This window comes from Daucus carota, chromosome 7 (genome assembly GCF_001625215.2).
Source record: "Daucus carota subsp. sativus chromosome 7, DH1 v3.0, whole genome shotgun sequence".
Taxonomy (NCBI): Eukaryota; Viridiplantae; Streptophyta; class Magnoliopsida; order Apiales; family Apiaceae; genus Daucus; species Daucus carota.
Window position 1 is genome coordinate 7417422 of NC_030387.2, and position 71641 is coordinate 7489062.

The 71641-nt window shown below is 33.3% G+C and overlaps 7 protein-coding genes, 1 long non-coding RNA gene and 1 pseudogene across 10 annotated transcripts in view; 5 read left to right on the forward strand and 4 right to left on the reverse strand.

Annotated features, from left to right (window-relative positions):
* The first annotated feature begins 6867 nt into the window (after positions 1 to 6867).
* On the forward strand, positions 6868 to 10877 carry LOC108195929 (uncharacterized). Of its 2 annotated transcripts, none has more exons than XM_017362946.2 (4): positions 6868 to 7120; positions 7386 to 7756; positions 8708 to 8945; positions 10189 to 10877. In XM_017362946.2, the coding sequence occupies exons 2-4, from the start codon at positions 7424 to 7426 to the stop codon at positions 10572 to 10574; spliced, it is 957 nt and encodes a 318-aa protein (XP_017218435.1). In that variant the 5' UTR covers positions 6868 to 7120; positions 7386 to 7423; the 3' UTR covers positions 10575 to 10877. The 2 variants fall into 2 exon arrangements, with proteins under 2 accessions (XP_017218435.1, XP_063937318.1); XM_064081248.1 differs by having other exon boundaries at positions 6875 to 7120; positions 7393 to 7756.
* A 148-nt stretch (positions 10878 to 11025) lies between these two features.
* LOC108195927 (alcohol acyl transferase 1 allele RGa) lies at positions 11026 to 13179 on the forward strand. The gene has a single exon (XM_017362945.2). The coding sequence runs from the start codon at positions 11649 to 11651 to the stop codon at positions 13092 to 13094; it is 1446 nt and encodes a 481-aa protein (XP_017218434.1). The 5' UTR covers positions 11026 to 11648; the 3' UTR covers positions 13095 to 13179.
* A 4441-nt stretch (positions 13180 to 17620) lies between these two features.
* On the forward strand, positions 17621 to 21349 carry LOC108195926 (serine/threonine-protein kinase PCRK1). The gene is made up of 5 exons (XM_017362944.2): positions 17621 to 17757; positions 18953 to 19660; positions 19927 to 20184; positions 20320 to 20439; positions 20564 to 21349. The coding sequence occupies exons 2-5, from the start codon at positions 18989 to 18991 to the stop codon at positions 21119 to 21121; spliced, it is 1608 nt and encodes a 535-aa protein (XP_017218433.1). The 5' UTR covers positions 17621 to 17757; positions 18953 to 18988; the 3' UTR covers positions 21122 to 21349.
* Positions 21350 to 21897: 548 nt separating this feature from the next.
* Positions 21898 to 26088, reverse strand: LOC108193774 (uncharacterized). Its single transcript, XM_017360590.2, has 9 exons — positions 25823 to 26088; positions 25681 to 25743; positions 25307 to 25362; positions 24725 to 24818; positions 24465 to 24525; positions 23500 to 23581; positions 22912 to 22967; positions 22436 to 22499; positions 21898 to 22280 (listed from the first exon to the last, which is right to left on the reverse strand). The coding sequence occupies exons 1-9, from the start codon at positions 25934 to 25936 to the stop codon at positions 22217 to 22219; spliced, it is 654 nt and encodes a 217-aa protein (XP_017216079.1). The 5' UTR covers positions 25937 to 26088; the 3' UTR covers positions 21898 to 22216.
* Positions 26089 to 28612: 2524 nt separating this feature from the next.
* On the forward strand, positions 28613 to 38483 carry LOC108194568 (CBL-interacting serine/threonine-protein kinase 14-like; annotated as a pseudogene).
* A 6682-nt stretch (positions 38484 to 45165) lies between these two features.
* Positions 45166 to 47207, reverse strand: LOC108194124 (cationic peroxidase 1). Its single transcript, XM_017361024.2, has 4 exons — positions 46947 to 47207; positions 46216 to 46407; positions 45970 to 46135; positions 45166 to 45674 (listed from the first exon to the last, which is right to left on the reverse strand). The coding sequence occupies exons 1-4, from the start codon at positions 47163 to 47165 to the stop codon at positions 45289 to 45291; spliced, it is 963 nt and encodes a 320-aa protein (XP_017216513.1). The 5' UTR covers positions 47166 to 47207; the 3' UTR covers positions 45166 to 45288.
* A 4125-nt stretch (positions 47208 to 51332) lies between these two features.
* Positions 51333 to 56913, reverse strand: LOC108194133 (cationic peroxidase 1). The gene is made up of 4 exons (XM_017361038.2): positions 56602 to 56913; positions 52993 to 53184; positions 52737 to 52896; positions 51333 to 51954 (listed from the first exon to the last, which is right to left on the reverse strand). Exons 1-4 carry the CDS (start codon positions 56812 to 56814, stop codon positions 51569 to 51571), a joined length of 951 nt encoding a protein of 316 aa, XP_017216527.1. The 5' UTR covers positions 56815 to 56913; the 3' UTR covers positions 51333 to 51568.
* Positions 53977 to 56094, reverse strand: LOC135147864 (uncharacterized). Of its 2 annotated transcripts, XR_010285801.1 has the most exons (5): positions 55855 to 56088; positions 55610 to 55711; positions 55030 to 55163; positions 54819 to 54878; positions 53977 to 54314 (listed from the first exon to the last, which is right to left on the reverse strand). It is a non-coding gene; the product is annotated as an uncharacterized LOC135147864 (long non-coding RNA). The 2 variants fall into 2 exon arrangements; XR_010285800.1 differs by lacking the exon at positions 54819 to 54878 and having other exon boundaries at positions 55855 to 56094.
* Positions 56914 to 68330: 11417 nt separating the features above from the next.
* Positions 68331 to 71641, forward strand: part of LOC108196627 (alanine--glyoxylate aminotransferase 2 homolog 2, mitochondrial) — a 4484-nt gene continuing 1173 nt past the window's right edge. Inside the window, exons 1-5 of the mRNA XM_017364001.2 lie at positions 68331 to 68798; positions 69237 to 69467; positions 69591 to 69761; positions 70998 to 71141; positions 71230 to 71409. Of these exons, the coding sequence (XP_017219490.1) occupies positions 68553 to 68798; positions 69237 to 69467; positions 69591 to 69761; positions 70998 to 71141; positions 71230 to 71409 (972 nt within the window). The 5' untranslated portion in view covers positions 68331 to 68552. The remainder of the gene's footprint in view (positions 68799 to 69236; positions 69468 to 69590; positions 69762 to 70997; positions 71142 to 71229; positions 71410 to 71641) is intronic.

Sequence of the window (71641 nt, forward strand, 5' to 3'; positions counted from 1 at the left end):
TCTCATTATCATTCCAATGAACCGGTTACAATCCCACGATCGAAATAATCTTGTGTTTATATATAAACCAAGAAAATTAGGCTACTACCCTCTCTTCTCATCTAGCTAACTATTTCCATCAAACGTTTTCTATATAATATTATTTATGTAAATTATTATTATGAATTTGAAAATATTTTTAATAAATAGAAAGTAATATCAAGAATTTATTATAATGTCCGGAAAATTTGAATAGCAATAAGTATTAGTACAAAATACATATAATATTATTTATGTAAATTATTATTATGAATTTGAAAATAAATTTAATAAATAGAAAGTAATATCAAGAATTTATTATAATGTCCGGAAAATTTGAATAGCAACAAGTATTAGTACAAAATACTTATAAAAAGATAGAAGGTTAATTGTGTAACCAAAATTTTTAGTGTTGCTTATACAAAATAAATATCTTTTGAACAATTTCTCAGTTATGTCAATAATTTTTGGTGAAATAAAAACAATTTTGTCTAATAATTTAAAAAATGTAGTAACCAATCATAGAATATGATCATTTATTACAGAATCTTCATAAATTCAACAAATATAACTGTTCAATTACACATTTTATGTGCAAGGCTAACTTTTTATGAAATATGATTCATAAAAATTACAATAAAATAATTTCAGATAGGACTAACCATCGGATCATGTTTTTATCAAGTCTATTTTGTTTAATCTGATTATAGATATTAATTTTTTTTCTAAAACCCACATAAACTTATTATATTTTAATAAATTATATATTTAACTTTGTTAATTATATATTTCTCTGTGTTATGGATGGAGCATGGAAATTAAGTAAGAATAAATTATTTAGTGGAAAGATGGGTGGTTACATAAAGAATAAACAAAGAGGTCTGTTATTAATCTTCTCAGGTCCACTTAAGGTTAATGGTCCATTAGAAGCTGAGGTGGAAGGTGTGTTGTTCCTGCTCAAATGATCCTCAAATGGATCATTGAGTATAAGATTAATAAGAAAAAAGTGGTGGTTTGTACGGACTCAGTGGAGGTAATTAACAATTTCAATTCCGATTTTCAATCTAAATTCTCACTAAAATAATTGGACTTTAGCTTCCAGGAGTGCATAAACAGATCAATCTTTGTTCACTATGTGCCCAAGTATCTCAATAAGCAAGCGGATTTTTTGGCCAAAAATGGAATAAATAGGCTAAAAATGAACGTGCAGTGGTATGATGCAGATCCTATTTAGTCTAAACTTTCGGTAGTTTAGTGCCTAGTAAGATATGCGATTGATCTCTCTCCAACTATTCATCGGTCTTTGGCAGGAAGCTGATTGATCTTGAAACAGTGGTTGGGGATGGACTATTTGCAAAAGATGTTATTTTGGGTAAAGAATTATCATGTTATTTTATAATTTAATGTCAGGAAAATAATAAATATCAAATATCAAATAATTGTTTTCATAAATATAATCATCAAATTATGGATTCAGACATATTTGAGTATTCATCACAGAAAAAATTTCGTTTGATAAAATTATTTCCATCCTTGTTCAAGCCAGCAATGCAAAATATAGTGTGGGTACATCGGATGGCAATAAAAGTGCTTGCATTGGGTTGGGTTCAGTATTATATTTCCTCATGCTTATCGAGTAATAGTCATATTTGGCAACTGATTTGGAAGGTAAACCCCTCCCCCCCGGAAGATCAATGATCAATGCATTCTTGTGGAAAACAAAGTGGAAAATTCTCCCCAACAAAGGTTTTCTTGAGTCAAAGAATTGGATCCATCGCTCAACAGTGTCCATGGTGTGTGGTATCAAGGGAAACAGATGATCATATTTTTTGGGAATGTCAGTTGGCAGATTGGGGGTGGAATTTCGTTAGTAGATGGTGGAGTATTTCTAGTATGGACAAAAGAGAAGGTCGCTTTCTCATGTCCATATTCTAAATCTCAATAAATCTGCATATACGAGCAAAGTATGGCAATTGGTTGCTACAGATGTCGTGTGGTCAATCTGGTTAGCCCGAAACGATCTTGTTTTCTCATAGGTTAAAATTAATTAGAGTTGTTTCATTCAAATCATCAATGCAAGGATAAATAAATGGGGTAAGGCTGCGGATCTAATGAGCTTCGGGGAAGATCCTCTTTGGCGAGTTAATCCACATGGGACTATAGCGATTCACTATAAATTAACAAAAGACTATTGGAAGCACAGAGTAGAGAATTATGACTATATCTGTGTTGTGGATGGAGCATAGGAACTAAGTAAGAATAAATTATTTAGTGGAGAGATGGGTGGTTACATAAAGAATAAACAAAGAGGTCTGTTATTAATCTTCTCAGATCCAGTTAAGGTTAATGGCCCATTAGAAGCTGAGGTGGAAGGTGTGCTGTTCCTGCTCAAATGGATCATTGAGTATAACTGTATAAGCTTAATAAGAAAAAAGTGGTGGTTTGTACGGACTCAGTGGATGCAATTAACATTTTCAATTCTGATTTTCAATCTAAATTCCCACTAAAATTATTGGACTTTAGCTTCCGGGAGTAGGGCTGAGCATTCGGTCGGTTCGGTCCAGAACCGGACCGAACCGAAAGAACCAAAAACCCAATTTATAATTTTTTCCAGACCGAACCAGACCAAAATTAGCATATGGACCGAACCGGAACCGAACCGAACCGAACCGAAATAATACGGTTTGGTTCGGTTCTTTCCTTAAGAACCGAATTTTTAATCGAAAATATGAAAATCACAGGGTATGTTTCTTCCTGCACATCTACCCCACTATTGTAGCCTGCACCGGCTTGCACCTTCCTTCACTCTTCGATATGTCGCACCTGGCCACCAGCAAAACACAAAGTGACAAAACAATAATCAATTTACAAAGACCTGTACAAATATGAATCTCCGATTATTACTTGACTCTTTGATTCTTGAACCTTGATCGCTTGATTCTTCATTGCTTTGTTTCTGATTAGTGGTTAGGGTTTGATGGGGGCGCTGGAAAACTGTGGTCGTGGTTATGTGTCTAACGTCTTGGACTAACAGCACATCTGCACATGTGTATAATTTACAAAAGATATATTATATTTAATATATTACATCATTAATATACATAATTCGGTCTATTTAGTCCGGAACCGATTTTTTTTTCAAAGAACAGGACCGAATCGAAATTTAATTCGGTCCGGACCGAAAAACCGAAAAAACCAAAATTCTGAAAAAATTGGAACCGAATCGGACCGAATTCACACAGTTCGGTTCGGTTTTACAGTTCCGGTTCGGTTTTGCTCAGCCCTATCTAGGAGTGCATAAACAGATCAATCTTTGTTCAATACATGCCCAGGTACCTCAATGAGCAAGAGGATTCTTTGGCCAAAAATGGAATAAATAGGCCAAAAAAGAACGTGCACTGGTATGGTGCAGATCCTATTTGGTCTAAACTTTCAGTAGTTTAGTGCCTAGTAAGATATGCGATTGATCTCTCTCCAAATATTCAGCGGTCTTTGGCAAGAAGCTGATTGATCTTGAAGCAGTGGTTGGGGATGGACTATTTTCAAAAGATGTTACTTTGGGCAAAGAATTATCATGTTATTTTATAATTTAATGACAGAAAAATAATAAAATATCAGATATCAAATAATTGTTTTCATAAATATAATCATCAAATTATGGATTCAGACATATTTGAGTATTCATCCTCAATTGAATCTTGAATTTTCCTCCAACCTCATCAATCACGATCCTGACCTCGGCTCTTGATACCATTTGTTAGGGATAAAAATATGAGATTCAACTTCTAATGCAAAGAGCACACACAACAATATATGACGTGGAAAATCCACGTCCCAACTTGTATTATTAATCAGAACCGTTATCAATAATACAATCAACCAAATCTGGATACTCAAGCCTAACAACACTCAATCATCTACTCGCAAGCGATACCTAAGCCTACATGTTGAGCACACCTAACGACACAACATGATTATGTATATATACCCATCTCAAACTTAGTTAAATCAAAATCTAATTCTAAAATACCCAACTCCAATTAGAATAAAATTCTGAAATCTAACTCAAACCAGAATCTAATTCATATTATTGGGTCAATACCCAACAATCCTTCCCATAAGTATGACAAATACATAACTTTTATAATAATTGTCTAACATACAATTATTATCCATATATGTTTCGGATCACCCAAGCCCATGTTGCCATTGTAACGGGCAGATACCTAACATAAAGAGCAACCAAATTCACAACATTCAAAAGTCTTATGCAGACACTACAAAAATCCGCATAAAAGAAAATCACATAAAGTATTTAGTTGAGCTATGCAAATCCTACAAATTGGTAATCGTATATTAGTACCCAATTTATTAGTCGATGAGCAATAAAAAGAAAAAAAAATGGAAAAAGAGAAAGTAACTGAAATTTGGAATTAAACAAGACATATATTCCTAGAAAGAGTAAATGAAAAAGATTATGAACATCATGAAAATCAAATTCAAATACAAAAACTAAGGTGATATATATTTGTAAAGACAGATGATAATCAGATGCATCCTCTAATGAAAAACCCTCATAATATGCATCCTGGAATAGAGTAAACTTATATGGAGTCCACATTTATATCGAAGTCTTGGAGTCCATATTCTTCAAAATTGGATAAAATATAATCTGGTGGTTCTAATTTTAATTTTGTTATGTATTATTTTTAAACATCTGACAACCTGAAGATTATGTTCAACACCGTAATCAACATGCATAACGGTTACAGTACTTTATAAATCACAGAACGCTTTGTCCTACAATATTATTGAGCAGAAATAATTATTGTAATGATTATGAAAGTTAAAAGATACTAATGATTAATTGATAATGATGTTTAAGATTACCTATAAATGTTAAATTATAAATTTTTATAATCAAAAGTATTATTTATGATAAAATCAAAAAATTATGACTGATATTCCAAGACTTCGATTAAAATTGGACTACCTAGAACCTAAGAGCATCTCCAACCATAGAAAGTCCTTAGCTAAAATGTGGGTTGGCATACCAAAAGTAAAAAAATTTAGCCAACCCCTCGAAAAACTCACACTCTAACCATACCTAGTTGTTGTCTATAATTTTAGTCAACCTTCTATGGATGATTAAATTTGTCGAACCTCTACAGGTCTGTAAGAAATCCGCAGGATGATTGCACATCATTTATTACCATATTGAACTGATATATTATATTTTAACAATCTAAAATATTAATAACATATTATTTTTAAATTATAGCCAACCAATATAGTCAATACCATAGAAGCACAATATATTACAGGTTCAACAATTTTACATAATGTCTTGCAGGTCCAGTTTAGCCAACGCCATTGGAGATGCTCTAACTATGCTAAAATAATAAACAAATATAAAATCAAAATCAAAATTTCTAATTTAAAAAAAATCAAAGAATATGTAATAAAATAATATCAAAAATCATTTTATGACGGTAGAGCTTAAGAAGTTGGTAGGAAAATCATATGAAATGATTTTAGAATGCAAATTTCAGATACAAACCATAAGGAGGCTACAAGATCAAATGTCGACATAAATGATAAGAAAATACATAATAATGTGACATAAAATCTAAATTTATAGAACATCATGAATTGTGTATAAATATATAGAAAGACAAATTGATAATAATACCAAGTTGATGAAGATCGTGTATGATTTGATTGTTCTTTCATTTTTAAAGATTGGATTGAGAAAATCATGTTCACGGTTTTACTAATTGTGAATCTGAATTGGGAAAATTCAAAAGGATACTGATCCTCTATCTGCTTTTCGGGGAGAATTAAATTGCTTTTTTGTTGATTGTTTTTTTGACAAACAAAATTTTATTAACTTTCAGAATCAACCTTCAAAACTACATCCACACCGATCGGAACAGACCTCCTATCGAAGACTCGATATGGAAATGAATATGACACTCAAGCTAACTCATGAGTTGACATATTAGCAGATCGTTTGATAAAACGCAAAAAAACTATGAATAAGCCTTGGAGCATGTAGCTGCATTCCATGACAACACGTCCAAAGGAGACAATATAGATACCTTGCTTCGAATAACTTGGACTGAAACCAGCGAATCTGATTCCACTATAACATTCATCCAACCTGTGTCCTCAATCCAACTGAGAGCCTCTTTAATGGCCATGAATTCTGCCATCACCGGAGAGACCATACCATATAGACAGATTGTTTTTGCTTGAATCAAATCTCCTTTATCATCTCTAGCTACCATCCTAATCCCAGAAGCATTAAACTCCTTAAACGTCGCTGCGTCCATTGATACCTTGATTTGTGACTTCCGTGACTTTAAACATGAGCTCCATCCTCTTTCATTAAACAAATAAAATAAGCAGTGATTTTATTTTTTTGGGCCATACTCCATTGAACAAGGTATTGTTTGGTGTTAGCTATCATGACATAATGTGAGTATACTTTTGATTTTATTTCTATTGATTGTTAGACAGAAGTGAATTGGGGCGGAGAGTAGTAATCTATTTTATAATTCGGGTAAAATCATCAACAACTATAACTGATGTTCTTAAATAGATATAAAATTACCAAACTAATCTTTTCTATATAAAAGAGGGAATATATTCATGATTAGAAAACAACTCAATATTCATTCAAATTAAGCAAAATAAAGCTGATTGATTTTTCGAAGATAAGATAGAAAGATGAGGCCCAACAAACAAAATATATAACAAAAACCCATACTGGACATGGGCTTTTAGGATTAGCACTCCAACAGGCCTGTCTTACATGTATCTTTCAATTTCATATCTCAATATATTACTATCTCCGTATATTATATCTCTCACCCGAAAACATACCTTCATCTCATTTCTTCCCAGCTCATCCAACCCTAATAAGCACACAACCTCATCCCCCCACACATATACATACAATACATACACATATAACAGTGTTATATTCGTGTATATAGGCTTGTTTTTATTTCTCTCTTTAACCAAAATCTCACCTTAATTTATCACCCTTTTACCCTTCTTTTCGATCCATCCACCTCTTTTTACAGTTGAAAAACAGGTATGAATTTATGTTTTAGTCTTGTTTAATTCAAGATTGTGTGTGATTTTTATGTGGGCTTAGTCTAATTCACCTTGATTTTAGTTAACGATTGCTTTTTTATCATCTTTTGTTATTAGTTAGTGTTGTGTTTGAGTTAGATCTTCTTGATCTTTGTTAGAATCCTTATAATCGTGTTAATCTTGGAACCCCTTTATGTTATTTTGTGTGTTTGATTTGTGAATTTTGATGGGTGTATTTTTAATCTTGGTTTGTTTTGGTGTAGAATAAAGGTGTGATTTTAATCAAGTTGAATTGCGAAAAATGGCTGGAGGTGGGAATCGGAAGGATGATTCTGTTGTTTTGAACAGCACTAATGTGTTTGCAGCTCTTGGAACTCTAAGGAAGAAGAAGAAGTCTGATAAGGAGCAAGGATCTTCGAAGAGCGGAAAAAGTGGTTCGAAGAAGAAGCAGGATAAGAATGAGCCTGAGCCTCAAGTGTTTTGGGCTCCTGCCCCTCTAACTACTAAGTCTTGGGCTGATGTTGATGATGAAGATGACGATGATTATTATGCCACAACTGCTCCGCTGCCTGTTTGGGCTGGAATGGAAGGCGATCAGACTGAGAAGGCTAAAGAGAGCTTAACCCCTGTTGAGGTTTATTTCGCGCACTTTTTAATTGAATTTCTGTTAGGATTCATGTGGTCTTGAATGCTATTCAGTTATGCTTTTGTCGTTTTCGTGTCGGATAAATGATCTTGAATGTTTTTAGTTGCAGTTTTTGTCGTATTCGTTACGTGGATGGAATTGTTTATCTTATTTCGGATAAATATTTGTTTACTTGTTTCTTATGCAATGCTATTAATGTTCAAAAAACAAAGAAGGATCTTCTATCAACGATTTGCATAAAAGGATCTTGCTTTATGGAATACTTATGTGACACGTGCTTGATTTTTCTTCCCCTTTGGTGTCACATTGCATAAAGGCAGATGTTGCCATTTTGGCTATACGTGCAGTAACCAAAGTATGGTCAAGTAAAATTAAAACTGTAACTGGCAGTTAGTTTTAAGAACATTTATCTTATTTTTAGCGGAGTTTTCCAGTTTATCATTTACTACTCCATGGAGGCATTAGTTATTGTGATGTCCGAACTGCATCTACACCTCAAGTTCCTTTATGTTTAAAGCACAATGATCTATCACCACTAAAGAGTATGAGTATATTGCTTTCTGCCTACATCACCCAAGCTCCTCCTTAATTCCTCGATGTTGGTACAGTGCGACTTTCTAGTCATGAGTTTATGATGTGCTATTTTACCTGCATAAAATATATAATATGAATATATATATATATATATATATATATATATATGTATATATATATGTATATATATATATGTATATATATATGTATATGTATATATATATCTTGTTACAGTTATCTTTGTTTATGTCCTACACTTCCACAGTTCCACTAGGGAATTATTGCATGCTTATTAAATAATATGGTATAAATACCCCATATGTGCTTTACCGTATATTACAATTTTCTACTTGATTGTCTGAATCTTGTTTCCCAACTTGAGGCTGTGACACTTTCTGACTTCAGGAAAGTGAAAGTGAAGAAGAAGAGGTTGATGATGAAAATGAAGAGGAGCATGAACATGAGGTTGAAGTGCCAGCAGAGAAAGAGCCTGTTGTTGAGAAACCTGTGGAGGCACCTAAAGACACTGACAGGCAACTTTCTAAGAAAGAACTCAAGAAAAAAGAGCTTGCTGAACTTGAAGCTGTTCTTGCAGAATTGGGTTATCCAACATCCGAGGCCAGTGGCCAAGAAGGCTCCCGTGGTGAGCATTACAAAATTTACGTAGCTTCAACTTATGTGATTATGTGTCTTTTTTGTATAATGGTGATTGCATTTAATTCGTTCTGTAATTTTCTTTTATTATTTTTTTTCCGAGTTGAGTAATGTACGGCAAGAAAGCAGGGATTCTTTACTCACCCGCCGCACCGCACCACACCGGGCACTCAATTCTTGGGTGCTCGGGAATTCTTGTTAATGATTAATTCTGTGATTAGTTGAGTACTCTATCACTTAAATACCTTGTAATGTAATAATTGTGTTATTAAATAATTGTATTGTAAATTGTTAAGGATATTGAACTTATTTGATTATCTGGTTCAAATATGAATTTAACTCTTGAAATCTATGCAAAATATATTTTTAGTATATTAATATTTGCCGAAACCCCTGCACCTGAATTCCCATTACTTCTAAATTTGCCCAATTCCTGTTCCCGCACCATCACTCATGCTTCCTAGATGTACGGTAGTGCAATTACAAGTTTTCTGGCTGCTATTGCACGCACATAGACATAGTGTTTTATTTAATGCCACTTTCCAGCTGGTGATACGTAAAGAGCCATGCCAATGACATAGTAGTATAATGCTAATCCTTTTTAATTGGACTATTTGGATACTAATTCAATATGGCAAGATGACATTATTAATTTAAATGGCCTTTCAAAATAGATAACTAACATAAAACATCAGTGGCATATAGATTATCATCCTTTGAATTGTTGCTTGTTACTAATTTGCATAACCATTTTATCTTTCTTTTTTTTAATTTTACATCCCTTATACGCACAATTTGGATATGATGCTTAGAGTGCCCAAATTATGTCAGTTCTTATGATGTCCATTTCTTTTTGTTATGCTAATTTAGAGGTTCCTAAAGAGTAATTAGCAAAGGCACATCTCCCAGTTTAAGCCACTCATCTTTTGTGCTCCATGAGATGTGTTTTTGGTGTCTTTTAATTGCAGTGAAGTATTTGGTTTTATTGGGATAAAAGGTCATGTGTTCTGATTTTAACATTAATGAAGGTCACAGTTCGTAAAATTGACCAAATGATATGCATTGGTAAAACAGGAAGCATTCTCCAAAAATGGGTGAACACCAGGATTACATATATTGTTTGACCTTTATTGTTGCATTAACAACTATGTTTATTGTCTCTTATATGTTAGCTTATTTAAGTATTACCTTTCCACAAGATAATTATGTTGATAACGAATTCCACTTGTCAGGGACTGCACAAGAGAAGAAGGCAGAGAACCCCAATGCTGACCTTGAGAAGAAGGAAACTAATGCACCAAGTGAGAGCAAAAATGCAAAAAAGAAGAAGAAGAAAGACAAGGCTTCAAAAGAGGCTAAAGAACAAGCTGATCAAACTAATGGTGCGGAGTCTGGAAATGCTAAAGATGAAACTGCTGGAACTGAGAAAGCTGATCTTCCATCCGGTGTTGATGTGAAAGCAATTAAGAAAGTCGCTTCCATGAAGAAGAAAAAATCAAGCAAGGAGATGGATGCAGCTGCGAAAGCTGCTGCGACTGAAGCTGCTGCTAGGAGTGCAAGGTTGGCTGCGGCAAAGAAAAAGGAGAAGAACCACTACAACCAGCAGCCTGTGCGCTAAATCATTTTGTGAGTTCGATGTCAGAATGTATCCTCTTTGTTCATTTGTGGAAATGAAACAATAAACAAAAGAGTCTGGTTTTGCTGAGATGCTTTTGACATAGCAGCTTTTTATTATCTTGCAGAGGAAAAAATTATGGAACTTATAGTTAGGATTAAGTAGGTTTCTGCAATGTTTTTCATCTTTCGTTTTGCTGAACAGTCTTTCCTTTTCTTTCTTTCTTTCTTTTTTTTCTGTAGAAACTAAATGGATGTTACTCAATCATACCTTTTTTGGCTCCAGTTATTTGCTGGTTTCTTTGGACACCGAAATTAGTCTTTCCATCTGTTGCATTTGGCTCCTGTTTTTTGCTGGTTTCTTTGGACTGAAATTGGTCTTTCCATCTGTTGCATTGTGCTGGTGGGGATCTTTAAGTGATTTCCTGTCAATCTTTGATCTGTTCATCATTCGTGCTTGTTTTGCAAGTTCATTGTCTTTCTTGCATACCTTCAGGACCATGGTATGGACTGGATTAAATCGAGTCGAGTATGAGTTATATGTTGTGCTATTCGTCTAGTTGACAATTTATATCATGAGAAACCCCTGGACATGGGTAAGTGTGTAGTCACAAATGTAGCAGGGAGAAAGTGTCCTGAAAATGTGTATGTGATGACTTTTGGCTTGTATTTTGTATGTGAAGATTTGATCTGGTAGCTACCAAATTGTCTGTCCAACTGTATGCATGCCTCAACAGAGTTTCTGGTGCAGTGTTCATTCTGAAACTTGGTATCAGAAATAATTCTTAAAAAATCTGCATTCCTGTCTAAGTTTTTCTTCTACTTGTCTTGTTTTTTTTTATCTGCTATATGTCCCAATGTGAGACATGTATTTGAAATTACATCATTATATGTGTGGTTATGATACATGTTTTCTTTAGGATTTTATTTTTTTAAAGCTTGTAGTTGATCAACCCTCCTGATTTCCCTTCATGCAAATATAGCCTCAAAAGAGTAAAGATCATGCCATCCAACAACATCATCTTCTTTCCACCAAACTAGCACTTAAACCCCTATAAATGTGGCTCAACATCTTTGCATGTATTTCTTTCAGTCAAGAAGGGGCCCTCGTCTCCTACAAAATGCTGATACCTGGCATGAATGTCCTCATAACACTACAATGGCCCCATATATCCAAGAACTCAATGTCCCTCACCTCGATATTCCCCTGAGCATAGACCATATCTATCCCGTTCTCCCTGCTAGCCCAATTGTTGCTGTACCTGGTGACAGCCTCTTCCTTTCTAACCTCGACGACGTGATTGGTGCTCGAGTTTTCACCCCAACAGTTTACTTCTATCGTTCCAACAACCTGCTTTCCGAGCAAGAACCTGTCACAAAAATACTGAAGGAAGCTCTTGCCAGAGTTTTAGTTCCATATTACCCCTTTTCAGGTAGGCTCAGGGAGCGGGACGATGGTAAGCTAGAAGTATATTTTGCACAAGAGCAAGGTGCCCTTATGGTTGAAGCTCATTCTGAATTGCCCTTGTCTAGTCTCGGAGATCTTGTTGTGCCTAATCCTGCTTGGAAAACGCTGATATATAGATTCCCCTACGAAGAACCTTACAAAGTCATTGATATGCCATTGGTAATTGCACAGGTAACAAGATTCAAATGCGGAGGCTTTAGTCTCGGGCTTAGAATTTGCCATTGCATATGCGATGGCCTCGGGGCAATGCAGTTTCTTGATGCCTGGGCGGCCACAGCCAAAACAGGGAGATTGATCACAAATCCAAAGCCCTGTTGGGAGAGGGAAGTGTTCAAGCCTCGTGTCCCACCTAAAGTAACATTTCCACACACTGAATACATGAAGATTCAAGAGGGCTCTAGTCTCACAATGAGCCTCTGGCAAACCAAACCTGTCCAAAAATGTTACAGAATCAGTCGAGAGTTCCAGACTCGTCTGAAGAACAAGGTGCAGCCGGATAACAGCTCCGGCTGCACCACGTTTGATGCAATGGCAGCGCACGTATGGAGATCATGGGTCAAAGCGCTAGACGTTAAACCACGCGATTACGAGCTGAGGCTCACATTCTCAGTAAACGCCCGATCAAAACTCAAACTCAGTTCCCTGAAAACAGGGTTTTATGGTAATGCAGTATGCTTAGCATGTGTGACAAGCACAGTTACTCAGCTTGTTGATGGGCCTCTCTCGAGCACAACCCAACTAGTCCGCGAGGCCCGGTTAGATGTTTCCGAAGAGTACGTGAGATCCACAATAGATTTTGTTGAGGTGGACAGGCCCAAAAATTTAGAATTTGGTGGAAAGCTGTACATAACCCAATGGACAAGATTTTCCATTTACGAGACAGCAGATTTCGGGTGGGGTAGGCCCATCTATGCAGGCCCAATAGATATAACTCCAACGCCACAAGTTTGTGTTCTGTTGCCTGAAGGGGAGGCTGGTTCTAGTGGAGCTACTGTAGTTTGCATATGTTTGCCGGAATATGCAATTCATAAGTTTAGGGAATTTTTAGATGACTAATAGGGTTAATATCCTAGGTGACCACTTCTACAACTTATCCTAATATATGTTGCTAATCAATGTAATTTGCGGCAACCTTTTGATATATTACCCATGACCGGACCAGTGACTTGATATATTGTTTTAAGGGTTAAATAGCTAATTCACCACTAACCTGACTGGAAATTTACAACTGAGTAATGTTGTTGAAAAAACTTTCAAACGCATCACCAAGTAATTAAAAATTTTCAAAATCATCATTCTCCGTCAGTTCCGTTAAGTAGTTAACGGAAAGTTCAAAAAAGAAATTAAAAAAAACCAAAAAAATCAAAAAAAATTGCAAAAAAATCATGAAAAATTCTGAAAAAATTCAAGAAAACCTGATTTTTTTTTTTGAAAAATGTGAATAAAATAAAAAAAATAAAAAAAATAAAAAAATAAAAAACAAAAAGTTTCAAACCTTTTTTTTATTCTTTTCAATTTTCTAAAACCCGAAAAAAAAACTTGCCACCTAATTTTTTTCAAATTTTTTCAAATTCTTTTAAGATTTTTGAATTTTTTTCAGAATATTTTTGAACTTTAGAATTTTTTTCAGAATTTTTTGAATTTATTATGAATTTTTTGTTTTTGCTCCAAATTTTTCTGAATTTTTTAAGTGTTTTTCAGATTTTTTTTCATTTTTTAAAAAAAATGTTTTTGAACTTTCCGTTAATTACTTAACGGAACTGACGGAAAATGATATTTTTGAAAGTTTTTAATTACTTGGTGATGAGTTTGAAAGTTTTTTCAACAACATGACTCAGTTGTAAGTTTCGAGTCAGGTTAGTGATGAATTAGCTATTTAACCCATTGTTTTAATCATGGTAGACTGGTAGTAGTAAATATATATTATCCATAACTAGAGATTTGATATATTTTTTTCAAATATAATTTTTACTTACTCACCGATACCGCACGACATATATATCATACAAATATATTAATATACAGTTAATGGATGTTGCGCGGCCCAACAAATAGTATCAAAATCAATGATTAAGAAGGTGATCCTTTTTCCATACTCACATATGGCTCTCCAGGATATGCGTACTACACCTATGCTTGTCACGAATATATGTTAAGTTCCGGTGAGATCTTATTAATCAAGAGACCGAGAGACGACAATCTAGATCATTGATTAAATATAAATTTTAATTAATTCATTATACATGAAATAATGACATCATTGTAAATAAATTGAAAACACAGTGACATATTATGTTTTTTGATATATGAATACATTGTGTATCTTCAGATATATGGCAAAAATTTTGATTTAAGGATCTTTTTATATTCAAAAATATTTGTATTTTTGGTAATAAAATCAAGCCATCAATTATCATATAATATGTTACGCTATACACATTATTTTGACACACTGATTATGTGTGTTAAGATTTATTAAACGATCTTTTTTGATCATGATCAAGCAAGGAGTTTTTGAAGGAGTTGAGTAACAAGAAGGTGGTGTTAAGATTTATTAAACGATCTGCAAACAATGTAGCTCATCATATGGCGAGGTATAATTATGATTTTGCTGATTGTATTTTGAGGATGGACAATGCACATCCGGAGTTCAGCAATATTTTGATGAATGATTTGATTAATGAATGAAATCATTTTCTTCTTGGGAAAAAAAAAAATTTCTAGTTGTTATGTAAGTCATACTCCCTCTGTCCCAGTCAATTGTATACGTTTCTTTTTCACTGCTCGACACGCTTTTTAAGGCTCTTATAAAACATAGTTCCACAACTTATTTTTAAGATTTTCTTTTTTTGTATAAAAATATAAATGTTATACTTTTATACAAAAAAAGAAAATTTTAAAAATAATTTACAGAACTATACTATATTGAAGCATTAAAGTCCGTGCCGCGCCCCCATCCCCCAATGTATACTATTGACTGGGACGGAGGGAGTATTCTTTTATGATCAACATACATTAATTAATTAAAAAATTGATGTAAAACACTAACACAAATCTAATATGTGTTTCGAGGAGTACTATGTATACTCACTAAACCAAGACCTATAAAAAAATAAAATGAACAAATACACATTGGTTATGTTTTCAAAGAATGATGATTCTTTGCATTGAGCCCGTTTGGCTGAGTTTATAACTTATAGCTTAACGTGATTTCTTTTATAAGTTGGGAGTTTAAAATATCTGTTTGGGACTTTTTAATGACTTATAGGTTATTAAAAATATAATAATAATTAAAAATGATTTATGGATAATTTATAACTTATGATTAATTTTTATCAAAAAAAAAATTTAAAAATATTAAGCTCTTGTTTGTTTACCAGAAGCAGCTTGTGCTTCTGGCTTCTATTTTTCCTAACCCGTTTGCGTAAATAAGTAGAAGCACTTTTAAGAAGCTTAGAATGCTAACTTTTCTCTCAGAGTTTCTACCTTTTTCTAAATACTTTATTAACTTATTTACTTTTCACTTCTAATCCATTTCTTTACTTTAAACAAACAATCATTTCTTTTAAGTTTACCCAAATGACCCCTAAGTCACTGAAAAAGTATCTCAAACTAACTTCTGACTTCGAGTCAGTTTCTGGTTTATTCATGATTTTAAACTGACTTCTGGCTTATTAAACAAATATACATTTTCAGCTTAAAATTAGAAATAATTTTAAGCTTCAGCTTATAGTTAAAACAAACAGGCTCATTATCTTTGTGGCTACTTGAGATGAGGGTGGGAGGCTGGTGTTAATTCTTAGGGGCAAAAAAAACCCAAATGCTTGATCATGTGTCTCAACATGTTTTATTCAAATTTTTTTGCTATGTATGTCTTATTCAATTATGTTCCTTATACATGGGTATATCTATTTGTCTTCTAACCTTTCAGAAAAAATATCTAATTTATGTTCTCTGTGTTTTGTTTTATTTTTATTAGTGTTCTCATGTGTTTTTTGTGTTGTATTAATATAAATTTTTGATAATTTGATAATTCTGAAAATTTTATATTTAAATTTTTATTCAAAAAATAAAATAAAAAGACATTATAAAATTATATTTTATACGAATTTCAAAATACATCAAAATATAAACAACGTGTTGGAAGAGATGGAGTATCGATTAATAAAGAGTAATTGACAGTTTGCACCATGCAACTTAAGTGGTTTTGTGAATTGGTTTCGTTTTTTATAATGTTGGCAGTATGCAACACACGATTTATAATTTTTAAACAAAGTGCAACCCTTTATCCAACTGCCGTTAAAAGATAACGGTCAACATCTATTGACTAGTTATCTCTAATACCCTTTGTAATAAAACTGCTAAGAAATACAAAAAACAAAATTGACGGAGGTCGGATATAATTCCTAATTATCATGGGATATTAGAAGTAATAGGTACATATTTTATAAGCATTTTGAGTGACTTATGAATAGTGATTTTTGCGTTATAAAAGGAAAGAAGACATAAATGAGTAAAAATAAAGATCAGGAATAATTTTTAGATATTTTATTCATGACCAGAACGAAAAATAATGAATGGAAATCCAGTCGGATTTTTAAAATTTTGATCTGAGCAGTGATTATATAATTGAAGATAAATTTAAGTATTAGCAAATTGGGAAAAATAAAAAAAATACAAAGGGAGCTAAGAGTTAGAATCCACATAGAACTCTGAGATCTGGATCCTTACGGAGGACTCTTAGTTGGATTAGGATTCTAGATACAAGCCTTGACATGGCTAGATGCTCAGTTCTTGAGTTTAAACGGTTCATGAAGCTCACATGTTGATGTTAAATGGTCCTTATATTAATCTATATTAATTTATTATGAAATTAATTAATAAATCAGGTTCCGGGCCCTATTAACTAGGATTTTAATAATCCAATAACAATTAGGAATTATTTCTGACCTTTATAAATTTCATTTTTTGTATTTCTTAGCAATTTTATTACAAAGAGTATTAGATATAACCGATCAATGGACGTAAACCGTTATCTTTTAACGACAATTAAAGAACGTTTTGTATTTTATTTAAGAATTATAAGTTATGGGTTGCATACTACCAATATTATAAACGGTTTGGCTAGTGTGTGCCCATGGGCACATGCTAAGCACTCACATTAATAAAAATGGAGGGTTTTGATTGGTGTGGTTGTTGTATCTGCAGGGGGGTCCACCATTATTAAAGAAGGTAAGCCAATAAAAACCCTCCAATTTCTTAAATTTTGGTGCTTAGTGTGTGCCCATGGGCACACCATAGAAAAATCGTATTATAAAAACATGACCAAATCGCAAAAACCACCTAAACTGCCGGTGCAAACGGTCAATTACTCGCTAATAAATCAAGCTAACTATATACTAGGGGCAGAACGGTGAAATGAGTATTGATTTGAGTTGGAAATAGCGAAAGGGTCGCCCTTGTTTTATGGTTTGTTTGACCAGTGCTACTTCTTCGCCTTTCTTTCTTAAACAAATAAGACTCTCTACGCTTACTTGCCTTTTTTGCTTGCTTTCTTTCTTCATTAGTAGTATTCTTTTGACTTGTTTCTCCTAATTTCTTTCCATTCATTTCCAACCCCCAAACTTTCTTGATTTTCTTTCACTTGTCATCTATAAAGATCCATTCTTTACAGCTCCTCAAGATCAGTGTCCTCTCTTTTACATACTCTGGCTTTCAGGTTTGATGCCTCCTACTGTAGTTTTTGATATGTGTCTATAACTATAGTGTATCTATTAGGGTTTGTGATATTTTTCTGTAATTGGTTCTGTGGAGATCTTTATGTTTTATGCTGAATGGAGTTGTTCATGTTGTAACAATTTGTTTTTCAAGAGTTTTTTTTTTTTTATCAAGTGGTTTATTTTGATTCATTGGACTTGAGTACATATTTTGATTTAGGTTGTTTTGTGATTGTTAATTTGCCAGTTTCTTAGTCTTCTGATCAGATTGATTGCAATGTTTATGTGATTCGTCTTCGTAGTTAAATATTTTATTTAACTGGCGAGTGTGTGTGTATATCTATGCAAAGAAACTGCAGATTTTTTTGTGTAATAAAAAGAAGCCATCTTTAGTTGTTGATGCTAGTTTATATTGGACACTATACCATCATTCATCAACTCAGTTGGCATCATAGTCTTTTTCTTCTTGCTCAATAAAAACTAGTTACTTTCGATACTTCCAAGTTCTTTGTTTGTTTTTTTGTGTGGCTAAATTCGATATTTTCAAGTTACACTGTATGATTTGAAGACTTTTTTTTTTCTTTGTACAATATCTGGGAGAGACTTTTTTGATTGCATTTGGGTAAATTTTAGATTCATATGTGCTGAGTATCGTAAGTGGGTCTTATCAGCATCTTCTTTATTGACACTCCTACTGTCTTATATTGTTTGCTCATTTATTCGGAGTTGGAGAATTGTTTCCAATCTAAACTCATTCTTAAATATTAATTTCTGTAAGTTTATAAAATAGACTATTCTTCATCACATTTTACTTCATTTGAGCATTGCTATATATTCCCACCTTCTGCTTAAATATTATAATTTCTTAAAATTGAAATAAAATGTGATGATCTGTAATCCACAGGAAAATTTAGTACAGAATGAAAACTAACACTGCAATAACGCAAGGATCATTGGTTGTGGAAGGTCATGAATGTTCTTTTTGGACATGATTTCTTAGTGTTCTAAATTACTTTCTTATACAGAAGGTTTTTACAACTTAATATTACAATTTAGGGAGTTCGAAACTCTATATGAAAATCTTTATTTCAGGTAAAATATTATTTTGTTAGTATCCTTTCTGTATTTAGTCTTCTATGTGTTCTTTTTGGCATTTGAGTGTTCTGATGCCAATACATTTAACATTATGTGTGACAGGAACAATTGTGCATTACTGCTTTGTTATCCGAGCTTATGATGGGATGTTTTAGAGTTTCAAAAGGCAAGAAGAAGAGGTCAGAGCAGAATATGTATGTAAAACGAGTTAACCCTCAGGACCATCCACCCACTGCATTGCCAGAACCGCCAACTCAAACTCGAAGTTTACAGTCTGCCCCATCGAGTTTCAGAGACAGGGTTAAACAGCAACCTAATAGCAGCACCAACAGTAGAGCACGGGCTCTATCTGCACCTTCAAGCTTGGATACAGCAGAGCAAGATGCTCTGTCAGTTGATTATGAGGAACAAGAGGGCTCCAAGAGTCGTTTTGGATCAATGAAAGAACGTCAGACCCCAAATCCCATACCCCTTCCTCTTCCTGCTCCTCAAAATGCTTCAGTTATGAAAAAACTGGGGAGTTTTAAGGTAATGAATGCCAGTGGCCAACATAATATATCTGGTCCACTGCCACTGCCTCCTGCATTACCTCCTTCAATACCTTCCACATCTCCTCAAACCCTACCTATTAAAGGAAAAGTGAGGAACTTCTCATATGAAGAACTTGCGACTGCCTGTAATAATTTCTCTGCAGAGCGGTGTTTGTCAGTGGGTCTTTCTTCCACTATATACAAAGCATCCTTTGGTGATGACAAACATGGTTCAAGAAAACTTGACGCTACTGTGACTCGGTTTAAGTCATCAACCCAGGCAATATAAAACATTCATTTTTTGGTGTTTTCAGTTTTCATTATCTCTGCATATACTTCAATTGGGGATATTTGTGCTGCTATATAGCACTGATTAATAAGTATTGTTTGCAGCTATATATTGATTCAAATCTTAGATTATTGACTATATGTTCTTGTTTACAAAATCAATTATCTACATTTTTCTCAAGTATCTTCTAAGTTCTAAGATAAATGATTATGTTATTGACTTCAGGATCTTGTCTTACTATTTTTGTGCTTTAGCAGGGTCAGAAAGAATTTATAAATGAGGTGAATACACTTGCCAGTTTGCAACACCCTTCTATTTGCAAATTACTTGGTTTTCATGCACACGAGGGTTCCGAATGGAGGATGCTAGTGTATGAGAGGTTATATCATGGAAGCTTAGACCTCCTTTTATATGGAAAATCTGATCACCCTCTATTAGATTGGAATGCCCGAATGAAAGTTGCTTCATGTGCTGCACAGGGTCTCACTTTCCTGCATGATGAAGGGCCTTTCCAGGTAATTAAACTTGTATACATTTTCTTTAAAATTGCAACTTATTTTAACTAGGTTGGGATTAGAACTCTATAAATGCATTTTTTTTCTTGCACAATAACCTAGTCCACAAATGAATACATCCTGTTTTTATGACAGGCAATGTTTCATGAATTTTCGACTCGAAATATACAAATCGACAAAGATTTCAGTGCAAAACTATCTGGATATGGTTGCATAAGCCACATCCCTGAGACGTACATATCAAGCACTTCGGTTGTAAGTACTAATTTTACTCAAGATTACTTATATGGTTTTTGTTTCCATTTGACATGGTTTAAGTGGATGCCAATGAGCTTTGTTTTTTCATAAATTTAATCTCTATGCTATGCACTATGTTCAGGCACGGACACATCCTTCAGTCGAGATACCAGAAAAAGGACTGCTCACACCTAAGAGCAATGTCTGGAGTTTTGGTGTTGTGCTTCTTGAATTGCTTACAGGTAGGAGAAATCTTGACATTCACCAAGCCAAGGAGGAGATGAACTTAGTTAAGTGGAGCTGGCCGTATTTATCAGATGATGGTAAGTTGTCACTGATTATGGACCCTCAGCTCAAAGGGTGGTTCCCAGCCAGTGCAGCACGGCAATTAGCTGATATAACTCAAAGATGTCTTCAAACAGATCCGTCAGAAAGGCCAACAATGAGGACCGTTGCTGAACATCTCAAAATGATACAACAAATGAAATTTTCATCCCGGTTGCCTTTGCAAGAGCCAGGATCACATGTTCCCAGAAACATGATGAGATCACCTAGCCTGAATGGTATAATCACGCCAGGACCCCAATTGAGTTTGTCTCCATCACTAACAACCAGATTATCGGCTTCTCAGACGAGTCCACTTGGAATCCCGCATTTTATGTCTCCCCAAAATTTATCTACTGTCAGTGGTAGAATTTGATATATGGAAAGCGAAAATCTTGTGTAGAAGGCTACCAGTTGTTAATACAGAGCGTATTTGCCCTTCCCTTGTCGAGTCATTTTATTGGTTTTTTAAGTGCCTTTACAAAGGGACAAGGGGTGGTAAAATAGTCTGACCTTCCTAATATTGATCTCAAATTTTGGATTATTAAATCTGATTTTTGAATTTTGGATTTATTAAATCTGATTTGTTGAGTTGGGATTTAAATTTAAGTTTTAAACTGGATTTTTTTTCATTTAGATGTCAATAATTTTAATAGCTAACTTTTAATATCAATTAAATAATATTTAGCTTTTGTATATTCGTATTGCTCATGTGGTTGAATTATATACTTTTGTAAATGATATATATATTGGATAGTATATAATAGCAAAATCTTATTTTTTTTTGGAAAAGAAAATATTTTAATTTATCTGAAGTATATTTAGTCGATGATAGGTTTTAATGTTTAGTCGAGGAAAATTTACTCACCGGAAGATGCACATATACTATTAGCAAAATGAATATGAACATGAGTGTTAGTAACTCTCATTCTGTAGCCGAAAGGTAGCTAAAATTCAGAGAGAGTCGATGCTATGCATAAGAGAGATCAACTGTTGCTCTAGTTACCTAAGCTATGAAATTTGCCAGAATAAAGAAGAAAGACATTTTTGAAATTGCTACATCACCCACTGTGTCTGCATGACATTTTAGTGAAAAAAATAAAACATTCTTGATAACAAATATAGTGTTTGGCCCTATGCATTAAACAAAGATGTTAAAATAACGATAAACATAAATCATAACTATGTATTGTTAACGAAAGAAACCTTAATGGACTATGCAGGTAAGCCAGTTCTAAGTAAAAAAATAATACAGAATTTGCTTCTAGCGTAAGATTATTCCCAGATCTGTGCAGAGGATTTTGAGATTATCACCAATGAGATGATTCTAAGATCATGTGTAAGAATTTCTATGATCTTTCATTCTAAATGTCCAGTTCCACAAAAGAGAGAAAAAAAACACTGGTGATGAGGAGCAAGAACACAGCACTTCCAATGATGTTTTCCGTGAAAACTTCAGAGCCCTCTTTGATCATTCAACTTTTGCCACTCCGCCGCCTGGCATGCTGGTCTCTGCAACAGTTTCTTTAACAAACCTGGATGTTTACAAATATTTTAGTCTAAAAAGTTCAATAAACACTTGTACATTTTCACTATTATCTAGTAGAGAATATGGTCCAATAGTCCGGATACTAGGAGAAATAAGCATATAAAAGTATAAGAAGCCCATTGTAAGATATAGAATCAAGACCTTGAGAATTTGTCTCCAGAGGACTGCAATATGAAGATCGAGAGAATAACAGACATGAGTAATGCTGTTTGCCAGAACAGAAAGAAAGACAAATATTAGACACAAGTAAGATATACCACTAATTCCACACTAATTTGCTTGTGTACTTGTAGTAGCTCCAACAAGAACTTTAAAGTTCAGTACGACATACATTTTTAACAAAAAAACCCAGTCATTTGATACTTCAGAGTTCAATTAAATAGATTTGTCAAACAACATCAACAACTAGAAGAAGAGTCTGCCTTGTTAAGCTGCTACTAGTGTGACATATTTGAAAAGAAAATTAAGGATCTTTAAAATATTAAAGGAAATAAAAGCTTCACTTTTCCACACATACTAGCAATGCAAGTGTAAGAACTGGGCAGTACTATTTTATAAGTTGACTCGACTTTAAGTACCAACAACAATTTAAGCAATTTGCAGGAGATAACAATTACCCGATCCAAAGAGGACATAGAACCCAGCTGCCACATCTATCTCAGACTGCTCCTTCCTGTATTACAGCAGAAAATACAACATACAAACATAATATAGCAGCAAAATAACTTATATGGATAAAAAATTTAGAGAGTATTGTGCGGAGCAAAGGATTACATTGCTTTGCGAAGCAGAAAACAATAGATAGTGATTAAAATAATATTTAATGATATTGAAAGATAATTATTTTTCACACTTGAACCCTTGATGCAGCTAAAATCATTGTTGCTTAGTTTGTGTTCCCTTCGATGGAATGAGCATTCAGCCCAGAGTGAATGACAAATTGGTTGGTTGGTTCAAGTGAACTGAACCCGTTCCTTAAGTAATTCATTCTTATTTTTATATAATTTTTATTCTATTCGAAACATGCAGATAAGTCAATTCTGAATCTATCCAATATTTGACAGAGTACATATACAAGCACATATCAAAATGTCATATAGGAAATAAAGACATGCATACATAGGCTTTATACAAGCACATATGCAATTATACAAACAAAGAAATATATGGGCGATTTATGAAATATATGCCAGTGTAGTACCAACCATGTATATCTGACAAGCACGTGTTTTGGCCAATGTTGTGAGTCCCAAAATTGTTTCCTTATATCAGGATGGAGTTCAATATCTGGTCAAAATCAATGAATAAATTTAGTAATCACAACTTTATGCTTGGAAATTTGGGATACTTAAAAATACTTTGTTTTCAACTGATACTTAATAAGTATAGCCATTATTTGTTTATTCCTAAACTAGATGAGGATCAAAAGCAATATACAAAAGTATAACTATAAGACAATATTTTTTACCCAAAACAAATTCTACTTCTTCACAACATTAAAAATAGAATAAAAACTCCTGGAAAGTAAAACAAGTGACGCAAGGGAAAGGAACACCAAAATATTTGCAACAGGTCCTATAGGATCAATTACATCGCGATGACCCATTATGTACAAGTCATTCATCACGTTGACTTATGATCGAAACAAAGCCTAGTTGTCACAGCTCAATTGCGACACAAAAGTTTTGGACACTGGAGCATATCCAATGATAAAAACTCGTATCTAAATTTATCTAGGTGGCACTTTTAAAGATTATAGCCAACTATGTTTGATTGGCTATATTTGTCAAAACCAATGATGCCCTTAGGTATAATTTTACATGAGCATAATTATCGATAAGCCCACTGGAATATATAGTGATCCCCTTGGCTAAAATTTTACATAATCATTTTAAGCCAAATCAATATAGCCACCCATTATACATATTACCCTTGGAGATGGTCGTAGGATGTTTGTGATGAATAAACCGACGACCGGAACTTTTAAAGCATGGTTACATTAATCTACTTGTTGCTTGGCATACTGAATAAAATTATAAGAAATGATGCATCTCTCATATATATATTTATATGTATGTTCTACGCCTGCTTCACTTGTAGAATACTTGCATTATTGTTAATATCAACTCCTAGCATGATTGAAAGGACTAGAGTATATCGGAATACTTACAACGATGAGGCATATCTACAACTTTAGCAGTAACACCGAGCATATCATTTCCTGAGTACCTCTGAATAACCAGCATTACAAGAGTATTATCATCAGACAGCAAAGGAAAATAGTCAACAATTAAATTGACGTTATTCTGATAAAAAACAGATTTTTATAAAGTCAACAGAATTTTTGCAACTTTAACCCAAAAATTAGAATTTCATAAATTAAAAATTAACCCCGATTAGGGCTTACTGGCTTAGCCTTTCAAGAATTACCAGATGCACATCAATCATAGGAACCTCAGTACTTTTCCTATTTATTAAAAGAAGCCAGGGAACAAGAAACTTTTCTCTTCCAACTTGAAATGATCTGAAATTATAAGAAAACCAGTAAACAAAAAGAGGCTGCAAACATAATAGAATGCAAGTTTTAAGTAGTAAGCTACAACAGTAACTTAAGCACATTGGACACCATTTTGCTAAGAATATATATTGCAAAAGACCACCTAGAATCAGACAAATTACGCAAATGATAATTACTAGCATGACTTAAACGGAATAACTAGAACCTGCATTCATATGTCTAGCAACGAGAAAAAAGAGAAAAACCTACACAGCATATTATTTAAAATATCAGATGGAGGCTTCTCTGTATAGAATAGTGTAATAAAATTCCAACGCTAATAAGGTGTTTGATTTCATGAGATACACATATTTTGGAAGAGTATACACACAGATTAAAGGATATAGGAGATATGGCTGAATGATCCTCACAAGTAGACCTCAAACCCCCCAAGCCCCTTACCAGACACATGTAGAATATTACAAGGAGCATTGAATGGATAATAATAGACTTACATCTTATATGGATCAGCTCCAGTATAACCAGTTGGCTTTGGTATAGGAATCAAAACCTATAGAACAAGTCCCATGAATTCAGTACAAACAAAACAAATTAACAGCAGAATAAAGGCCTTTTTGGTGCCACAGCTTATAAGTCCGAAATTACGTAATTCGTCCATTTGTCACACAAAATTAACACTTACTTGGTTAAATTTTAATAACTAATAAGCCATTACTTCAATAATTCGATTCTGACTGAAATAGAATAAAGTTACCTCATTTGCAACTTACAAGTTAGACATTACTGATTGAAGTATCCAACAAACAGAAGCCAAAAAAGCCCTAAATAGTAAAACCCAAAATTGAAAAGTTAAGGGGGAATAGAGTACCTCACGATTGACACCGAAAATGGGACAGTGGCGACCAATCATGTCAGTCCAAACAGTTCTCGTCTGTTAATATCACAAAATCAATCAAACCCACAAAAAGATGGAACCATTTAACACACAAGAGATGGTATAGACTACTTACAGAGTGGTATTGACCCATTTTGCTCATGGGAACGATATCACCTGGCCTATAAGCTTGGGACTGCAATATAAGTAGTGATACCAACACAAACATCACCGCCATCTTCATCTTCATCCTCGACGAACAAGATTTCTTCAAGAAACACTCCTGTTCTGTAAATTCAAGATACCGCTTTATTATTGTGCCATTTCAGACCGTCTAAATTATTATCTTCGCATCTGAACCGGACTCCTGCAGAGAAACCTTAATTACGATTTGGAGCTAAATTGGTAAAAAAAAAAAAAACGAGTGAAAAATGGTTTTTTTTTTTTTACGATGCATACTTGTATGTCTTACAAATGACTATGAACTCGGATTTTCTGGTACAAGAGAGAATAAACCCATCACTTGGGTTAGGGGTCGCAATTTCATATAACAGATCGTGTTCGTGTCAACAATCAGATCGATTTCGGGTCAAGATAAAATCACTTAAAATTGAATAAAACTGAAAATTGAACTTATTAGAAATGAAATCCTAATATTCAGATGGCTATCCAATCGTGCTAAAAAAAGAGGTAAAAATAGATAAAAAAACACGAGTCATATTTCCAATCATATCATTCTAAATTATCCCAGCGAGATATTTTTGTATTTAGTTAATGTTAGGGAAAAAAAAATATTTGATCAAGAAATTTTAAATTATTTTTTTAATTTATTTATAATATTAACTTAATTATTAATTATTATAATATATTCTATATTAAATGTTTAATAACCAGAAATGAATATATTAAATTTAAGAAAAATTCTTGATATCACTAAAGAATCTTAACTTTTCCGAGTAGTGCCATTTGACTTTTATATATATATATATATATATATATATATATATATATATATATATGGTTTTAGTATTGGTTAATCAAATCGCTAAACAAACGTTTATCTTATCATTTTTCATAATTAAAAATTTATTTATTTCATTTAAAATAAATAAGTAGTCATGAAAATTAAATAATAACTAAAATATAAAAAGATACATCTTTATACCTAATAATAGCATTCGTCGGGTTGTTCAATCAGAATAAAACTAGGATGTGAGAGAAAAGAGGGTAACAATGAAATTTTGATGGTGTCATTCCAATCAACTTCATTTCAACTAATTTTAATCATAAATTTATATTTCATTTTCATATTCTTGAGTACTTTATTTTCTTGTCACTCATATTTATGTATTTATATAATATACACGGTATATTATTATATTACGTGTTTATGTAACGTTCTTAGTTAGACTTTTTGATCTGCAGAATGAATGACAATAATAGAATTTTGAGGTTTCTTTAGAAAGTTGTGGAAGTCAATGTTAAAGTAGATACAGAAAAGTCTAATTTAATGGTTATTATTATTGAATATGAGGACGAAGTAAGAAAAAGCATATGAAGTTGGATTGTCGTTATCTTTCTTTTTTGGTTATGAAGGGCTTGGAATACCACATCTCAGTTTACTTTTAAAAAGGTGAAGAGATTGAAAAAGGAGGATACAAAGTCATGACGTAATCTGCACAGTTAGGGGATCCTCGAACTTGGAGTAAGCACAAGTTTGACCATAATGTACGTATTGATTCAAATACCTTCAATTTCATAGAAAGTTTCAATTCCACCATTTGATGAGGTTGAAGGTAAATTCCACAACTTTTATGCGTTTTACTTAATCATGTTACTTGTGTTAAATCGTGACGTTGCATGTACTTGGAATAGCCATTTACTTGTATCCTTAAATTTTACTTGATAACAGGTATTAAGATTATGTGCATGGTCAAAATATCCACAAGACAAGATGTTGGACTTACCACGAATGATGATGATCTTTGATCTAAAATCACTAAACTTGTGAAATATATAATTAATATTGTACCTATAAGCTGTTAGGCCTACATGTCTAGACCAAGAGAGTATGAAGTACAAAAAGGTAAGTCGCGGTTCTTTCTGTCTTTGAAATCCAAAATTTGCTCTTCCGATGCTTGATAGATATCGATTATCCCTTGTAGGCATGCCATTAGGGCCATGCTCACTTGAAATAAGGTGTTCCTTGATGATAAGTCAAATACTTCATATAATTTTATATAAGTATTGCAGCTGATCAACAAATGTCAAACTATCTGTAATATTCATTGATCAGGTAGCCCGTTAATGGATGAGGTATTTTGTAACAAGTTAAGCACTTTTCATTTTAGCAATGGGCATAATAAGTTGATCAATTGATGTAGTTATATTTAATCAATAGATGTGTAATTAGGATGACAAATTGTAAATATTCTAAGTTATGTAAATTGCTCAAGTGCGATGAATATCAATGATATAACAAGCTATCAATAGATGAACAATAATGATTCATCAACTGCTAACAAGACTCATCAACTGCTAGTGAATATTGTACTATCAACTGATAAATATAGAAGCTATCAACAGCTAGTTAAGGAGATATCAATAACTACTCAAATGACTGATTTGAAGATTATCAATTGATAGAAATAGTATAGTGAATAAGAGAAATGTTACATGGGTTGTTCTAAAAATTACATTAAACATTGTATTATGTATAGTAATTTTCTTCTTAAATTTATTATGCATTGTATTATCGTGATTTGTGATGTCCGTAACCTGTACTCAGTGAGCCTAACCAGTGAATATAGATGCAAGGTACATACAATTAATAACTGAAACAAATTAGGAGTAGTTTGTTTTTCTATAACGATACTAGAGGGTGTTGTTATACGATATTTTTGAGGTTGTTTTGTATTCTAATCAGATGAATAAACAAGATTATCTCGCCGGGAAAATAACAGAGGTCCATGTAATAGACTCACAAATTAGAGCCTTCTCCAAAGTGTATCATGCTCAGATCGATCAGACTAGACACAGCGTAGCAATAAAAGTCATTAGTAAACAAAAGGTGATCTCACGTGCATATTAAGCGCGAGATTTCTATCACGTGACGATTAAATCATCCAAATGTTTTACGAATCCAACAAGTCATGACAACAAAAACTAAAATATACTTTCTACTTGAATTTGCTAAAGGTGATGAATTGTTCACCAAAATAGCCAACGGACGTTTCGACAAAGATCTCTATCGTAACCATGACTTAAAGCCGGAGAATCTTCTCCTGAATGAAAAATGGAATCTGAAATTCATGGATTTCAGACTTTATGTTTTATCCGATTCGGTCCAATCTGATGAACTTTTGCACACACTATGTGGAAATCCTGCTTATGTCACTCCTGAGTTACAAGAAAAAAAGGTTACAAAGAAGAGATAATGTTGATATTTGGTCATGCGACATCGTTCTGTTGGTGTTAATCGCTGGTTATTTGCCATTAAATGATCCTAACTTAATGGTCTGGTATCGAAAAATCTATAAATGTGAATTCCATTTTTCGAAATAGACTTTCCCGATTTAAAGCGGTTATTGTCTCAACTTCTCGATACAAATCCTGGCACAAAGTTTACTGTTGACAGAAGTATCAACGATCCTTGGTTTCGAAAAGGTTACAAAGAAATTAAGTTCTATGAAGAACACATGGAACTGAAAGATCACGGTGACAAATATTTAAATGCATTCGACATCAGTTCATATTCATGTTGCATTGATTATCAGGTTTGTTTAAAGATTTGGATAGTTGGGTAAGAAGGGAGCGGTACTTATGGGTCGAGCCTCCTTAAAAGATAATTGAGAAGATTGAAGAGCTTGCAAGACGGTGAATTTGAGGATTGTAAAAAGTCATAGTTGGGGTGCGAATATTGATGGACACAATTATGATTTCAGTATGATTGCTAGGATTTATCGATTAACACATGAATTTGTTGTGGTGGAAATAAACAGAGTAACAGTTGGTACGGAAAACTGCAAAAATGTGGTAGGACAAATTAATACCTCACATAAATTGTTTACCAAACCTCTGTCGAGAGAGGTAGTGAAGACAACTAGTTGGGAACTGGGACTAAAATCCATTTATTAAATTATTTAGTAATGGTAACCCAAACTTTGCTCTAGTAAGTTATTAGTATAAAGGTTTAATGGGTAATAAGAAGTTACTAGATAATTGTAGATATTGACGTAGTTGGTCCCAACACGTGGTGTCAATATCATCCGTATGTGCGAAGATTGAGTTAGACTCTTAATTAAATGTTTTGACTATATTGGTAGTGTGTTGAAATTAATCGAAACACACTAAAAAAATTCACCTACATGTACTTAAAAGTGATTCCGCTTCTTACGGGAGTTATGGATTTACTTTCAAGAGAGTTCAAGAGAACATGAGCATGAACACATGGGTATAATAGTGCAAAACATTTGAGAATTACTACTTGGAACATTAAAACAATGATAGGTTCAACATTCTCCGATTTATTGTACAGATGACTAGTTTAAAGCTAAGGCAACTAGAATTCTGATAAACTTTGAGATGCTAGTACTAAGAAGAGGTTTAAATCAAAAGATACCTTTATTATTTGTCTAATTTTGTTAAGACTATTGCTCCTATAAACAAAAGTTGGGGATTGTTGAATTGTTTTTTTATAAAACTAATAAAATGAAAAAGATATTTGTGAAAAAATGTTATATATCTTTAAATATTTTATATCTGAAGGAGGTGAGAAAATAAAAGTTGAAGATAATGTGCGATTTTTCAAAATGAAACTCCTAAAATTAAATGGCTATATTTATTGGCATAGTCATAAATTGAATTAAAATTGAGGAGTTACATTTCTTGAAAACATATTATATATAAAGACATATTTTGTATATAATATACGAGATACAGAGTTGTCTGAGTTTTCCTATAAAACAATACCTTTACACAATTATCAATTCTCGTTCTTAAATAATTAGGAAGGAGATGAATATTGCTAGTTGTCATCATTCACGCCTTGTTGTATCTTGTAGGAATAATTTCGCTAGTAATCTCTTAGCAAATTATCAAACAATTGGGGCGAAATAAATTCTTAAAAAAAGTGATAGTATAACACCTCAAAGCAATTTATTTTAATTATTTTTGCAGAAAGTTGGTGTTCTGAAAATTCCCTCTACCAATTGCTTGATCAACAATTTTAAGAATTTATTGTGCCAGTGATGGAAATGTAGTCTCTCAAATTGATGAATCAAGATATGGTGAAACTCGATAGGTTTGATGGAGGCAATTTTTCGCGTTGGCAAGACAAGATGAAATTTCTTCTTACGTCGTTGAAAATTTACTATATATATCCACGACCTGGATCTGTCACCTATGCTTGAGAAGCCAAAATCAAGTAAAGACGGTGTTCTTCCAGATGAAGCCAAAGTTGATGGATTGAGGAAGTAACTTAAGTTGAGGGAGGAAGATGAACTCTTATGTCGTGGACATGTTCTCCATACTCTCTCGGATCGTCTCTATGACTTCAATAGATGAAAATGGGAAAGGAGAATTTAAGAGCCCTTCAAGTGCATGAATTACAAGTGATTGTGTCTAAACTTATTTATTTCGAAATTGAAATTTCGGAGGCTTTTCAAGTTGGTGCTATTATTGCAAAATTACCACCATCATGGAAAGAATTCAGAAAAAAACTGATTAGAAAAAGTGAGGATATTTCTTTGGAACAATTACAGAAAATTCTTCGTATCGAAAAAGAATCTCTTAAAAGAGATGTGGGAATTTCTTGTCAATTTGACTCCAAAGTTAATATCATTGAGGGAAATAATTTTATACCGAAAAATCATTCCTTATAAACTAAACAGAATAAGGAACAATTCAAAAATAAGGGTAATAATTTTAAGAAAAAGGGAGATTGCGTTGTTTGTGGTAAGCCTAGACATTTTGCAAGAAATTGTCGCTTTTGGAAAACTCTAAAAAAGGCTACTGCAAATATTGTTGAGGAAAAGAATCTGGCTGCCATGATATCCGAGCTTAATTTAACTTTGACGAATCAGGGTTGGTGACTTGACTCTGGAGGAACCTTTTATGTATGCAAGGATAGGTCATTGTTCAAAACATTCGGGCGAACTTGTTTGTTAAAAAGGTACAAATGGGTAATACTACATGCATTAACATTGCCGGTTATGAACACAAGTGGCAAAAAGTTGACTCTTTTTAATGTTTGTTTGTCCCTGATATGAGAAAAAAATTATTTTCAGTTGAATTTTTTTTTTTTGTAAGTTCAGTTGATTAACTTTGTAAGATATGATTTCGAGTTATTTTTTAGAGTGACAAGTTATCTTGTCCAAAGATGGTACGTTTGTAGGAAAAGGTTATGGATCTATTAATATGATTAAATTTTCTCTTAATAATGAAAAAAAATCTTCTGTTTATATGGTTGGGTCCTCTTATTTTTGGCATGACCGTTTAACACATGTAAGTTTTAATTCTTTGCAATAGATGAAGAAACCGAGATAATAAATTTTACTGATGTACTTGATAATTAGGTATTAGTGGGCCAATTCTTGATTCTTAAATTCTATCAAATATATGCATATATTAAAAACAAAGGGGGAGGGAGAGACGCGGGAGGGAGGGAGAGAGAGAGAGCGCATCACACACATCACATCACACGCATCACGAAGCATCACACACATCACATCACACAATCACGAAGCAGATCACATATAATATAACAAATTAAGATCACAGTAAGATATATAACAAACCAGAGCATCACACACATCGCATCTATTTGAGCACAATCACGAAGCAGATCACATGTAATATAACAAATCAAGATCACAATAACATATACAAATCAGATCACAATAACAGGCATCAGATCTGAGAGGGAGCAAGGAGAGAGAGTAAATGATTACGAACATCACATCTATTTGAGCACTAAACGATAACGAAGCAGATCACACAAATCAGATCACAGTAACATATAACAAATCACATATAGGCAGCAGATCTGAGAGGGAGCAAGGATACGAAGCCATTAAATCAGGCAGAGCTAAAGGGAGAGATGAGAGAGGGGAGGAGAAAGGGAGAGTACCTTGATTAGGTTACTCAATAGCCACATGTGACTAAATGAGTGAGTCTTTCACTTAAATTTTCTCACCGTCACAGATAAAACGTGTTCATCCATCTACTCCTGCCATACATCATATAAATACCATTTGACGAATTAATAATGGTGATTTCGGCATAGCATAAAAATATACAAGAGAGTGATTAAAAAAAATTGATCGAAGTGTGTGTGAGAGAGATTGATATATAAAATGTTTGTTTGCAAGAAAAATTTTGTGTATGTGTGATGGATTGATGCTTTAAGAGTTTTTAACCTTCTGCGCTCGTACTTGAACAATGCTCACTTAGTGCTCACTAATTATGTGATTATTGAAACAAAAAATCTTTTGGAGTTCTCTTTTTCCAAACTTCTTCTAAAATAAAATAGTACTCAATCTTAATTAATGTTGAATCCTACTTTATTTTTTTAGTTCAATCCCACAACTCAATATGGAATCAGTGTATTATATCTAAGCATAATGCATATTACCTGGTGTCCATTTTGTGTAATAACGTCAGGTTGAACTAATTTTGAGGGGAGAATGTTAAGATTTTTTTTATTATCATATTTCTTGATAATCGTGTGCTATTTATGCAGGCATGATTTTTCATCAATGTCTCACATAAATTCTAAGCAAGCTCAAGCCTGCAACACCAGTAATGAGGTCTGTAATAAAGGTGTGCCCTGTGCTCTTTCTTCCGCCATGTCATCTTTGCATTGTATTCCATCCTTTTATTATTCTCTGTCATCTTCCACAAATACACGCCACCATGCATATTTGACAAAATTAGGCAGTATGTTGTTAAAAAGCAACACTACAATACTTAAGATTTGTGTGAGTATGTATATCACAAAATATGAATCAAAACACACAAACACACACACACACAGATTTATATATATATATATATAGGGGGGAGATCCTAAGAAAACCTAACTTATCGAGAAAATCAAGGAACTCATTTATTTACCGTTGCATTTTGGTCTATTTACCGTTTCATTTTGGTCTAATGGCTATTATGATTAGGAGATTTAGTTAAATTTGAAAATAAGGACATAACTGAAACTTGACACTATAGCTAGTTATTGCACAAATACAAATTTCATGATTGGTGGGGATTTAATTTGGTAACATTTAATTACAAATATGCAAGATTGCCCCTCTTAATTTTAAATTTAATTGTATATTCTATTTTATTAATTAACGGCATCTAAGAGGGTTTCTCGGTTTTCTTGATAATGGAGTTTTCTCTGAAACCTTACTCAATTTACATACACACGTATGTTTCTGAACTAAATTATAATTTTTGTTTTGGATGATGAGTTGGTGTTCAGTTGTCTGTACAAACATATAAATAGTAAACACTATTTGAAATATATGACCATACATGGATTGTGGAAATGCAGAAATAATAATCAGTGGGGAAAAAACCAGTCAACAAACTCAAATACAAGGCTCGAAAGAAAGAGGCTGAGATGGAATGATTTCACAAATTTTTACTAGTTAATCATCTTCTCATATGCTAGATTTAATTCTCATCAATTATAATTTTTACAAGTTAGAACATTATTCTTATGATAGATTTGATTATTTTCAATAACTATACCAATCATATTAAAAGTGAACAAATAAATAGATATGCTACTAGTGTTCTTGGTGGCTCCGATGAATAAATAATTAGAATGTTAAATTATGTTATTAAAAGTAGCTTTTTGTATATTGTTGTTGTTGTTTTTTATGAGAACCTGTGCTGTAGTGGTTTGCTGATAATTTAATGGAGTTCTTTATAAGTAGTCAGATTATAGCTGAAAGAATGATATCACGTTTCTGGATGTTTTGTCTTAAATTATGCAAAAGTGTTTATATTAGTTATCTCTGTAAATGAAGGGTTTTGAAAAACTGGTCTTACCAATCGATTTCATGATAATAAACAAATAACCAAAGTAATGATACATTTTAGCAGGCCCGGTTCTGAGGGTAGGCCAGAGGGGCAATGGCCTAGGGCTCAAGACTAGGAGGGGCCCAAAATTATTAAGTTATTCAATTATATTACTTTTTTGTCAAAAAATTATTATTTTCATTTATATTATTATTTTTAATGTAGAAAATATTAAAATTATTTTTGTTAAAATAATTATTATTTTTAAGTTATTTTTTTTACATAGAAAATATTAAAATTGATTAACAAAATAATTAAATTAATAAATAATAAAAATGAAAGAAAATATTAAAAGGCAAGAGATCTTGTCGATAAGAAAAAATTGATACACAAGAAATAATACAACAGATACATAACACATTACACACCCAAATACTCAACCCAATTTTATTTCAGCGCTGCTCGTCTCTCCTTCTCCCCTCATCTCCATCCCTTCTGTCTCCATTAAATCTAAATACTTCCGAAAAACAAGGCGTTATAACCATTAAATCTCTTGGAATCTTCATATATTCTTAACTATGACAACTATTTCTTTCTACAATTTGAATAGAGATAAGTTGTAGTTGGAGGTGCATCACTTGTGAGTTTTATCATCTATGAATTGAAGTTATTCAGAGATTTTGCAATTGATAAATCAAGGGTTTCTTGGTCATCAATGATTTTGCATCTCGGAAAACTCGTAGAACTTATTTTTTATGAAATGTTAGATTGTGTATTATGTCATTACTTATAAATTATTTGAAACTTTTTTGTAATATATTTTAGTAAAAATTTGATGATTCGAATATTTTCAAATTTTTTAAGGGTTCAGGTCCCTGACATATCATTGTCAGGGACTGTTTAGTTAGCCTACAGTTCTTGGGCCGTTGGATGAATATCCAGCGACCAGGATTATATTAAAATTTTAACATGTCCAGCGTTTTTTTACCGCTGGACCGGGATCTTCTCATGGCCGTTGGATATTCATCCAACGACTCAAAACCTGTGTGTTACTTAACTCCTCCACAGTCATTAATGATTGTGGACCGCTACCCATTTTTTAAAAAGGGTCCCAATTTTTTTTTTTTGCCTAGGGCCCCCGAAAGTTCAGGATCGGGCCTGCATTTTAGGACTTATGATAGATTACCATGTTATAGCTTTTATAAATTTAAGACTTAATAATCAATTTAAAGAGTTGTGTGATAGTATAAAAAATAAAAACTCTGTTAGTTGTTGCTAGTTTCTCTCTTCGATTAATAATATCTAGCTAAGTTGTTCTTGACATTGAGCTTGGATTGTCTTATGTGCACATAAGTGAGCTAAATATAGGACAATAAGCTACTTTAACACTTTAAGAAAGATACTATTAGTGACAACTAAACAACAATACCTAATCACAAATTGGAAAGCACCAAGAAAACCGTAAAACCAAAAATGATATTCAAATTTGCATAGATTTCATTTAGATATAAGCATCAGTGGTGGTGAAGAAATATTTTTCAAGTGTAAAAAAGGATGCTAAAATTTTGGATTTAATATATTGATATTTTATTAGTAGATATTTGAATGTGTATTTGCCGAGAATAAAAAATGACGCATTTGAGATGTTTAAAATTTATAAAACTGAGGTTGACAAATAACTTGAGAAAGATTGAAGTGTTAAGATCAGATAGAGGTGATCAATATTTTATGCATGATTTTAATGTATTTTGTGAAAAATGGAATCATTCATCAATCTAGTGCACCATGTACTCCTCAACAAAACATACTTGCTGAGGAAAAATAGAACCCTTGGTGAAATGGTTAATTGTATGCTTAGTAAGTCAAAATTTTCATTTAATCTGTGGGGTGAAGCATTATGTTATATTCATAAAAGGATTGTCTCACTAAAAACAAAAAGGTTACCTTACGAGATTATAAAGGAAAAAAATCCATATATTTCATATCTTTAAGTGCGGGGTGTTTGGCATATTACCTAGTGGTTGATCCCAAAAGAACTAAACTTCACTACAAAAAATCCCTGAATCACCAATGAAATTTCCCAACAGAAACAATTTCGTGTTAATTTCTGAACGGAATACTGACCATTTTTTCTGCAGGAGAAGGTCAAAACGTCAACAACAGATTACGAATGGTTTACTAACTAATATTTACCAACGGAATATTTCGTTGGGACACGGGGGCGCCAAAAATATCCCCCTAAGTTGTAGTGACAGAATTATCAACCGATTACCAACGGAAAACTTAGCATCCGAATACCAACAGACTTGTTACAGATTAGCGACGGAATTTCCGTTGGTAACTTGGTGATGAATTCGTCATTATTTTTGTTGGTAAATCCATTGCTAATCTATCAATAAAATGATAAGCTAAGTTGCAAATAACATATTATTATAACTGTTGGTAAGCCGTTGGTAAAGGAGATCAGTCATCATTTTATCCGCTGGAAATTCGATGGTAAAGTACATCTGTTAACATTTTTACGTTGAGAATATGTTGATAAAATAGATCGGTCAGCATTTTTCATTTGGGATAATGCTGGTAAAGTAGGTCAGTCATTTAATTCCGTTGACAATTCGTCAGTATTCGAAACATACTAAAAGTTTCAGCAGACAGTTTCATTATTTCTTTCTTTGGTTTTTACAGTTCCAACACCTTATTTTCTCTCTAATGGCATCCGAAAATAGCTGAAATTTCACCTCAATTCCTCCCATTTGCATAGAAGCTTTACTTTATTCTTGTAAAGTAGTAATTAATTTCTATAATCATATTATTGTTGTTAATAAATTTTTATGTAAGTGGTCTCGAAAATGAATAATAACCGATCTTGGATGTATGAGAGGATTGATTATAAAGGATATTTGAATTCTCTATTTATTTTTGGTGTGGAAGAATTTATGAATTATGTTATATCTCAGCCAACTTCTATAGGTGGGACAAGTATATAATGTCCTTGTCCAAAGTGTAAGAATCGAAAATTTTGTAATGGAGATATGGTGAAGCTACATATACATACTCAAGAATGGATTCGTACCATGTAAGATTATTATGTATGGTATCATCATGGAGAGTCATACATTTATAATGGAAATGATGAACATCGTTCAACATATTATTCAAATATATCACGGGGCACAAATTATTCAAATATCTCAAGGGGCACAAATTCAACTCCGGCCGATATTTATCTTGTTACACATACAGTGAAACATGACAAAAAGACCTTTGTTACCAAGAAAGCAGAACAAGTATATGTGAATAGTAGTATGACTTTGTTTCAAGCAGTACCGTTGTTATTTGTATTTTTGTTTTCTCATGTTGTTTTTGCTTAAAAATTTATATTGTGAGAAGTATTCTATTTCTTTTACAGAAAAGGGTTGAGAAACTACGTGAGGAACGTTCGGCACCTATTGAAGGTTCTGATGAATCTAAAGTTGTTGATGAAGACCAATTGTTTCTTGAGGTTGTTGGAGGACTAGACAAAAAAAAACAAAGGTTATGGCCTTGGTTCATTGCAAAGAGTTATTTATGAACCAGAAACTAGGGGCACTCGTTACAGGGGCTCCAACTTCAACAATGAAGAATACAAGCAAATGCAGTTGGATCTACCGGACATGAACAACCAAGTGAAGGAATTGCAGGAGCTGAAAAACCAAGAATTTGAAGAGATGAGAAAGCAAGAAGAGGTGAAGAGCCAACTTGCTATGGTGTTTAATAATCGGAATGGAAATTGAACATTAGTTTAAAAAAAATGCCTGCCTTTTATATATTATGTATTAAGTTTGTATGACTTATGACTTATAAATTAAATTTGGATGCTTGGATGTTGCTTTTGCTTGTTAATTTATGTTATTTTTTTTATTTAATTAAGTAATTTATTTTAATAATTTTATTAATTGGATAATAGAGGGATGTCGAAAAGATTTAAATGTACCCATTAAAATTAAAAAATTATTTTAATACAGTTTTGCCAACCGTTTTTACCAACAAAACGTAACTGAAGTATATACAAATTAAATTTTAATCTTTATTTACAACTTCCCAACGGAAAGATGAAGCAAAATTGTAGGCATTCTGTTGGTAAAGTTACCAACCGAATGTCATTTTGTTGGCATTATACCAACAGATTTATGTTTGTTGGGAAGTTAACAACGGAAAAATTATAGGCATTCTATTGGTAACGTTACCAACTGAATGGCATTCTATTGGCATAATACCAACGAATTTATGTCTGTTGGGAAGTTACTAACGGAAAATTCATTAGATATGAATTTCTTTTTAAAGTCAACAGCCTCTTAATCTATTGGTAATCGGTTAAAACATTACCATCGGAATATATATTTCATTGGAAAAAATTTACCAATGAGGATATGAATAACAAATTTTTTCGTTGGCAATTGTCTAGGGATGGCAGAAAAGACCGATCCGAATGGATACCCGATCGTTTCGACCCGAATGGATTTTACCGAACCCGAAATTTTGGATTTGGATTTGGATTTGGATTTGATTTTTAGACCCGAACGAGTTTGGATTTGGATTTGGATATTAGGTATTCCGTATCGAAACCCGACCCGAAATCCAAAACCGATCCGAACCCGAACCAAACCCGAAACCCGAAATAAAATCCGAATAATATATATAATATTATATATATTATTTATAATTTATTGGTCCATGATATATATAAATAGTTATAATTTCAATTTGAAGTTATTATTTAATAATATAACTATTATAATAAATTACTAAATACTAAATATAATAGTATATGTATATAGTACTAGTAATCACGAACTCATGACGTGCACATGTAGTCAGGAGCAATACTCTCAACTCTCACCTCTCACAGAAAAGCAAAACCCCTCTGTTCATTTTTCATCTCAGCCCTTTTGCCCAAATCTCTCACAAACTCGTATATGTAAAGAAATCAGATCAGAATCAACGGCCATGTCTTCTCAATCGCAACTAGCAATATTCCGATCACGAGTATCCAGACCACCGCCGTCGAGTCACAAGCTCCGGTGACCACGCCGGCGTTCCGAGCGTTCATCTCCAACATCTCCGAAACCGTCCGGGCCTCGCCGCGCGTCGCCCTTGACACTCGGATTCGCAAGCACTACACCTACTATCTCTCCGTCGTGCAGAAATTCGGGTCTGGATAAAACCCGAACCGATCCGAAATCCGTTGGATCGGGTTCGGGTTTTGTTTTTCAAATCCAAACGGATTCGGATCGGGTTCGGGTTTAGTGAAAATTTTCGAGTTCGGGTTCGGATTTTACAGATATCCGAACCGATCAGACCCGTTGCCATCCCTAATTCCGTCCCAATTTTGAAGTAGCAATGGAATATCACTTTTACCAACATAAATTTCCGTTGCTATATCGGATTTTTTTGTAGTGCTTGGAGTTGAGCCTAAGAAGTCTTTATTGGGTATACTGGTAATGCATATAGAATTTTAGATTTAAATGCAAGACAGTTGCAGAATCAAGGGATATTGTATTTTTCGGAAAAAAATTTCATCTTGACAATAAAATAGTGTGGGAAGATAATTCCAGTATTCCTAGCTGTAGAAACTGATGTAATATATAAACATATATAAAATTGTTTAGTATAAACTAAGAATGGAAAAACTAAATATTGCTCTTGAAAGAGTTTCTTACGACTGGAACTTGTGTTATTCATCTGCAAAAATAGCAAACATTACACAAATAAATAGACTCCACGAGAGAACAGATAGACTCAACAAACAGAAACCTACTTTCTAGGACATTACATAATAAACTCCTAAACCACTTCTACTATTAAACACTCAATCACAATCCTAAAGACTCCGTAACACAAAAGTTAACCTGTCTCACTTATTCAAACTAATACTACATATCAATAACTCAACTAATAGTTCAAATAATAAATAAATAAAATAATAAGTTTAAGATTAAATTCCAATAGTCACCCCCTTAATCTTAAAATTGCCATCAACACTTTTGGCTTTGAACTTAGCCCGTATGGCTATCAACTGAGCCCGCATGGCCGTTTATTTGCCTGTTTGACAAATCACTTCATTGCTCGTCTGACACTATATTTATTTACCCATTTGGCACCTTTTGTTTGCCCGTCTGGCACATTGCTTCTTTGTATGTATGGCACGTCACTCATGTCTATAATAAAGCTAGTTCATCATCCTCGATCTGTGCAAGGTTCACTTCTTGTCTCTTCTCTCGTTCTCGTCGTGGTTTACTACATTTTGAAGCATAGTGACCCATGATGTTACAGTTTTAACACTTTATCCTACTCGTCACGGAAAGAACCACCTCTGGCTCTTTGATTCTAAGATGCCAAGGGAAGTTGTCCACCTGCGCTCTAGTTCCTACCCTTCATCCTTAACTCGTGAGCCTTGAGACGACCTACTACCTCTTCAAATGTCATGATTACCTTAACGTTTCCTAATTGCTCTATGTTTGAAGCTATTTGTAGAAACTTATCCGAAACTGCACGTAGAATTTTCTTCACAACACTCGATTCTTCCATTGTTTCTCCCAGGACCCGCATATTAGTCACAATCCCGCTCAACTTCATACAAAAATCCTCAATCTTTTCCGTTTCATTCATGATTAGGGACTCCAATTCTCCCGTTAACGCCTGCACTTTTGCTTCTTTTACTCATTCTACACACATACACATCGTTTTAATCGCCTCTCACGCCTCCTTAGCAATTTCTTTCTCCGCAATAGTCAGCAACACATCTTCAGGGACCACGTTGTATAGTTGCTTCTTGTTAGCATTGGATAACTTAAACCCACAATGCATTGTTTTGTCTTGGACCTTTCCATGACTTTTTTCATTGTATTTGGGTTAATATTTCAACCTGGCTCTGATGCCAAGTGTAGAAACTGATGTAATATATATATATATATATATATATATATATATATATATATATATATATATATGGGTTGAGTTCCAGAGAGACCCTTCATCTCAAGAGACCTAAGAGACCACATCTAGACCGTTGATTAACTAGTATTTTAATACATTACTAAATACATCCTTTCAATGGTATTCCAGTAAATATATAGTATAATGAAGGCTTTCACATTGTATTCTAGCTACCTGCATACGGTCTAATTATTTTTATATGGTATGTTGCTAATATTTAGGGATTGCATTAACTTTTCTATTTTGGAAAGAAATCATTGTCATTTATTACATTATGAATTCAAATTAAACACTGAATACTCTAGTATTATACAATCATCTTTAATCTAGCCAAATTTGGTAAGATTTGTCCTTTTATTATATTAGTTAGAGTATATATCATAATTCTTTGGATTCGTTTAAAGAACACTAATTTAAACTTCGATTATTTTTTTCTGTTCTTTTAATATTTTTAGAACATTAACGTTCAAGATGTTATTATGATCCTATGACAGAATTCAAAACACTTGATATAGAACACAATGTTTGTAAAAAAAAAATATTATTAGATCTCTCATTAGAACCTTGTATTTTAGAACACCTCAATCAATCTCCATAATAATCAAATTAATAAATCTCTATCAGTAAATTTTAAAATAAACACAACCGTGTAGTTTTTTGAGAACACCTTAATGAATCTCCATATTAATCAAAATAAGGAATCTCTATTAGTAGATATTAAAAAAACACAACTATGCATTTTTTATTCTATTGCAACGTAGCACCTTAAAGAATCTCTACAAAAGAACATATTAAATTCATATTTGAAAATTTTAAGGTAGTAGGTAAAATATACTATAACTGTAACGAAAGTATGAGATTTTGCAGATATTACAAGTTGAACTCTATTGATATTGTTGTAATTTTAATTTTTTAATTGTAATATTTAAATATAATTATTCTTATCACTTTCACGAACACGTTATGGAATCTCCATATAAATTAAACGTTAGATTTTTAATACAAACTTTTTCAAATCTCTATTCACCTTCCCAAAAGTCCAGATAAATTTTCTCACTTTTTTAATAATAATAAATTTATGAGAGATTAATTTGAATATCTAGTGAAATATTTTTTTTAAATTTTATAACGTCAATATCTAAAAGAATTAAAAATATATTAACTACTTTTAATTGATGGTAAAAGGACATTATTGATTTTATTATGTATTTGAAAATTGTTAAAAGTAGGAATTCAACTAAAATTAAACGAAAATGAATAACTCTTAACACTCCCTTTACGAACAATTTAACGAATCTCCCTATCATATCTTCTCACCTTAAACCAGCTTTTGTTCTATCAAAAATAATACAAAGAGATTTAATTTTATGTTGTGTATAAGGAACACCTTAAAGAATCTTTTGAATTTAAGTTAATAATTTAATAAAAAGTATAAATTAGACAATAAAATATAGTAATAAGTACAATATATTTTGCGGAAATTACAAGTGAAACCTCATTGATATCATTGTAATTTTTTTTATTTTGATATTAAAATGTATTTATTCTTATCACTGTATGAACAAGTTATGGAATCTTCATAATTAAAATATTAAATAATTAATAGCAACCTTTTCAATTTTCTACGTGAAATTCTTATCATGTTTCTGATAAACACCTTAAAGAATCATATGTAAAATAATATAGGAGTAAACGTGAACTCATAATAGAGAAGAAAGATAGATAGTTAAATTATGAAAAGATTTGTTCTAATTATGGGAACAATATGCAATCATGATCTTTAAGTTTCTTTAGCAACTGAAGCGTGTGTTTTGCAATTATGGAAGATTGTGACACATAGTAATAAAACTGATTAGCATTTTAATATGGTAATAATGCTGATTGAATACACATTTATTATGTATATGGAAATCGTATTTAAAGTTGACAAATACTATCCTTGCAGTGTTAAATATGTATTAATACTAATATAGATGTATAAAATTTAAGCCATAGGATCAGATAATAATCAATGGTCAGATGCACGGTCTCTCAGGTCTCTCTCTTAGCTCTGGTCTCTTTTGAACCTTCTCCTATATATATATATATATATATATATATATATATATATATATATATATATATATATATATATATAACTGCTTAGTAAACACTAAGAATGGAAAAACTAAACATTGCTTTTGAAAGAGTTTTCATACGACTGGAACTTGTGTTATTCATCTGTAAGAGTAGCAAATATTACACAAATAAATAGACTCCACGAGAGAACAGATAGACTCAACAAACAGAAACTTACTTTTTAGGACATTACATGATAAACTCCTAAACCACTTCTACTACTAAACACCCAATCACAATCCTAAAGACTCCGTAACACAAACGTTAACATGTCTCACTTATCCAAACTAATACTACATATCCATAACTCAACTAATAATTCAAATAATAAATAAATAAAATAACAACTTTAAGATTAAATTCCAACACTAACTCTAGCACTTCAGACAACAGCTCAAATAAAATTATAGAGAATAGTGATGATTCTTATGTGGTGGAGTGAAGAAGAAGTGTTAGATCAAAGAAAGAAAAATCACCATACCCTTATTTTATTTTTTAGAATATATAGTGTGTCTGCTCGTGAAATTGCCGGTTTCTCAGCATTGCTAAAGGACATTAGTCTCAAGAACCTGACTTCAACTGAGTTAGGTTGTGACAATCAGGTAGCCTTAACTATTGCAGCTAATCTTGTATTGCATGAAAGAACCTAGCATGCGAAAATAGATTATTTTTACATCAGGGATTAGATAAAAGTTGGTCTCATTGGCACTGTTCATGTGCCATCTTCAGAGCAAGTTGCTGATGTTTTCACTAAGGTATTAACTATTGAGCAACACCATCTTTTGTACAAGTTTTGAGTTGTTTTTCCACCACCTCCAACTTGAGGGGAAGTGTTGAGGGGACCTCATGTTGCTGCCCTGTCAAATGTTTCTGCTTGGTTGTTATTTATGTTTCTGGTCTGTCAAATATGTGTGGCCAGGATTTAATCTATCTCTCTTGTTATGTTGAGACAGTTTTGCACACTTTTTGTTTTTTGTCTTATGTTTAATTTTATTTGTCTTCCAGCTCTCCAATGTCTTTGTTATATTGTAAACATCTGCTCTCATTATGCATTGAGAATGAAATGATAATGAACTTTGCTTTCTGTCGGTAATTGTGATTTCTTGTTTTATAAACAAGTAGTGCTAGATGCATAAAATTGTGTACAGAAAATTTGTACATACTGACATGACAATTGATGTGGTGAATATTAATCGGAGTTGTTAATATAAATACAAGAGGATCATTCCAAATTAATTAACCCCCCACATATCATTATGTACAAAATTTTGTACACAATTATATATTCCAAACATTTTCTTTTATAAACATTCTCCATCAAATCATTTCACTCTTATAAATACAATTACTAATACACAAAAATACAAATATTTAACAGCTGACATTATAACGAAAGCTAAAAACGTGGGCTCAACCTCCTTATTATATGTTAACATAATTTGGAAAGCAAAACTGAGATGAAACACAGTAAAGTAAATACAATCCCTAGTTCGTTTTCCTGCAATTTTTCCTGATCTGACCATTGGTACCCGTGAGGGGGCTAAGGTTTCCCATCTTTACCATTGCAGTGGCAAAGTCAGATAAGAATGTAGCCTGGTTTGAACTGTATGAACTGACTTGAGCATCGGTGGAACCGTTATTGAAGAGCTGTTGATCCGAATGAAGAAGACCCTTGAGGCTTACCAAATTGGTGAAATATGAGTTATCAAATGTTGTTGCACTTCCAATGTCAAGAGGAGCTAGGTTGTTGTTTCCGCCTGAGCTAGGACATCTACCTTGCAATGTCGTCTTGTATGCAGCTTGGATATTGGCTTCATTGTAAGCCCTGTTTCTGAAGTTCTGGCACCTGGCTTGACCTATTGTGTGAGCTCCTGCACATTAGTAATATATCTTTGTTAACATATGCCGATTTCTTTTTTTTTTTGACAATTTAGGCTTATACGCCTTACAATGAGTATCTGTTCTAATATTTTTCGGGATGAGCCAGAGTCGAACCCGGGTGTCCTGGCCAGGGACAACAGAGGATAAATTAAGCCACCACTGGGGCTATCCGATGGTGCTCATATGACGATTTCTTAGTTATTAGTTTATTATACCAGAGGAATCTACTCAAATCTCTATCGCTTATAAGCACAAGAGGTTTATGAGTTTTTCTTATCAATGCACCTGAAAGTGTGACCATCTCTTTGGTGGTAAAACCTTTCTTGGAGAATGAAGATATGAGACCACTGAGATTCAAATTGGGACCGGGAATGTCGGAGTTGACGGTACTCAGACTTGCTGTAGTCGAATCCCTTCGGCCCAATACCACTGTCCAACTATTTCCACCAAGCTGACATCCAAAACAATTATAAATGATATATTCAAATCAAATTAAGTAACTTAATTGGTTACAAACTTATATTCACTTACTGCGACAACGGAATCTCTGGCGGCCACAGCTAAGATATCCGCACAAGACACAACTCCGGCGCATGAACTCTCGAGGTTCGTTTTAATGGTATCCACAACATCGAAACCTCTCAATGATCCACTGTTTGTAGGAGCCGTTTTCTCTCCGGTAAAGTTGGCAGTGTCGTCTAGTAAGACTGAAGCATCACAACCCTGCAGTTTCATATATGCATCTCAAAGTTAGCTGGTATACCAAGTTATATATTTAACTATCATGTACATATGCATGCAAGTTTAAACATGCATGTCTAAAATTGATCATCGTACATATATATACTGAGAATTTTAATTTTTCATATTTGAAGTATGCTTATATTAGTCGCACCAAATATACTTGAAGCAAGGAATAAACATATACTTTATACTTCCTCCGTCATAGCAAGTTGTTTATGTTCACTGTTTGCACGCATTTTGAGTCTCGTATAAGGTATAGTTCCATAATATTTTTTTTAATTTTATTGAATAAAAGTTTAAATGCTAAACTTTTGTTCACGAAAAAAAAATTCAAAAAAATATTATTGAACTATTTTGAAGCTTTAAAATACGTGTAAAAAAATAACGTAAAAAACATGTTAGGACGGAGGGATAACTAAAATTGTGAGCATGTGCATGTGTGTAAATACGTGTATATAAGGAGAGGATAGATAATTTAGCAAAAAAAAAGGAGAGGATAGATAGGGTGTGGAACATGCATTAGCAAAACAGTCATGGAAGTGAAGGCGAAGCAAGGAAGCTCCCATGCGAGCCTCGCTATTTACAGCAGATGTCACGGCGGATTTGATAATTGAAAGGGCATTCGGGCATGAAGATGAGTAGAATGTAGAAGACAACTGAGCCGAAGCTATAGTGAAGAGCAGGCTTATAAAGCACAAGTATAATTTAGTAGCTGATAACGAAGATGATGCAGCCATCTTTTGCTCTTAACTCGGAAATACTTGTGATGAGTTTTCGATGATTTGTGCTTAGGATCCTTCACGTATTTATAGCTGGAAACACATAGAAGATGTGATGCAAGTCAAACATAACCGCACAAGTCGTCCAAAATTTGGGAAAATGACACACATGATATACGATGTTTTTTTTTTTTAAAACCGGTGTCCCGGCCAGCTTGCGTGCACCTCGACTAGTTCGATTAGACTACTAACACACTCATACCCTGAGCATGGATATAGGATGTTTTGTGTCTGTCTAACTAATTACTTCTGAGAATAACTCATTTATTTCTAGAAATGATATATATTATTATGTATTTTTTTAAAATAATTAATTTATTTCGGTAAATAATGAATGTGAAGGAACTATTAAATATTTTTTTAAAAAAAATATTATATAAACATGGAATTTTGTAAGAATTAAGTACTTTAATTTTTATTCCAAACAAACCAAACAGCGTCTGCAAGCCTCCCTATATAGAAAGTCCACTGCACCTGGTTATCAGTGAAATAACGACGGAGAGGAATCGAATTGCAAATGATTTGCATGTCCGCGAAAAAAATTGATCCCGTTCTCATTGCCTGGAATGCTACAAGTTGACTTTGGAACTTAATAAATTAGTTGTCGTGACACTGAGTTTTCTGGAAAACTTTTGACCTGTCATTTTATGATCGACTCTGAAAATCAATATGATTAGTGGAACATGTTGATTAAAACAGAAGTTAAGTATTTAGCAAAAAGAAAAAAAAAACAAGGAGTTGAGTAAATCTTGATAAACATAGATATTATAGGAGTGGTCTTCTCCTGGATCCTGTTTATAATAACCAAGGCAATAAATGTTTCAGTATCACTTAAAAATAAGATTTGTATAAGATTCTCCATCATTTGTTGTTATAATATCCGTGTGCATGATATGTTATACAGTACTCTATATGATAATTTAAAATAATAATAAAATTAGCTTATTTTATTATTCCCATATTTTCTTCTGGTTCATGATGTTCTTACCTGAAGTAGAGGCTGGTTTTAATTTAACAGATTTATGACCAAATTTTGCTTCTTTTTTTTCTCACCAGTTTTACTATAATTAAGTTGTTTTCGATCAAATATCCTCAAAGTTTGTGTTCCTTTAATAAAAAGTCCCCGAAGTTGTTCCCAACGTAAATCAGAAGATTAATTACTTGCATAATTATGATTATGTTTACGGTCCTCATATTCTTAGCGATCATACCCAAAATTCTATATGAAGAAAATTGCATCACGGACTCTAGATGTTTACTTGCTAGTGCAATATGAACTTTTTAAGTCAACTCATGAAGTAGGTCAACTGCAGGCTACAGCACATTCAGCAGATGAGGACAATGTATGAAGGATTTTCATATCGAGTATTCCACGTTTTCTTCTTCGCGTGCAAATGGTATTCGATTAATACCAACAAAATAAGGGTAAAGCATTTGTGCATGAAACGAATATATATAACGCGTTTTCCATTTTCTTGTGTCCTGTTACTAGCCCACGAGTTCTTTTCATTTCCAAACTCCAAAGCTCCCAGTCCCACCATGGAATTGAAATGCCCCACACGCTTATTTTATATTAGTATTTTATTGTAAACATAAAATTTTGAATGGACAACTAAAAAATATGATATATGAAATTTAAGAAAGAGTAAACAACAAATGGCTGAAGTCTGCCAAATTTTGCAGAGTGGCTAGACTTTTAAAACTACTGAGTTCACTTCCGTCTTTTAATAAAGTGACGGATGTGAAGTTTCGTTAGTTTTTTTCCGTTAACTCTAAATTAAAAAAATAGATAGAATAGTAAAATCATCCCAAAAGTCCTATATAAATACTATCAGAATTAGTAAAATTTAATAAGCCACCACAGCCGGTCATTTTTATATGGTAATTTCACAAAAAAAGTTGCTTTTTTTTACTACCCTCTTTGAAAAACCATTCACCTATTATACAATGCCCAAAATAATTATATACCCAACATCATTATATTAAAGAAGGAAGGGGTATTAACAAAAATTAAAATAATAAATATCCTAAAACTGCATAAGCAGCATGTTAACACGGTACACAATTTCAAGTCCAACGGCCCTCTTAATTTCAACGAGTATTTACAAAAAGATTACATAAAATTCATGCTAACAAATAATTATCGATTCTAATTAGTACATACATAAATAATCTACTAATTAAGAATTATGGATAAGCGGATAATAAATCAAATTCCTATCATCATCATCTCTACAGGAACTTCTGGAATTTCAGAAGCATTGTCCTAGACAATAATCAAAAGTAGTCAGCTAAATTAATTATAAGCAAGCATAGCTGGACTACTTCACAAAATCATGAGAAATATATAATTTAGTGGATAAGAAAATAATACAATCACAAATAACATGGCCATAAATAAAAGCAAATAAGGCGGGCATCGGAGGACTCAGGTAACATGATCATCATGTAATCCTTAATTATAAAGCTACCATCACAATAATGAATCTAAAAGAAAATTATAAACCATATATTACTGAAGTCCAAAAATTCTTGCCAGACAAGAAAACTCAAAAAATTACTATCTTAAAGCATCTCCGAGGGGAATATGTATAATGGTTGGCTATATTGATTGGCTAAATTCATTATGTAAATTTTTTGCTAATGGCATGACACAAGAAGCACCAAAAACCAGTAATTCAGCCTACCTAAGCTCCTTAATAAAGGAGAAACAAGTTTGTGCTAGTCCAGATGACCTGGGAACTCATCGGAAGCTATAAAATCATGCAACTGTCAATTAAAATGAGCTTAATAGAATAAAACTGGCGAACATTTCTTGCGAGAAAAAACATAATGTCAATCTAATATGCGTTGCAACATGGTTGAACAAAAATATGTTATGACCTGGCATTCTCTTAAACACCAAACAAAACAGGGTGTTTGGATGATTGGTGGGAATGGGAATGGGGGGTATGGGAATGGAGGGTATGGGAAATGGTAAGCCAAGGGGTGTGGAGGTATTAATTTACCCTTCAAGAGGGAATGAGGTTCCCATTCCAAGCAAAAATTTTACTAATCCAAACACATAGTTGGTTCCGATTCCCATTAACCGGGCTCATTAACCATCAACCAAACGCCCCCTAAGTAAAATTTACTTGTGATCATAAACACTCTCTAGTTTCTCACCATTTTTCTTACAATATTGTTATTGTTACAGGATGATGCTCATATTTTTTGCAGGGAATCCCAGGTGAATTTTATCCAGTAATCTGTACCTCACTCTTTATTAGCTCTTCTATAAATCCTTATTTGGCTGTCAAATGGTTTATTTTAATTTCCAGATAAAAGATGAAGTCAGGGGCGTTCTTGAATTCATTAAATACACCTATGATGCATTTGGCTTCGGTTTTGAAGCTGAAGCTTTCGATGGTGAGGAGCTGTTTCTTTTTTCGTACTTTTAGTTGCTGTGTGAATTATTAATATGCTAAGTGTTAGTTGTTAGAATATGATCCTGGTAAGCCCTCCTTCTAACACCTTGAGGTTTTAGGAAAATTGATCACTTAACACTCTCGACCCATAAATGGGCTTTCGAGTGAGGGGGAATGTTAGAATATGATCCTGGTAAGCCCTCCTCCTAACACCTTGAGGGTTTAGGAGAATTGGTCTCTTAACATTAGTTAGCATAGAATATATGCATGCGAATGTGATATACCCATTTTCTTTCAAGAATTCAGCCTTGGGTAGAAGAGAAAGGTTTACAAATGTCACCGGACTCGGTAGCTTTTATAAATGTCACTCGATCAGTAGCTTTTATATCTTTTTTTTTTTACTCATCACGCAGGAAAATTTCCGTCTACCCTCACACAACTTAAAAGCGACCATCATAAATGAAACGGTGACTTTTATATTTAAAAGCAGCCACCCGTAAAAACTATCTAACAAAAGCGACCGGCGGTAAAAGCTACTAGTTTCCATCGCTTTTATGCTTCAGTATGAATTGATTTTAAAAGCAACCGCCGACAGTTGGTGACTTTTAATTGGTAATTTTTAGTCAGTTCTCTTATAGTGTTCAAAAATTGAGAAATGTATATTAAAAATCAAATCGGTTATATTCAAAAACAGAGGTAATAAATGTAATTATGATGATTAAGTAAAAGACAAAAAAAGCTAAATACATTTTCTCATTCCACATAACATGAAGAGCATTGATGATGAAAACTACAGACTACAGTACACACGAAGGGTGGTAATATGGAGATCATTTTAACAGTTGAACGCTGAAACCACACAAGTGGTCAACCACCTTAATTATTCAGTGAAAACAGAATTCGAAAGACTCAACTGTGATGAAACACACAGGTGGTTACATATATATTACAAGTCTAGTTCGTTTTCCTGCAGTTTTTTCTGATCTGACCACTGGAGCCGGTGAGCGGGCTAAGGTTTCCCATCTTGATCATCGCGTTCGCGAAGTCGGACAAGAATGTGGCTTGGTCTGTACTGTAAGACCTGACTTGAGCATCCGTAGAGCCGTTATTGAAGAGCACCTGATCCGAATGGAGCAGACCCTTCTGGCTTATTAAATTGGTGAAGTAAGAGCTGTCGAATGATGTTCCACTTCCAGCGTCGAGAGCAGCTAGATTGTTGTTTCCCCCACTCCTTGGACAGTTTGCTTTCAAAGTTGTGGCGTAGGAGGCGTTGATGTTTGCTTCATTGTATATTCGGTTTCTGAAATTCTGGCACCTGGCTTGACCTATCGAGTGGCTTCCTGCAGCGCATATGTTACTTATAAATATGCGACCAAATCTCTTAAAAGTACGTTAAAAAAAGTCAAGAGACTAATATATTCTAACAGACGGAGTCGTTTGGAAGAGTAGTGCTAGATGCACACAATTGTGTACAAAATATTTGTACATAATGATGCGGCAATCTATGTTATTCGGACCCTTCATTTTGCCTCGAAGTACCCGTGTCGGACACTCAACAGTCGACACACGGACATGGACACTTTGACTCGGACACTTATTTTAGACCAAAAACATGTATATTTTTCAAAATATTACCGAGTCCGACACATGGACACGTATCCATGTCAGACACTTCTAACCGAATCCGAGTAACATAGGTGGCAATTGATGTGGTGAGTTTTAATAGGGATGGTTGATGTAGAATAGGGGGTCATTCCAATTAAAATCCACCACATGTCATTATGTACAAAATTTTGTACACAATTATGTGCACCAAGCATTTTCCCGTTTGGAATAAACGTACATTCTTTTGCACTAATTACATCAGTACAGAGTTGATGTATGCTCATATATTTGTGTTGAATTTAGAAGTACTCATGCAGCTAGCTAGATTATTTCTTTCATGGAATATTTAATGAATAAAGGAATGTGTCAAATGTTATGTATATTAAAATTTGCATATATCCGTCAATATTCTATTGTCTGATCTGTTAAACCAACAACTTCTTAATGGAGTTTTGGTCAAATACGTGATCAGCGATCACTATCCTTTTGATTTGGTTAAGAATTAAAAATAACGAACCTGAAAGAGCCACCATTTCTTTGGTAGTAAAACCTTTATTGGAGAAGGAAGAAATGAGATTACTGAGACTGGAACCAGGCCCGGGAAGGTTCACCGCACTGAGACTTGCGCTGGTGGAGTCTCTTCGACCCAACTGCACTGTCCAACTAGTTCCCCCAAGCTGCAAGTTGAGCATCATTAACTTAGATCATTCAATGGCTACTGTAATCGGTCTGTATGCTATATGATAAAGTTTTTCTAGTTCAATTAATGTTACCGCAACAACGGAGTCCCGAGCTGCTACAGCTAAGATATCAGCACAGGAAACAATTCCGGCGCATGCACTTTCCAGGTTGGTTTTAATCGTATCCACAACATCGAACCCTCTTACGGATCCTGAGTTGGTAGCTGCTGTTTTCTCTCCTGTGAAGTTCGCCGTGTCGTCCAGTAAAAGCGACGCATCACACCCCTGTTTCAATTTTCCAGTTAATTATATAATGTAACAAGCCATATACATGTGCACATATGTTTTCCGGGAAAATGCTTTGTACATAATGACATGTGGTGGGTTTTAATTGGAATGAGCTCCCTGTATTCACATCAACAACTCCAATTAAAACATTCAACATCAATTGTCATGTCATCATGTACAAATTTTTTGTACACAATTCTGTACACCTAGCACTACTCATATTTTACACACGAGAATTTGCATGCATTGTAAATCGATAACAGGAGGGGAGTGAGACTACATATAATATATCTAACGTTTCATGGAATGAATAAACAGTTAGCATGTAAAGAAAATGAAAACAGCAAGAAAGTTGAATCAGGAAACGGGAACACTACGCCATATATGGCCTACGACAACATCAAAAAAATGATGCCATAACCCCAAAATATGTTGCCATAGCCCGAAAAAGGGCTATTGCAACATAAAATTTAAGTTGCACTTTTGCATGCTGCCTTAGGCTTCTATTGCAACATTTAGGTAAGCTACTGCAACACGGCTTTTTATGTTACAATAAACGTGCTATTGCAACATCTGACGACCCTATAGGAACAAATATATTATGTTACATTAGACCTTTTGATTTTAAAAAAATAGTGGGACCCACATGTGGGTCCCTCTTGTAAGTCCCATTTTTAGGGTCCACGTGGATCCCACATGTGAGCCCAAAGTGCCACGTGTCGCCTACTGACTGCCATGTGTCAGTCCCATAGCAACATATATGAGTATGTACTATTGCAACATTAAATATAACTTTCAAACATTTTACTACAGCAGCTGCCCCATTTTATTAATCGAAAGCAACATTATTTACCGAAAGGAGTTGAAAATATACACTTTAAATGTTAAACATCTCAATAAACTATTCTTTGATACAAACAAAAGTAACTACCAAATGGAATCAAATCAAAGCAGCTACCAAATCAGTTTATCGCCTCACAACTTTAGTCACTCACAACTTTGCACAACACTTCATTTTTCTTTCAATAAACAAAATATCTTCACTCTTCCACTAACAGCTGAAGAATAAGTGGCACCTTGAATGTAACCATGTCCAAAACTTCTGGATTTCTGAAGAGATATGAAACCTGAAATGCCATATTTAAGTGATATGTGTTATGAACATAATCATACAAATCTAATCGTTAAGACAAAGATAGAAATATAAACAAACGCCAGATGCCTTGTAGAGATATAAACAAATGAAACTATAAGTTGCTAGGGAAGTCTGTTAGTTTATATTGCTAATGCAGCCTCCCGAGTCCTGACTATAGTAAGAGTCCCGCATCAATAGAAGTTCGTATTTGAAATTTTATATTTCATTCAATTCTCAAAGCTCGTGTTCGATTTATAACACATACCATTTTTTGCTGATGCATCAACCCATGTATCAATCTCAATAACATCTCCCATGTTACCAATTGATTAGCTTGGACAATGTTAAGTTATGATAACAGTTCTAACAAATTTAAATGTCCTAATTTATGCCAGATTCTGATTCTCTCATTTAATAGGATGGTTTCAGATTAGCTTCTTCTCCTTTAGCACAATATTTTCAGGTAGTTAATGCTGAGAAAGTTTTATATAATTACCAGGAGCTGTATCTGCAGCCAAGCCTTAAAGCGAGTAAGGAATTACCTTAGTATAAAAATCTGGTCGGGAATATGCATCAAAGTTAGTACTTTTTAAATCCAAATGCCAACCATCACCAGTATATACTTTCATATGTTGTGATCATTGGAAAGTGTTTACTGGTTGTAGAAAAGAAATGATGGATGAAGCTGGCTTAATATGCTCTCTTACCTTCATAGAATTTCTTCACTGGAAGCTTTACTTTGGGATCAAATATGCTAATATTTGGAATAGACTTCAGTAAGAATTCAGGTTTTTTGACATAGTCGCACCCTCCATTGCCATACCAACAGCAGGGATGTTATCTGAATAGTCAACATATGGTTACACTAGGAAACGAAAATGAACTATTACGGTGAAACTAAAGCAATGATATATAGGACCGGCTATAGAAATACATCAAGTTATGAGGTCACAGTCCCCCAAAATAACTAGCCAAGAACCAATTCCAGTATAATTCAATATAAAAACAACTCGTGAAAACACAGATCATTTTACATCCAAAAAAAAATAATCCCGAGAAACGAATAAAATACAGAGCATCAAATTAGACTTGGTAATGGCTAGATCAAGTTTCAGCAAAATACGCACATGAATATACATACATATATCAAAAGGCCATCATAGAGATTCCAATTGAAATTCAATTGCCAGATACAAACTCTAAACTATTGATCCCAAAAGAAAATCTGGAAACGCTGAACTCGAGTATACATACACACAAATAAAAAGAAATATGAAGGGAGTACACCTTAAATCACAATCCAAGAATTCGAAGCCCCAATTGAAGTGAAAAGCCCTAATTCGACTCAAGCCATTCATGTTGGAGTGGATCCCTAATTTAATTGAAGTCCTGAAACAAACGAGACACAAATTAACATAACTAAAATGAAATCCCTAATTCAAATCTTTCAAATAAATTACAAGGCAATATGAATCTAAAGCCCTAGTTCCATTCAATGAAGAAGCTTTGAATCAAAGCCTGCGATTGAAGACCTGAAACCAAAACCCTAATAACGATGAAATCGATTGAGAGAGAACTCGATTCAGTTGTCCCCAAAAGTTACCCAATCGTCGAAGAGCTGAGTTTGAAGACACCGGTGATTATAGAAGGTGAGTGAGGTGAGTGTGTGTGGACAAAAATGTGTGTGGGGGCTGAAATGATATGAGGTGGGTGAAACAAAAGCGGGAGTTTTGCCGCTCTTAATTTTTCACGCAGAGCTTTGTTTCGATTTTTTTTTATTGTCTTGCTAATACGAAGGATTCATCTTAAATATCATTTCCAATTTCTTTGATATTTTAAAAATAACAATTTTATTTTAAAAAAATATAAATTTCAATGTCATTATTTTCTTAATAATCAATTAGTTTCAAAGTTATTATCTTTATTATAATTAATTACATTAAAAATTTATTATAATGAAATTAATATTATTTAAGAATTCAGTGTTTTCACATGTATATTATATTGTATTTCAATATTTAGTTCTTTCATGTTTAATATATTATATCTTATTAATTAATAATTTAAAAGTATTTTAGCTTTAAATTTTATTATCATATTATAAATAATTATTCTACAAATACTCTATGCAACACATAGTTTTGGCTATCGCAACATCAAATGGACATGAATGATTATCGTTGCGGTAGGTATGGATTAGTGCCTCTAATGCAACATAACATTGCAACACCAATGATCAAACCATTGCCATAGCTCATATATGGCGTAGTGGAACTTGCATTAACCCAACAGTCATGGAAATGAAGGCGAAGCAACGAGGCTCCCATGCGAGCCTCGCTGTTAATAGCCGAGGTCACAGCAGAGTTGATGATAGAAAGTGCATTAGGGCAGGAAGTTGAGTAAAATGTAGAAGACAACTGAGAGGAAGCTATGCCAACAAACAGGCAGCTTATAACGAAATAGAACCCTAATTTAGATGATGACCAAGTCATACTGATCAGTTACTTCCAAAGACAAGAAGCGAATAGAACAGAGAAAGAGATTGAGAGTTTAGTTCTACTTAATTGTCTCAAGTATTTACTTAGTAATGCTTGTGATTCTTTACCTATTTATAGTAAAAACTATAAAGCAACGAGCTATGGTACTGTTGCCTTGGCAGGACAAAAATTTATTATTGTAAAAATAAAATATCATAACAGCAAGAAGTCATAGCAAATGATTATAATATTTTATATGTCCAACACACACAGCACCTCCCCAGGAAGCAGCCAATCAATCCCCACTTACCCGATTTCTTTTTAGGAGTAAGCCATGAAATGTTATACGCGAGAAACTGAATTGGCAGCTAACTAGTAGTATATATTTACATCTTTGAAATTTGGTCCCCAAAACAATACTATATACAGTCTAAATATATATTAAGAAGCAAAAGAGAAATGATCTTCATCTCGCCATCTCGAAAGCGTGGCAAGATTTTAATTCAGTAATATATTAGTCAAGATAGTGATGTTCTTCTCATGTATATCTTTGACAAATTCCTGTATGGGCAGTTGAGGTCAATTTTAATCATCAGTTACATAAGATAATATTGATAACTCCACGCCCATAAAACAAAACAACTTCAGCCTCAAAATATCAATGATATACTTGACTAACAATTAACCTATGGCTTCAACCAAAATAATTTACCGATTGCTGACTTTCGTAATCACTTTCTTAAGGTTACCAATGACTACCATACAAAATGACTGCTACTGATCAATCATGCAAAACAGACGTGCTTGTCTTTCGTTTTCGGAATTGGTCGACCAATAATACGGACATGCCAATGCAGGCTCGAACGTGGTAATGTGTGCATGTGCATGTTAACGGTGACAAATGGAGATCTTCACAGAGTTTTATTTCAGGTCAACTAATATCTAGGGGGATGAATCTAATGTAAGCTCTGCTTATTCATTTCGTATCATGATATAGGATATATATTCATCAGAAAATCGTGAAATTGGTATGTTCTACTGCACCGCTTGTGTTATTTTTTAAACTGGTCGGGTAAAATTTTCGTAGGAAGATAGTATGAAGAATATATTCCCTCTGTCTAGTCATTTGTTTACATATGATTTGATTACCAAAATTAAAAATATATATAAAATAGTGAAAAATAAAAAAAATGGGTAAAATGGTGGAGCCTAATGTATAAAACAGTAAAGTAAAAATACTGTGAAAAGTAAAGAAAAATGGATGACTTATGGGACTCATTAAATATCTTTGACAAGTTTTGAAATGAAAAAAATCAAATGTGACGAATAAAAGAAACGGTAAAGAATTAGTTGGGTATTAATGGTTGGGACTATGAGGTCATTTGGGTTATTTTTAGTGACTTCTTATTTAAAGTAAAAAAGTTGAGATTAAATTAAGAATTATAAGTTATCAAAATGTCAGGGAAAAAATAAGTGTCTTAAAACAAAAGATAGATTCTTCTTATAAGTAATTCTTGATTTTTTACAACGAATATGTCAAGGGGAAAAAAAAATAGAGGCCGACTTCTACCGAAATAAGTCCCTCTAAACACCCAGTATATAATGCATAATTGCAACACGTATCCGTGCCTGTATGCCACCATTTGAATTCGTACAGCGATAGGCAATAGATGGACTCGGTATGTTTTTTACGTTGCCTCATGCATGAAGTCCTTTTTATCGCATGAAATCTCGTTTTTACTTCTGTTAAAAGTAAATGTAAGTAACTTTTAGTCAACCATGCAACGGTCAACATGCGCCCATTTATATTTAACACTTTTGGTACATTGTATTTAATTTATGCGAATAAAACTTCACGACGGTGCAAAGAATATTATATGTCACTTTCCTGTTTGCAGGGTGCATGGTTTTTCTTCGAGCTGACGCAGACATATTGACATTTGTCTAATTCCAAACAAAATACACCACCCCACACGCTTCTTTTACATTTAAGTATTTAGTTTGAGGAATTGAATGGATTATTTAGGATTAAAAACCAAATCGGTCCACTAATTAGTAGGTAAACGTCGTCCTTGCGTTGGGAGAAAAATCTTTTACGATTTTTTTGAGAATACTAACAGTTTTTTTGATAAATGAGTTAATTTAATAATTTAATAATAAAAAATCATACGGCATCTACATAAACAGTCGCGTCGAACAAACAAAACACTGAAATAAGTGATTTGTTGAAGATGATATGTACATATACTTCGCCACAATCGCTTCCGTCATAACCAGTTTGAGCTATCGACTGAGAATGCAATCCCCTAACAACTTTCATTACTAAATCAAGCATCATACTCACACAAATGGTGAGAAAATAACAAAACTCACACAAACGGTGAGACAACATGAATCAGTTAAACATAGTTTTGCGGATCCATAAATCAGTCATTACCGTGACTCCGTGAGATTGCGATTATTATCACCCAAACTAAATACGACCGTCACATAATGATCGAATTATTGATATCATATCTTTTTGCCGTAGTTTGTTATAATTATGTTGGGCCACCTGTCCAAATTAGACTGAGCCCATTAAAGGTCCAAGCCACACTAACCCAAACAAGGAAGCACGCCTAAGTCCTAACGCTGATGACCTTGCGACTATGCTCGTGACATTATTGATTTAACTGATTAATTCTTGGCAATATGATTGGGCAATTCGATTTTTGAAATCTGATTAATTTTTATAATTTTTTTAATCGAAGTATATAGAATAATTTATTAAAATTAAAATACTAGATCACTTTAATGATGAACAATTAAAGAACTTGTGATATAATAAATATATATTTGTTAATAAATAATTAATATAATAATAACTAAATAATAAATAATATTGAAATACATCTGAATTTTACTCTCATTAATCTTTCTGATTAGTTATCAATTTTTAATCTTGAATTGATAATTCAACCGATTATGTTCGATTTTCGATTTCTAACGTATGTAATACCGATTATATACTTGTATCAAAACAACCGAGTGAGACAAGCTGAGTTGTATAATAAGATAGATGCGTGGGTTAGAGGAACGCTGCCTAACTTTACACCAGATCACGTTACCATCCAAGTGTCCGAATTGGAATACATTATCCCTGCCAAAGTGTTTCCATTATTATATGATGCATCTGCATGTCCCAATCAGGATGAGGAAAACAACTAATACAATAATGACTTATACACGTATGCTTTGCATCAACAACCTCACACTCAAATCGATCCACCCAGTAAGACGAGTTGTCGAACCATCCTGCTTCTCAGCAGAGTCATTTCTTAACTTCAATCATATTCGTTGAATAATTAACATTAGAATTTCACAAATATTATCTGTTAATGTCTAGGTGTCATGACAAAGTACTATGCTCTTTTCTCTTAATAAGGATTTTTGATTAAGAAAAAACATAATACACAGTTAAACCTCTTTAAAGTAATAACGTTGGGACCAACGAAAAATATTATTTTATCGAGTTTATTACTTTATCGAGAGTAAAAATACACTATGTACATTATGTTGGGATCAGAAAAAAAATATTATTTTAGTGAGGATATTACTTTTATCGATTATTATTTAATCGAGTTTTAATGAGTTCTTATATAGTAACTTCGACCAAAAAATATGCATGCTGGTGCATCTTAATCCAGATTATGGATTTGATTGCCAGCAGGGGCGGCAGGTGTCGAGTGATCTCACTAGAATCAACAGGAAAAATTTACCTATTTATGTACTCTGTTCATCACTCTAGATTATATACATATGAAATAGGATATGGAATTTTTTTTTTTTAAAATGTATAAAGTTCTACTCGTTTCATAAGATTGTAAAATTAAGCTCATTTTCTTACCATCAATTTCAAGAAATTTTCTATCTACATCGTATAAGCATATAATTTTTGTTCCCGTGTAGACCGGGACCGGCTCTGCCACTCATTACCAGACAATCTGAACGAGTCGAGCAGGATCATATACGAATATTGATATTCGAACTCGAGTCGAATCTGAACAAACTTGTATAATTTTAGTTCGAATCCGGACCAAATTCGAACGAGTAATAATATATTCGAGCCAAATCCGACTGTATTATTGTTCGGAACTATTCGACTCGTTTTCACCCCTAACCACACTAGTCATCAAATAACTTGCAATATATATAGGTTTTAAATTATAACTAAAATAAAAATTAATTATTAATTGAAGTTCTTGTATTAATCTAATTTTGAGGTCAGAGGTCATTAAGTTCTAATCTCATATGCAAATTTCGTATAACCGGTTTTAATTTGATTTTTCCAATTAATCAAAGTTTTATTAAATTTGACTTCGATAGATTTTCACTATCTCTCAATGATTAATTTGCATACTATGTATAATATATATTTGTATTAATTGTTAGCTAGTAATAATATATAAACAATAAAATAATAATGATTCTATTATGTTTGTGAGTCTCATAAGTCAGGTAAAAGATCGAGAAAATATTGAAATTGCTCGATCTCGAACGTTACTAATTGAATTAAATTCAAATATTTAGTTATTCAAATTCAAATAATTTATCAATAGTTTGATTCATCTGTTCCGTAGAATAATGTTAGCGGAGGAATTGTGTTTCTTGTGTAACCTATTAGCTGAGGAATTATTGATTCCACAAGGGAAATTGTGTTCTGTCGTCCAAATCATGCTAAGCTTTAGATTACCTATAACTCTATAAGTTTTTAGATGTTTCCTCGCGTTATCATTCGTGATTGGAATTTATAAATTTGAGCCACGTTGTTTTGTAGTATATATCTACGGCATCTATTAGACCATCTCCAACCCATAACACCATTTTGGTGTGAAAAATACACCAATTTGGTGTGAAAACTACACCAAATCAAAATTTCACTCCAACCCATCAACACCATATCTTACACCAAAAAGAATCTTTTACACATTAAATGGAATATTCTCTCTTTTTAAGTTATTTATATCATTATTGAAATTGTACTTAAATTTTAACATGTTCAATAAACAAGGACTTAAAATAATTATAAATTTATTAATAAATTCAAGAGGACAACTTAAATATATGAATCCCCATGCTCTTCCCATATGTGCTCGATCAAGGCGTTGCGAAGTTCAAAATGAGCTTCCTTATCTTTAATTTGTCGATATCTACTAAGAAAATCTTGAAATTCGTCATCCCATTTCTTTCCATTTCGACAGCAGCAGAAGATGTTTCCACATAATCATGTACATGCAAATTCAAGTCTCGTTCATCCTCAACTATCAAGTTGTGCATGATAATACATATGTGAGGTAAATTTAATCACTTTGTATTTTATTTTTAATCAAATCTATTTAAAAAACATATCTTCTATATAAGAATATAAATTTATTGATATTTGGAAATAAATAAAAAATTGAGTAAAATAGTAAAGAAGGAAAATTTAAAACAATTATGATTAAAGAATAAATAATACTCCCTCTGTCCCATTTAATTGTATACGTTTCTTTTCAACTGTTCGACACGCATTTCAATGCTCTTATAAAATATAGTTCCGTAACTTATTTTTGAGATTTTTTATTTCTGAATAAAAATATAACATCCAAACTTTAATTCAGAAAAAGAAAATTTTAAAAATAAATTACACAACTACACTTTACAGGAGCATTAAAGTCCGTGCCGCGTCCCCGTCCCCCAATGTATACAATTCAGGGGGACGGAGGGAGTAAAACATAAGACAACTTTAATGGGACATAGATGGAATAATTTTGTTTTCATTAACATATGTGAGGGTATAGTAGGTATTTTGGAAAACTCCAAATTTGGTGTAAAAGTTGCACCAAATCAATACTTGACACCAAATTTGGTGTCAACCAATTCATTTGGTGTCAATTTTACACCAATTTGGTGTTGGGTTGGAGTGAATTTGACACCAAATTTGACACCAAAATGGTGTTTTGATGTTGGGTTGGAGTTGCCCTTAGCCAAGTATTGAGCTTGTAGTTGCTTTCATCTACTTATTTGTTCGAGGCTTGTCACTTTCAAAGAACAAAAAATGTGCTCATTTTCTTGTTGATAAAATATAAGCATGATTGTGAATTATGGGGTGGTGTCGACTGTATGGGGGACGATAACGATGGGCTTTCAAGTTCTAGCCGTCACCTCTTGCTTTATGTTTAAGAATTAAATATATAAATTAATATACTTTCTCTTCGTTTTCTCAATTGCAACTTACTTGTTATACCTGCTTCATCATTAGATGTGATTACTACTGGATTAATTTTACAAGTCATACTCACCTTGGAAGCTCGGTGCACAAATTACCTTCGGACATATGGGAATACAGGAGTAATATTTAAGCACATACTAAGCGCCGAAATTTTTGTATTTGGGAGATTTTGATTGGGGTGGTTGATGTATTTACAGGGGGTCCACCATTATCAAGAGAGAAGAACCAATCAAAATGATCTAAGCACAAAATTTTCCGCGCTTAGCATATGCGCATAAGCACACCATAGAAAAACCGATATTTAATATCGACTCTTTTAGTACTATTATGTATATATTTGGGCCCATAGGCTCAGATCGTACATCTCTAGCCATTGTGGGATAATACCAGCTGGCTTCGTGTCCCCGCTTCCGGATCTCTGTCTATTGCGGGATGACACCACCAGCTTTCGTGTCCTCACATCCGGCAACTTGACAAATAAAGCTTTCGAGAGCCTGCTCTGATACTATATGCAACAACCCGGGTCAAATCCCGCGTCTTTTTCGAAAATCGGGTCATGTCCCGAATTTCGAATCCGAAAATAAGCCGAAATAAACTGGCCCAACTGCAACAACTTGGGTAATTCACAAGCCCGCTTAATACTTTTATAAAATATTCTATCACAATTTTTTTTTAAAAAAAGTTCGGTTTGAATAAAAAATTAATATTTAAATATTTCAAAAAATGAAGATAAATTATAAAATTTTATTTGAGGTGTAAAATAACATACTTCTCCATATTATCTTTCAAAATTTTCTTTTCTGAATAAAATTATAACACCTATATTTTTATTCAGAAAAAGCAAATATGAAAAATAATATGTGGAAGTATATGAAAAAAATAAAAACGACGCCTATTTTAAGAGTTTAAATATTCTTCAAGAAGCATGTACGCGCGCCGGCGGAGAGATACAAAATAAGAGATGAAAACAATAAAATTGCATAATTTGCGTTAATTTCTTGATAAAGAACATAAGAAGGATAAGTAGACAATAACATATTTGGCATCTGTGAACAATGATCAGAGATAAGTAAAGCACTTGTAGTTAAGCTTAAGCATTAGTGATTTCAAAGTCATTAGGCACATAACTTAATATACCACGAGATCAAGAATGTGGTTCGTAATAGAGATCAGGTACATTTGACAGAGACTTCTATTTCGTTTTCTTTTATCTGAAACCACATTTGATTGAGACTTAGTTAAGCTAGTAATTATGTATTTCAATGTCATCAGGCACTTCCCGTATCATGTATTTTGAAATCATGAATATGGCTTGTAATATGGATTAGGTACATTTGAGGTAGTGGTTTAGTTATTAAGCTAGTTAATAATGTACATTATCTGAGTCGTCATCCAATATGAAGCAGATGTAGTTCTCCTACGGTTCGCTTCTTCCATGCAGTGATCCTCTGTCGAGCACTCAAGCAGGTTTGGATCTAAATATACTCGTGGCCGCTTTTGGACAGGTGCGCACTAGTTCATGATTTTGGACAAATCTAGGAGCCTCGTTGCATGTTATTTTGTTATTTTAAATCTAGGAGCCTCATTATTTAATGTTCAGAAGATAAAATTATTCTGATGCCTCTTTTCACTATGCATAAACTAAACAAATAATGAAGATAAGTATCAAAATTAAAACTTCTGCAAAATATGTCATTTCGAGAGTAGACCTCCTCTCCGCTCTTCAACCTTCATCTTTTTTTTCTGATTATTCATTTTTGCTCTTCTATCTTTCTCATATTTATCAGTTTTATTAATAAAATCAAGATATAACCCTTTTCGGGTGAATTCTTGTTGAGTACCTTGTCATCAAGGTTGTGCCCATATTTTTAGGATGTTTGTGTTTGTTTTGATATTTTTCTGTGTTTTGTTATGGGTTTCGATAACGTTTCTAAGAAGGACTTAGATGATATTTTGTGTGATTTGTAAGGCTTGGATCAAATATGGCATGGTGGTAAATATTATAAGAACTCACATTTTACGACATAAAATTTTTCATGTTTTGTTCATCCAATATCAATGTAACTAATAATTCTGAAAATTAGGTTACAGATGCTGCTGCTTATGTGATGGGTAATTGCGATGCTACTATGATCAAAACTGATGGAGGATGGAGGCTGGATTGCTCGAGATTTGATTGTAATACTTTTTAGATTTAAAAATTTAAATATTTCATGTGTTAAACAATTGAAAACAAAGCGGTTATATGTTTAGCTTTTTTTTTTCTTAATCAAGTTGTAATTGACCGTTCAAGGGCTTCTCTCGGCTGGGTATCAGTTATTCATTAAATTCTTCGATTTTGGTTTTAAAAAAAAAACTTCAATACAAATATAAATACACCTTATATAATAAAATTCATTGTCATGGATAAAGAAAAAAAATTTCAAACATCAAAAATAACAAAAACTGGAGCAAGATATAGGCCCTGTTTGGGAGTTAGAGGATTGAGCAAAAATTAGAGGTTTGGGCTAAATTAGAGGTTTGACCAAAAGAATCATCTAATTTGGGTGTTTGGTTGTTAGCGGATTGTAATAGCGGTTTGAGCTCAATAAGCTAATTTTCAAAAAGCTAAGTGGAGGAGCTTTTTGGATTAGAGGTTTGTGATTGTGTCTAAAAAAATACAAACAGTTAGTTCAAACAGCTAACTACCAAACAGATTTAGACAAAACAGCTAATCTAAATCCGCTAGTCAAAACAGCTAATTAAATCCGCTAGTCAAAACAGCTAATGAATCCGCTATCAGCTAACCGCTAACAGCTAATTCCCAAACAGGGCCATAATAACAGAATCAAATTGTAATCAAGCGCTGCCACGCTAATTTTATACCCGATTCATAACTAGAAAATTTCCCGTGTTTATTAATCGGGCCTAAAATTCTAGAAATGAAAAATGTCAAAGTTAGGAATAAGATTTGATATTATATATTAGAAATCTCCAAGAAAAATACTACCTCCATCCCAAATTAGACGTCCCCGTTGACTTTGGGCACGTAAATTTAGGTGCATTGACCGTCTACTTCCGAAATTTATTTTTTTATTTTTTCTTTTATAAATGAAAATTCATATTTTAATTTTTATTTGCAAAAATAAAATTTTAAAAATAAGTCACGTATCTATGCGGTCAATGAACCTTAAATTGTGTGCCCAAAGTCAACGGAGCCATCTAATTTGGGATGGAGGGAGTATCATATTAAATATAGATACACACTTATAAACGTGAAAGATATACCGGATCAGTCGATTAAATATAATTTAATCTTAATTAAATATTACTGCCTCCGTCCTTTTTTACTTGTCACTTTGACTTTTTGCACGTAACTTAAGGTGAGTAAAAAACATAATTCCGCTTATTATTTTTAAAATTTTCTTTTTGTGAATAAAAATATAAATTATAAATTTTAATTCAGAAAAAGAAAATTTTAAAAATAATAAGTCGAAGTATGTTCTCTAATCACCTTAAGTTACGTGCAAAAAGTCAAAGTGACAAGTAAAAAGGGACGGAAGTTGTATTATAATTAAAAATTCTAGTTAAATATCACAAAATGGTCATACATTTTTCAAAATATTGTAATACAACTGAATTTCAACAGTACTAGCAGTTTAATCTCCACTTGAATACAACAACTATGTTGATTGCGTTGCCGTGAATTTCTCGCATGATAAGATCTCTAAAGATAACTAAAGATATTGGTCAAATAAAAGATAGTAACTAGACCCATCAAAGATAGTAACTAAAGATATTTATTATTTTTGTTTTGTTTTGTTTTATTAGATTTTCTATTTTTACTTTAATTAAATTTATATGTGTGTAATTGTTGTATGTTGATTTATGTTTTGTTTGTTTTGTCTTTTCAGGATACTTTGGTGCCACGGGACTTATGGGTTTTCCTTTCTTATTCATTTTAGCTTTATTGTCTAAGCGTCCGGAGTTATGCTTGCATGACTTTCGGTTAGATGATAAACTTTCTTGAAAGAAAGAAATCCCGGATGCGGTTTATTGTATTTCGATACAATTCATCTACGATTATGTAGACCTTACAAAAAAAAAAAAAAAAAAAAAGATAGTAACTAGACCCTGTAAGAAATGCAGTTATTTTTGACCGTTTTTGGTCCATAATAAATCCCAAAATAATAAATTCGATCGTATTTTGTCGAAAATAGCTCCGGTCGAAAATAAACTTATTTTCGACCGCCTATATTCGACTACGTGCTTCAATTTTTCCCGCCCATATGAATGGTCGAAAATAAACTCCGATCAAAATGTACGTTTTTTAGCTAGTCGTGACTCTTAAAAATAAAAAAGTTGGCGGGGCTCTAAATGAGTTATGAGCAGCTAAGAATCTATTGGAATTACATTTTCACTCCTCTACTTTATATTTTGAGTTGGAGCTCAAATAAAAAGTTACTTGAAATTCTAAGATACTAAAACACTTCTGATCCTACTATATTTGTTTAGTGAGTTTTATTATGAGCTTGTTTGACTGAGTTTATGACTTCTGACTTAACATGATTTATGTGATAAACTCGGAGTTTAAAATGTCTGTTTGGCTAATTTTGACTTATATTGACTTAAAAGTTATTAAAAATATAAAAATAAAATAAAATTGATTTATGAGTAATTAATGACTTAAGGGTAATTTTTATCAAAGGAAAGGTTCAAAAAAATTAAAACTTTGAAAAAAATACCTCAAACTAACTTCTGTCTTTAAATCGGTTTCTGGCTTATTTTTGGTTTTAAACCAACTTCTGAATTTTTCAGCTTAAAAATTAAATACAGCTTTAAGTCTCGGCTTAAAGCCGGACAAACAGGCTGTATATAGGACTACATATACGCTGTATACAGTAATATTATACTCCCTCTGTCCCACTAGATTATTTACGATTTTCTTTTTTGGACGTCCGACACATTTCTTTATGTTAAAAAACTTTCGTAAAATAATTAATAGATCCCACCACTTCGCCCAGTTTTCTTTCTCTTCCAATTGGGTGGGACGGGGGAGTATTTACTAGGTGGGCGTTTGGGGAGAATTTAAAAGCCTCGCTTCTAGAGTTTTAAGTTAGAATCACTTATTCGTACAGTTTGTGTAAAAAGTCGAGAAGCACTTTTAAAAAGTTAGGATTTCTAACTTTTATTTCATAACTTCTATTTTTTTCCCAAACACTTTAATCACTCATAAACCTTAACTAACTTCTACTTCACTTATTTCACTTTAAGCAAGAAACACTTAGAATAAAGCTCACCCAAGCGGCCCCGGCCCGACGTGCATACGAAAAATCGTGATGAAAACAGCCACGTCAGATCATTAATGAAAATCAGAAAATGTGCGTATAAAATCGAAGATACACGCACATGAAACCACTTGTATCTCCATCCATCTGTGTTGTGTTTCTATCTTGCGTTGCCTTGTGTTATATAATAATAATAATCACTCAGCCTCTTCACTCATCTCCTACTCTCTTTCACAATGATGCGTAGATTTGGATTGTTGAGAAAGGCAATCTCATCGTCGCCGGAGAAATACCTACAGCGCCGTTGTCTGTCACCACCGCAGGCAGCAACAGCCCAGTTACAACAGAATGATGGGCCTGTACCCAAAATGCCGGCGTTCGATTACACCCCTCCGCCCTACACGGGCCCCACCGCCGACGAGATCTTGCGCAAGAGAAAGGAGTATCTCAGCCCCTCCATGTTCTACTTCTACAAGAAGCCGGTGAGTTGAATGATTACTAATTATTTTTCGTGTATTTATGTATGCGTTAATGATGCTCGCTTTTGTTCTGATCCTAGATGTAAATATAATGAGATGGCTGAATCGGATTATGAATATTCTAGAATGGGATATTTTTGCACCAATCATGTGGGGTTGCGAATATTTCGTACTAACAGAGTGTGCTCTAGTTTGAATTTTGTATCGAGTTTTGTTGGTCCATAAATGTTTATTAGTTGAGGATTGGGGATTAGGCTAGTGGCAAAACCCCGCGAGACGTAAAAACTGTTAGGATAGTTTTCTGCGGAGGAGGGTGGTTTTTTAAGGCCAATTGCAGCAAAAAATTGGTTGATGTGATTTATTCTGAGAGTGATTTGTTCAACTTGTTTCATTTTGTATGATTTGTTTGATTTGCTCATATTTGATTATTTGGCACGACAGTTGAATATAGTGGACGGGAAGATGCAGTATTTGTTTGATGAAAGTGGCAGACGATACCTTGATGCTTTTGGAGGGATTGCCACAGTTTGCTGTGGCCACTGCCATCCAGATGTGGTGCGGACAATTGTCGACCAGACAAAGAAATTACAACACTCGACCATCTTGTACCTAAATAATGAAATTGCTGATTTTGCTGAAGCTTTGGCTTCCAAGTTGCCTGGTGATCTCAAGGTGTGTGGATTGAATATCTAGAGATTCCGAAGCTTCAGTTTATATCTTTTATTAATTAAGCACTAGCTTTTTTAAGAAAGCATGTTTGGTATCTACCTTACCTAACGTCTAAATCATCTGCAGGTTGTGTTTTTTACGAATTCGGGGACTGAAGCAAATGAGTTAGCAATGATGATCGCAAAGTTGTATACGGGCTGCAACGACATTGTATCGCTGAGAAATGCATATCATGGGAATGCAGCAGGTACCATGGGGGCAACTGCTCAGTGTAACTGGAAATTTAATGTCGTTCAGGTATCAGATGCTCGCTCTACGAATATACATTAAAGTTCAAATATACATTTTTGTTTGCTAGTGGAAAATATTAAGCAACTTGTCCTGCTAATCTGATATTTAACACTTGAATTTCTGGCTTTGCCATTACTCTTTTGCTAGGTTGAGTTTGTCATTCTGATAGGGTGGTGAAGCCTAAAAATAAAATGATAATTTTTTAGTGATGTAAGATGTCAATTGTTTTTTTAACTTTCATGCTTGTGGTCCTAGCCTCCTAGATGGAAGGTATTTTAGTGCAAGATGTTATGGTAGCACATGCCCTTTGAATAAGACATTAACTTTGTTTGTTTATAATGTAGACAGGGAATGTGCGGTTCAAAGAAAACTATGTATTGTTTAAGATTTTTGGTGTTATTGAACTGATTTATCTTGCTTTCTTTGCTTTTCTTGGTATTATCTTCACAAAACATACTTAATTAAAGCTAAGCAGTATGATGACCAACTCAATCACTATCTATGAAAGATGATACGTTGTGCTTGTATGAAAATAACAGGTAAGTAAAACGTCGGAAAGCTGAATCTGCACCTCTTTCATATTATTAATATTACCTTCCTAGTGGCACACAGGATTCTAAATTTCTGAAGATACCTTTGGCATTGTACAGACAACAAGAACACATTTATTAATGTATAGGGAATATATGATGGTATGTAAAGTGGTGAAACTGTTGCGAGATACTAATATAAGCTATCACTAGTACTTAGTAATGGTGAAGCCAATATAAGCAAATTTACGTGCAGGTGTTGTGAGATGCTTGTATCTTCTTTGTATGGTCTGATTATCTGTTATAATATAGCACCCATGAATTTAGTTATAATATACTTTACATTACATAACAAACTGAGTTCAAAATCATCATTGCCTGGTCACACAGCAGTTCCCTGTTCTCAGTCGAACTTGATATCGCATGAAAATGGTTTATATACCCAGTACAGTATTACAATTAAAGATGAACAGAGTAACTTTGAGGATTAACTTTAGTGCTCCAACTTAAGTAGCTTATACAAACATAACTGAACAATAAAACATAATAAAATTAATGATTTGTTTGTGGTCTTCTATAAAGACGTTAGTAAAGCTGTTATGTTTAACTGTAAGTAGTGGCATACATATGGATATATGTGTTGAGCACATTCATCTGAATATTTAAAAACACATCAATTGCATCTTTTATGATTGTTTTTGCTATGCAACAGACTGGAGTCCATCATGCCATGAACCCAGACCCATATAGAGGTGCTTTTGGTTCTGATGGTGAAAAGTATGCTAAGGATGTTCATGATCTCATTCAGTTTGGTACTTCGGGAAACATTGCTGGTTTTATTTGTGAGGCAATTCAGGTAAGCTTACAGATATTTTTAGTCCAATAATTAGTACTAGTGAGAACAATATTTCTATGACAACTGATTCACTTCCTCTTGGTGGCAGGGAGTGGGTGGTATTGTTGAATTGGCTCCAGGTTACCTGTCTGCAGTATATAGCACTATCAAGAAAGCAGGAGGCCTTTTTATATCTGATGAGGTTCAGTCAGGATTTGCTAGGACAGGAAGCCATTTTTGGGGATTTGAGTCCCATGGCGTTGTGCCTGACATTGTTACAATGGCAAAGGTAGGTTATAATGTTAGTTTTTACTTATATATAATAGCATCTACTCATCTAGAATCTGCACTACATGGCATGGTGTCTAGCACATTATTTACTACCCTTCTTTGTTGACATCCAGGGTTTTGCTTTCCAGAAAGGATCTGGAAGTTAATATATGCTTTATTTAAAGTGCCTTCTTCAGTTGATGGTTTTCATTTTTAATCCAAGTAGTGAGCTAGTTGTTGTTAATAACAAG

What these genes read in the sequence shown, in the direction of transcription:
- LOC108195929 (XM_017362946.2), top strand. Translation starts at nt 7,424, where the DNA reads ATGGCTGGAGGTGGGAATCGGAAGGATGATTCTGTTGTTTTGAACAGC. An exon ending in AGAGCTTAACCCCTGTTGAG is followed by an intron (nt 7,757 to 8,707) that starts GTTTATTTCGCG and finishes TTCTGACTTCAG; the next exon opens with GAAAGTGAAAGTGAAGAAGA. An exon ending in TGGCCAAGAAGGCTCCCGTG is followed by an intron (nt 8,946 to 10,188) that starts GTGAGCATTACA and finishes TCCACTTGTCAG; the next exon opens with GGACTGCACAAGAGAAGAAG.
- LOC108195927 (XM_017362945.2), top strand. Translation starts at nt 11,649, where the DNA reads ATGTATTTCTTTCAGTCAAGAAGGGGCCCTCGTCTCCTACAAAATGCT.
- LOC108195926 (XM_017362944.2), top strand. Translation starts at nt 18,989, where the DNA reads ATGATGGGATGTTTTAGAGTTTCAAAAGGCAAGAAGAAGAGGTCAGAG. An exon ending in GGTTTAAGTCATCAACCCAG is followed by an intron (nt 19,661 to 19,926) that starts GCAATATAAAAC and finishes GTGCTTTAGCAG; the next exon opens with GGTCAGAAAGAATTTATAAA. An exon ending in ATGATGAAGGGCCTTTCCAG is followed by an intron (nt 20,185 to 20,319) that starts GTAATTAAACTT and finishes TTTTTATGACAG; the next exon opens with GCAATGTTTCATGAATTTTC.
- LOC108193774 (XM_017360590.2), bottom strand. Translation starts at nt 25,936, where the DNA reads ATGAAGATGAAGATGGCGGTGATGTTTGTGTTGGTATCACTACTTATA. An exon ending in TTTTCGGTGTCAATCGTGAG is followed by an intron (nt 25,363 to 25,680) that starts GTACTCTATTCC and finishes CTTGTTCTATAG; the next exon opens with GTTTTGATTCCTATACCAAA. An exon ending in TGTAGATATGCCTCATCGTT is followed by an intron (nt 23,582 to 24,464) that starts GTAAGTATTCCG and finishes GATTTTGACCAG; the next exon opens with ATATTGAACTCCATCCTGAT.
- LOC108194124 (XM_017361024.2), bottom strand. Translation starts at nt 47,165, where the DNA reads ATGGCTGCATCATCTTCGTTATCAGCTACTAAATTATACTTGTGCTTT. An exon ending in TCCATGACTGTTTTGCTAAT is followed by an intron (nt 46,408 to 46,946) that starts GCATGTTCCACA and finishes ATGAAACTGCAG; the next exon opens with GGTTGTGATGCTTCAGTCTT. An exon ending in CCAGAGATTCCGTTGTCGCA is followed by an intron (nt 46,136 to 46,215) that starts GTAAGTGAATAT and finishes TTTGGATGTCAG; the next exon opens with CTTGGTGGAAATAGTTGGAC.
- LOC108194133 (XM_017361038.2), bottom strand. Translation starts at nt 56,814, where the DNA reads ATGACTTGGTCATCATCTAAATTAGGGTTCTATTTCGTTATAAGCTGC. An exon ending in CTCGGGACTCCGTTGTTGCG is followed by an intron (nt 52,897 to 52,992) that starts GTAACATTAATT and finishes CTCAACTTGCAG; the next exon opens with CTTGGGGGAACTAGTTGGAC. An exon ending in AGAAATGGTGGCTCTTTCAG is followed by an intron (nt 51,955 to 52,736) that starts GTTCGTTATTTT and finishes TATGCGCTGCAG; the next exon opens with GAAGCCACTCGATAGGTCAA.